The sequence below is a fragment of the Centropristis striata genome, chromosome 5, assembly GCF_030273125.1.
Source record: "Centropristis striata isolate RG_2023a ecotype Rhode Island chromosome 5, C.striata_1.0, whole genome shotgun sequence".
Lineage (NCBI taxonomy): Eukaryota > Metazoa > Chordata > Actinopteri > Perciformes > Serranidae > Centropristis > Centropristis striata.
The window spans coordinates 788,953-854,734 of NC_081521.1; the positions used below are offsets into that span (position 1 = coordinate 788,953).

General features: G+C 40.1%; 2 protein-coding genes across 3 annotated transcripts; one reads left to right on the forward strand and one right to left on the reverse strand.

The window, feature by feature from the left end:
- Positions 1-7,340: 7,340 nt before the first annotated feature.
- On the forward strand, positions 7,341-9,847 carry LOC131971077 (uncharacterized). Its single transcript, XM_059332376.1, has 5 exons — positions 7,341-7,433; positions 7,527-7,817; positions 8,085-8,426; positions 8,846-8,928; positions 9,042-9,847. Exons 2-5 carry the CDS (start codon positions 7,727-7,729, stop codon positions 9,171-9,173), a joined length of 648 nt encoding a protein of 215 aa, XP_059188359.1. The 5' UTR covers positions 7,341-7,433; positions 7,527-7,726; the 3' UTR covers positions 9,174-9,847.
- An 8,283-nt stretch (positions 9,848-18,130) lies between these two features.
- Positions 18,131-54,988, reverse strand: slco4a1 (solute carrier organic anion transporter family, member 4A1). 2 transcript variants are annotated; one of them, XM_059333738.1, is made up of 12 exons: positions 54,881-54,988; positions 37,555-38,704; positions 35,891-35,981; positions 34,519-34,640; positions 33,497-33,608; positions 32,161-32,315; positions 29,055-29,325; positions 28,367-28,526; positions 26,339-26,514; positions 25,842-25,906; positions 25,588-25,736; positions 18,131-18,352 (listed from the first exon to the last, which is right to left on the reverse strand). In XM_059333738.1, the coding sequence occupies exons 2-12, from the start codon at positions 38,402-38,404 to the stop codon at positions 18,182-18,184; spliced, it is 2,322 nt and encodes a 773-aa protein (XP_059189721.1). In that variant the 5' UTR covers positions 38,405-38,704; positions 54,881-54,988; the 3' UTR covers positions 18,131-18,181. The 2 variants fall into 2 exon arrangements, with proteins under 2 accessions (XP_059189721.1, XP_059189722.1); XM_059333739.1 differs by lacking the exon at positions 54,881-54,988 and adding an exon at positions 42,413-42,751.
- Positions 54,989-65,782: the final 10,794 nt, after the last annotated feature.

Genomic DNA, 65,782 nt, shown 5'->3' on the forward strand with positions numbered 1-65,782 from the left:
GAAAATGATGATGGTTAGTTGGAGCTCTGGTGATGTGAACACAGGAAATGTTTCGCTGACACTGACAGCTTTAATCTGATAGGAGCGTTTCAGCCTGCCCTGGTTGTCATGTCAACACAAACCACAGTCCTGTTATCTGTCATCTGCCGGCAGCTTCTGATCAAGTGATCAGTTTCACATAAATGCACTTCAGAGAAGTCTAAATGTCATCCTCAGTGGACAAAAACTTTATTTAAAGCCCGACATCGTTCTTTTCCCTGATTATGAAATGGAAACGCCCACTCGTTAGATCAAATCTATTATTATTTTAATTTAACATCCAGTCAGAGTGAATATGTTCAGTGATGATCTCTGTGCAGTGGTTTAGTTAGTTTGTGGCGGAGTCCGCCACAGATTCAGACTGGTGACAGGAAATGATGCAGCGTGTGATCAGTGTAACTGATAGAAGCCTCACTGTTTCTTGTTTACTCTCCTGCAGCTGAAGTTACAGCTGATGCTAACACACACGTTTCCTGCTGCTGCTTCACATTAAAACATTTCAGCTGGACAAACACATGAGGCTCTTATTGTGAAGCAGCCACAGGAAATACAGTGTCTTCATTACTGAGGTCAATAAAACAAAACAGCAGCCATTTTATTCATGTTCCTGTCAGTTTGATATTGTTTGAAGTAACAGTTTGAGAGATTTTTAAACACAGAAGAGGTTTTTAATCAGAACATAATTATATATATATTACAATGCTAATAAAAAATGTGGTAACAAGAGATCAACATTCAATTTTAATAAGTTTTAATCCAATTCAGCTTTATTGACCAAGTACATGTTCTTCTTCTGTTATAAACATTCTTTCATTTCGGTCTCAATATTAAAACATCATATCAACATATTTCTTGAAGATTTTTCTGCAGTTATAAATGACATCTAAAACGTTTCTGAGAATTCCTCCACAGTGCATTATTATTACTGTGGGTGCTGTCTAACAACAAATGTAAATATGTTAGTATGTAAATATGGCTCACAACAGGCTGCTGACAGATGACATATATGAATGTTTTTGAGAGGTTCTACAGTAACATTCTAAGATAAGAGTGAAATAACAGTCACTTTCTGGAGGTTTCTTTTTTCTCTGTGATACTTTGCCTCCTAGTTTTACTTGCTGGATAAAAATATTAGCAGATTTCTTGACAAGTAGTTCCCTTACTTCTTTAATTGTATTATTATGAATTAATTCATAATAATAATTATTATTATTATTATTGATATTATTAATCTTAGTTTTATTGTATTATTATTATTATTATTATTATTATTATTATTATTATTATTATTATTATTATTATCATTATTATTATTATTATTACAACTTGTATTTTCTTGAGCAAAACAACCTGAGAGAGTCCATTATGTCCACAGCTACAATCATGCTGCTTTATTCTGATGTTTATCTTCTGATTTTGTTGTCAGGACTCCAGGCTGAAGGAAAACTCAACTCAACAGGTAGAGAAGAGAAATATAAAATAGAGAACAGAGAAATAATGAATCATTAAAGCAGAATTGGCAGCCAGCTGTTGCAGTTTAATTCAAATTAAATCAACTTATTTTACTGATGACTCTCTTGATTGTGTTCAGAGCGTGTCAGGTTGGTGGGAGGAGACAGTCGCTGTGCAGGAACACTGGAGCTGAAACTGGGAGAGTGGAGACCAGTGGATGACTATTACTCTGACTTGACCTTGAAGATAGCAGCAGCTGCTTGCAGAGAGTTAGATTGTGGTTCTGCTCTTTCTGTAGAATGGAGAAGGCAGTCCTCATACAGATCTGTGTGGGGGATCAGCTCTGACTGTGTCCGGTCTGGATCTGCTCTGAGAGAGTGTGTAACATCAGCTTCTTCTTTTTCCTCCATTGTGTATCTCACCTGTTCAGGTAAGCCCATCAGTGACATCATCTATGACACACAAGCACCAGCTAGAATGGCAGTGAACTGTCTACTGCAGCCATGATGGAGTCTGCTGTAAAATACATGTCCAGTGCCTTAGCAGTGTCCTGGGTCTACCAACAACCAACCTGAAAGGATTGGGTGGTCTTTATTATCCCTGAGGGGCAAGTGGATTTGCAACAGTAGTACACACAGCACAACCAAAACAAATGACAAAATATCCAATCAGACATGAACACACAAAAAACATACAGTAAGTAAATCATCATTCCTACAATGAGCTATGTTGTGATCGAGCCACAAGTGAATCTTGGATTCATTTGTGGACTTTAACATTTGCGGACTAAAATGCAACAGCATTCTGATTCAACTCACAAAATGGCAGGTCACCTCCATTCTGAGCTCTTGAAGGTACTTCTCTCCCAGAATGCTTGGCGTTTACGACCTCATTGGCCAAGGGACTTTTGACATCACGTGTGGTCTCCTGTTAATTGAGATCAGAGTCTCCTGCTCTCTCTCTTTCTCAACTGACCAGCCAGAGGGGTACAATTCTGAATCCAGAGGCCTGGATTCCAGTGGAATCATTGTGTGCATATGCCAAAACAATGTCGGACTCCGTAGTTTTCTCTGGTCCTCTGCCAAATTTGACCAGCGATGATATGTGTTGCCGCATTTCATCGCTCCAGCGCTGGTTGTCGAGGTGGTGTCCAGCAAACAATGTGGGCTTTGTTAATGATTGGCAAACTTTCTGGAGGAGACCTGGTCTTATTAGGAGAGATGGTGTTCATCCCACTTTGGATGGAGATGCTCTCATATCTAGCAACCTGACCAAGTTTATTAGCGGTCCAAACCCGTGACAAGTCAGAGTTGAGACCAGGAGGCAGAGTCGCAGTGTAAAACACTTCTCTGCGCTTCCTTTAGAGCAATCACCCAGAAGAGGAGTTACCCAAAATAACCTGATAAAAATTGAAACTTCAACCACAAATAAACAAAAAAAAAAAAAAAAATTAAATGTGGACTCTTATACATCAGATCCTTATCATCTAAAGCTCTATTAGTAAATGAGTTAATATCAGATTACAATATTGACTTACTTTGTCTAACTGAAACCTGGCTGCGTGATGAAGAATATGTCAGCCTAAATGAATCTACTCCTCCTAGTCATATTAATTCTCATATCCCTTGTGGCACAGGCCGAGGAGGAGGAGTTGCAGTGATATATGAGTCAAACCTTCTAATTACTCCAAAACCTAAATTAAACTATAACTCATTTGAAAGCCTTGTTCTCAGTCTTTCACACCCAACCTGGAAAATCCAACAGCCAATCCTATTTGTCATAGTTTACCGGCCTCCCGGTACATATTCAGAATTTTTATCACAATTATATGAGTTTTTAATCAAGCTTAGTACTAATTACAGATAAGGTAATTATTGTAGGTGATTTTAATATTCATGTTGACGTTGATAATGATAGCCTCAGTAAGGCTTTCATTGCTTTATTAGATTAGATTGCCTTTAATCAGAAAGTTCATGAAGCCACTCACTCTTTTATCCGCATCCTCGACCTTGTGCTGACTTATGGGATTGAAATTGAACATTTCATAGTTTTCTCACAGAATCCTGTGTTATCAGATCATTATTTAATAACTTTTGAAGTCCTGTTACTGGAGTACTCGCTAATAAGCAAGAGTTTCTACAGTAGATGTCTATCTGATAGTGCTGTAGCTAGCTTCAAGGAAGTGATTCCACCTCTCTTTAACTCTTTGTCGTGCTCCAACATAATAGAGGACTATGTTAACTTCAGTCCCTCCCTAATTTGTAATTTTGTTGACAGTACTGCAGATTCACTGCGAACGATGCTAGACTTTATTGCCCCACTAAAAAAAGAAATGATAAAACAGAAAAAGTTAACTCCATGGTACAATTCTCAAACCCGTGAACTGAAGCAAATTTCATGAAAGCTTGAAAAGAAATGGCTTTTAGCTAAGCTGGATGAATTTCTTTTAACCTGGCAGGACAGTCTTAAAACATATAAGAAAATCCTCCTTAAAGCCAGATCAGCCTATTATTCATCATTAATTGAGAAAAATAAGAACAACCCAAGATTTCTTTTCAGCACTGTAGCCAGGGTGACAGAGAGTCACAGCTCTATTGAGCCATGTATTCCTACAGGCCTCACTAGTAATGATTTTCTCGTTGAAAAAGCTCATAAAATCATAACTATTAGAGATAAAAAATCACTACCTCCTGCCATTAACTGGCACTGAGGCATCTTTAAACCCAGGAGCCTTAGAAACGGGTACAAACCCTGATAAATATGTAGATCGCTTCGCTCCCATCACTTTCCAACAACTAACCTCAATGATTTCTTCATCTAAACCGTCAACCTGTCTCCTAGACCCCATACCAACAAGGCTGCTTAAAGAGGTTCTACCTTTAACTGGTACTTCTTTCTTAGATGCAATCAACCTGTCATTATTAACAGGCTATGTGCCACAACCCTTTAAAGTAGCTGTAATTAAACCTCTTCTTAAAATGGTTAATTTCGATCCTGCCGTTTTAGCAAACTATAGACCAATATCTAACCTCCCCTTCCTCTCTAAGATCCTGGAGAAAGCAGTCGCAAATCAGCTTTGTGATTTTCTACAACACAATAGTTTATATGAGGACTTTCAGTCAGGATTAAGAACCCATCATAATAATAATAATAATACAAAAAGGTAATTTGATTATAATTATATTCATATTCAAAATTATAGTTTAGTAACTTATGAGGCTGATTTAGGTGAATTGGCTATATTTGTCTCTGTTTTACAGAGTGGTGCCTTCAACAAACTATTTATTAGAGCAAATGAAGTCATATCATTTATTATAATGAATAATTATTTATGACATTTATCAATAATTCTGATAACCGTCTAACCACACTTTTGAACCGTCAGATCAACACAAGTGTTGCTCAGGTTCATAAATATTTGGTATCCTTATGGGAGGGATAGCATTTATGATAATGCCCTTTTATTTACATATTTGACACCCTTTGCAATGTCATCATTTATTCATAAGAGGTATCCTTAATTCCCAACAGCTATGTATAAGATCAGTGAGGAGTTGATCAGTTCTTGTTAAAGTGTCCTCAGCTGAATGAACACATATTGTTAAATATCTGTTTGATTTGGCCTTCCTATGGGAAGTGTACCTCCGTCCTGAAGACAAGAGGTGAAACTCTGCACAGAGAGGGTGCTGAGTGTCTCTAGAATGGCCTTCTCCTCCTCACTGGCTCTGACTTGGTGAACATGGCAAAGATCATTCAAGCTGATGTCAGTGGTCTTCGGGCACTCTAACAAACCTCCCAGACAGTTTTTATTAGCCACACTGAGGCTGCCAAACCAAGAAATCATTGCAAAAGTTAGAATTGACTCTGTAAAAGAATAAAAGATTTTAATAAGTGACCTGTGGATGTTAACGGACTCCTTCAGCTTGGCAGCTGTGTGAGCCACTGGTTTCCAGCAGCAGGTCATTCACTGATCACTATAACAGTCACCAATGACCTACTGGACAGGCCTTTGATCGGCTTAGCTCGGCCAGCACCTCGTCACTTTGCTTTTTTGAACTCACAGTGAGTCTGATCTGCACAAAACTTTGCACAAAGAATCTGTGGACAGCCATGATGAAACTTCTTTGGTTGTGACCGCACCTTCCGTGTAACTTGGAGGGGTTCTGTTTCAGAACCCTGTCTACTCACCACCGGGGTCCCTCAAGGCTCGGTCCTTGGTCCGCTCCTCTTCTCGATTTACACCAACTCCCTTGGCTCCCTCATCCACTCGCATGGCTTCTCCTATCATAGCTATGCCGACGACACCCAGCTAATCTTCTCATTTCCCCAGTCTGAAACACGTGCAGCAGCACGTATCTCTGCATGTCTGGCCGACATCTCCCAGTGGATGTCCTCGCACCACCTCAAACTCAACCTGGGAAAGACTGAGCTACTTTACCTCCCAGGGAAGGGCTCTCCCACCACTGACTTCCACATCACTGTCCAGGACACAGTGGTTGCCTCCACAGAAACCGCCAAAAACCTTGGCGTAACTCTTGACAACCAACTGTCCCTCTCAACAAACATCACCGCCACTACCAGATCTTGCAGATTCTTGCTGCATAACATCAGGAGAATCCGCCCGTTTCTCACCCAGAAGGCAGCTGAGGGTCCTGGTCCAGGTCCTGGTCCAGGTCCTGGTCCAGGCACTGGTCATCTCACGCCTGGACTACTGCAACTCCCTCATGGCAGGTCTCTCCTGCCAAAGCCATTCGACCTCTGCAACTCATCCAGAATGCAGCTGCTCGATTGGTCTTCAATCTTCCCAAATTTTCACACACAACACCTCTCCTCCGCTCCCTCCACTGGCTACCAGTTGCTGCGCGGATACGCTTCAAGACTCTAGCTCTGGCGTACTCTGCTGCTAACGGTTCAGGTCCTACTTACATCCAGGACCTTGTCAAACTCTACACTCCTGCCCGTCCTCTCCGCTCTGCATCAGCCAAACAGCTGGCGACTCCCACCTTGCGTGGGTCAACTCGCCTCAAAACCACTTCCAGACTTTTCTCTGTCTTGGCTCCCAAATGGTGGAACGAGCTCCCCACCGACATCAGGACCTCAGGCAGCCTGTACATCTTCCGCCGCAGGCTGAAGACCTATCTCTTCCAACAATACCTCGGTTAAGTCATGGTCACCTAACAGATATATATATTTAAAAAAAAAAAAAAAAAAAAAAAAAAAAATGTCTTATTCTTTTCTCCTCTTTTCTTCTTTAACATATAGCACTCCTTAGCAATGACAGTTAGCTCTTAAAGTTATGTACTTACTCGATTCCTATGGTCTATGTCTAGTACCATCAGGTTGAATGCACTTATTGTAAGTCGCTTTGGACAAAAGCGTCTGCTAAATGACATGTAATGTAATGTAATGTAATGTAATGTGTCTATCCACCTTACTCCTGGGGTGCTACTGTAGAAAGGATTATGGGTATGACTTCCTGTGAGATAGCTGAAGCAACAGTGAGCAAGTGGCCAACTGCTAATGGTGAAATGATTTGCCTTCAATGAAGCAAATACTGTTTTTTTTTCTCCTTTTATTTAGTGGCTGGTGTCTTTTACCTCTCTGTTTCTCTTCTGTCATCTCTCCAGACTCTGTCAGGCTGGTGAATGGGACCAGTCTGTGCTCAGGCAGACTGGAGCTGAAGTCTGACCAGTCTAACCAGAGCTGGTCCTCAGTGTGTGAAGCTGACTTTGACCAGCAGGATGCAGAGGTGGTCTGCAGGGAGCTTGGCTGTGGGGCTCCTTCAGTCCTCCAGGGGGCGCTCTATGGAGAAGGGGAGGCTCCAATGTGGACCAAAGAGTTCCAGTGTGGAGGAGATGAGTCTGCTCTCCTGGACTGTAGAAGCTCAGGCTCAGATAGAAACACCTGCTCACCTGGCAGAGCTGTTGGACTCACCTGCTCAGGTAGAAGAGGAGCTGCAGCTTTCATTTGGTTCATTTCTGTTCTCATCAAACTCACTTTATTCTTTTACTGATGACTCTCTTGTTTGTGTTCAGAGCCTGTCAGGTTGGTGGGAGGAAACAGTCGCTGTGCAGGAACACTGGAGCTGAAACGTGGAGGAGAATGGAGACCAGTGGAAGACTATTACTTTGACTGGACACCGGAGACAACAGCAACTGCCTGCAGCGAGTTAGACTGTGGTTCTGCTGTTTCTGTAAAACGGAGAGAGGAGTCCTCATACAGATCTGTGTGGGGGATGAGATCTCACTGTGTCCAGCCTGGATCTGCTCTGAGGGAGTGTGTATTTTTATATTCCTCTCGGTTTATCCTGGATCTTGTCTGTTCAGGTAAGACAGTCAGTGACATCATCTATGGCATCATGAATGACAGAAATGTTTCCAGTGAGTTCCTTCCTCTGTCACAGTGACAGTCAGTGGTTTATAATGGACTGGACTGTGAACATCCTAAAGTGTAAAGAAGTGTTCTTGTTTCTGGAGACATAGACTGCTGAGCTTCACCTGACAGGACACACCTGGAGGAACCTGTCTGCTTCAGCCAATCACCTCTCTGTATTTACAGACCTGTTTCAGCCAATCACCTCTCTGTATTTACAGACCTGCTGCTTCAGCCCAACATCTCCTGGTCCTCCTCCATGGACGGGGTCTCTGAGGCCCAGCAGCAGCAGCATCAGGAGGAGTTTCAGGTTTTCAGAGGCTCCACCTTCACCATGAGCTGCTCCATCCAGCCTCAGTACCCAGGAGGCTCCTTCCAGCTCTCCTTCACCTCCTCCATCTCAGCAATCAACGACACCCAGCCAGCTGTCAATCACTCTGCTGACTTCCTGTTTCCTGCTGCAGAGCCCACCCACCAAGGAAGCTACACCTGTGTTTATCACATCTATGTTTTTTCTCATAACTTCTCCTCTGAGAGCCGTCAGCTCTCTGTCTCTGTCTCAGGTAAGCTGAGTGTTCACAGGAAAGATGGTCCAAACCGTCTGAAAACAAGCTGACATCATGTTGTTGTTTCTAGAGTGACAATGTGACTCCTGTCGCTGTGTTACACAGGTCACATAGTAACCAAACGTACACAAAGTGCAGAAATGACAACAGCAAACAGAATAGTGAAGAGGTCAGAGCATGTTTGGTAGCCAGGATAACTCTGGTTCTCTGAGACCTGACCCATGTGTTTCACTATGAGAAGCACCTCCTGATGTGACCGATAGTTGACACCAGCACCACATTAGTCATCACACACTTTAACTGTGACTTCCCATTGGAGGTGTAGCTCCTCCACCAAACAGAAGCAGGAAGGGTTTGTGTTTAATGGAGCTGTTGGACTCTTGATGTGTGATGTAATGACTGTCCATGTGTTTCAGATTCAACACCGTTTATCATCAGAGCGGTCGTCGTGCCGCTGACTCTGCTGGTGTCCAACACGGCCCTTTACTTCTACTGTAAGGTACTGACACACGTCTGCTGTCCAGAGGACTGACTGAACTGAAGCTTTCCGTCTGAGTTACTGAACTGAAACAGTGCAGGAAGTCACACCTGTGTGCTGTCATGTCTCTCCAGGCCACCAGGGGGCAGAGGCCGAGCAGGCGGGACAACATGGAGCTGGATTATTATAACCTGGGTGTTCCTGCAGCTGTTGGAAGGCCGACTGAAGAGAAAGCAGCTCAGGGAGCAGATTTGCTTATTTCATAAAAATTGTGCTTCATTATGAGATGCAAGAATTTTCTTATTTTTTTTATTTAGGATTTGCTTGTTTTCTTTATTATGCATTATTTTGTTCATCTGATTAAAAAAAACTTCTGCCTGTTGGACGAGAAGTGTACTTTGTATTGTGATGAAAGGATTTACTTCAGTCTGATTTTGCTTGTTTTCTTTGTGATAAGTAATTTTCTTAGTTTTTGTTAAAGGATTTTGTTTTTTCAGAAGACTTTGTGGTAAAGGATTTTATTGTATGTTTTGTAATTAACGATTTTGGTTTTTTATATTAAATGTTTTTGTCGATGTGATGAAGTTTTGTAATGAAGGATTTTCATGCTTTCTTAATGGAGGGTTTTGGCTGTTGGATAAGAAGTGTACTTAAGTTTTTGATGGATTTTGCTTATTTCATAAAAATTGTGCTTAGTATTGTGATGAAAGAATTTACTTAATTTTTTTACAGTTTTTTGTTTGTTTAAAACAAGGATTTTGCCTGTTCCATAATAATTTTGCTTAACCTTGTGATGAAAGAATTTACATAAGTTTGTGATGAAGGATTTTCCTTTTTTTTGTATAATGAATATTTGTCTATTTCACAAAGAAAAATGGCTTAATATTTTGATGAGGGTTTTGTTTGGTTTTGTCCTTTGATGAAGGATTTGTTGATTTCTTGGATTATTTCATTTCAATAAATTTACTGATGAAACTTTGACAGAATTAATTGATAGGAAATGTCCTCATAACTCTTTAAATAATGTGAATAAGAAATATGCAGACTTATGTCCCAGCAGACTGTCTGCTCACAAACATTTAACAACCAGAACCAAAGCTGAGCTTCATCAGAGAGAGAACTTTACACTCAGCTGCAGATCTCTGTTCAATTATGAGACAAATATTTTCTTTTCATGTCACCATTGTTGCTGTTGGATCAGGACACGTGTTTGTTGTGAGCTTCGATACACAGAGACATTAAAAGATGATGATCGCTGTAATTAATGTATATCTATCCTCTGCTACTTTTTACTAAATAAAAACTCTTCTTCTCTATCGTCTCTGGGCTATCTCTACCTATAGAGCACCTGTATCAGCGTGCAATCAGTGATTGCTTGATCTCCACCTGAATCAGGATGCAGTGTGTGTTTGACAATCTTGGAAAATTTTGAATGCTAGAGAGTGTATGGGGAGCAGCATTGTATCGACTTACTGTCACAAAGCGGTAAGTTGGGCATCTGTCTATAGGCAGCCTCCCTGGATGGCTGTTCCCTTTGTCTGTGTTTGTTTCTGCCCTGTCTCTGGTAATCCCAGTGACGGTGCTTCTGTTGGAGAGAGTGTAGTATATTTTATGCTACAGGTGGTATATTTTATTGTTACTTTAATGTAAGTCTTTTGCGATAAGTTAAAGGTCCATTCTGACCTCCTGGATGTGTAACAATCAGCTTCAAGCCAGAGTCTCCTTGTAAAGTAATAACTTGCTATAGGGATCTGTGATTTGTCAGATATTGGAGCATAATATAAACAGTATGAGTTGTATCCTTTAAAGGTTAAAAGTAGACCTAGCAGCTTGCGCGTGCATGGAAAAAGTGCCCCATACATTGAGCTGTGGTCTGTCACAATTCTGGTTTACAGAAAAGTTGAATACCATGCCTGGATACAGAGAATCTCAGAGAACCCAGGACTGGACTGGAGACCCTTAGCAGCCCTTAAGATCTGACAAAGTGTTCTCCCGCTGTAACTAGGCAGTGTAATTTGATGTCTGATAATATAGAAAACGAAAAAGGAACATCTATGTGGTCTTTTATTCATTCCTCACTCAAGATAGCTAGTAATTTCACTACAAGAGCTTTCCTGTTTTGGTGGCTGACAGCCGTTGACGTGGTGTGCAGCACACCCGTGCTGAGTGCAGACATAAGTCTGCACTCAAGTCGGCTAACAGCGGACATGAACAAGCTTCTCCAACCTGCCGGTAACGGAGGGAGAAGCGGTTACAGTAGCTGACATCCTTTACCGGCAAATTTCTAACGGCGTAGACGAAAGTCAGCTAGCGGTGATGAAGTTCCTGCCTTGTCAAGGTCTTTCTACCTGTCCGTTCCCTCTGGTTCTGCCGGTTGTGTCCCCGTTGTCCAACCTGCTGGTGTTCCTGTAACGTGTAGCAGTCAGTCTAGATGTCCTATTACTGTATTATGGTATAGCGCCATAAGGGGGTGGGGGTGTTTCCTGTTTGGGGAATGTATACAGAGCCGCCTTGGTTATTCACCATGCCTCTTGCTCTGTGGACATTCCTCAGAAGAGAACTCTCAGTAACGAGTTGGTGTTGGTTGTGTTGTCTGCCTACTGCTACCCCTGTATGATTAGTGAACGTAGCGCCGTGGAGACCTGGCTCGTGGTTTCATGGGCTAACATGCTGTGCTGATGTAACATAGTTAATCAGGTAATTAGTGATTCCACTTGCCATCTTTAAATAACCACGGGTATTGAACGCAGCACCCCTGGGGGTTAGTGTCGTGCACCCCGGGGGCAGCTGCATTCGGAACCTTGTGGTGTAACGGTAAGGTTACGGGCTATGAGCTCCGTCTTTTTTTTTAAATATATTCATTTAATTTCACTTTATTTTAGTAGAAACTTGACAGTGTCTTTTAATTTTATATTTTTCAGAGGGATGCACCTGTTTTTATGTCATCAGGTATGATTTTTGTATTTTGTGTATGATTTTTGTATTTTGTGTTTATTGTCGGGCATTCGGACCTTGTGGTGTAACGAGGGATGCACCTGTTTTTATGTCATCAGAATAAATGGCTGGATGCCAATCCGATGTCGTGGTCTCAACTTAATAACACAACGCAGAGAGAGAGTGCTAAGCCGCTACACTGAGCGCAGACGTAGACAAGCCGGCTAACAGCAAGCAGCAAATTGCTTCTTCGACCTGTCTAGGTGACTCCGTGCTGAGCGCAGACCTCGTCAGCTAACATCGGTCGTCTTCCCTCTTCCCCACTCACACACTCTACAGCTCTCACGCTCCCAGCTGGAGGCACGGAAATCTGCCACCACCTTGTGCAGTGCCTGGGTCTGCACCTTAATTGCAGGAAGAGCAAGCTCCAACCTTCCTAGCAGGACTCTCGGGTCTACTGGAGGTCCTGCGGAGGCTCCACAGGGCCCTACACTGGTCAGTCCACGAAGGTTGTGGGGTCAATGGACTGTGGTCCAGAGCCTGGCTGAACGAGCGTGTGAATGTTCTGGAGTTGAGAGCTGTGTTTCTTGCATTCTTATAGTTCCTGCTGAGACTGAAGGTCCACCATGTGAGAGTGTCAGGACGGACAGCACAGTGGTAGCGGCCTATATCACCCGGCAGGGGCCACGGGCTCCCCGACCCTGTACAGGATAGCAACCTGTCTATGGCAGTGGGCTCACCCCCTCTCTGCTCGCTCAGAGCTGTACAACATGGCAGCAGACAGGCTTTCAAGGGGGTCCAAGACTGGGGGAGTGGAGACTCCACCCTCATGTGGTCGAGGTGATCCGGTGTCGCTTCTGCTTTTTGGAGTCAGCTTTTAATCTCATTGTACATGTGCATAGTGACAATAAAGGCATTCTATTCTCTATTCTATTGTACTTCAGCTGTACTTTCCATATATTTACCTTCTTATACTGGTGGTAATTACACAAGAAGATGCTATGAATAACCATATGTTTACCTGGTAATTAGCGTACTGTAAAAGGAAGGGTTGCCATTATATTATATTTGTTTTATTTTACTCTCTCTCTCTCTCTCAAAAGGGGCGTTCCAAAGACACAGAAATGGTGTTTCTCTGAGCAAAAGGCAGAGCTATTTATTTAATTTCAATTTAGACATTTCAATTATTAATTTTGTGAAAAATGGTTGAAACAATTCTTTATAAAACAAAAATCACATGTCAATATACATTATATTGGTGGGATATCTAAGTTCAAATTATTCTGAAGTATTGATTATTACACATTTGGCATTTGTGGACTAGATTTTAATATCTGCTCTGTTTTCATTGTAAGCTTTCAACATATCCTCTGCTTTGACAGTGAGATAACTATTTAGGATTTGCCATTGTATAAAATGTGTGTGTTGACCTGGACTTGAAGGAGATATTATTCTGGCAAATATTACACTTTGCTTCACTATTTTTGTTGAAAAGTGCATCCAGATGCAGCTGCGTTTTCTTCATTCGTTTCATTTTGTCGTAGACCTTTGCGGTACTGAGGCATTCACGTGAAGGTGTTGTGGACAACTCAGATGACGTCAAGCGATGTTTGCATATCAAATAAGCAACCCATGTGTACTCTTCTGCTAGTAGAGAATATAGTTGAAGCTAACAGCTGTTTGTTTACGCCCCAACGTTATCTGAAGTATCTCCCAAAACTTCAGAACACACCAACATAACCGTTACACAACATGAAAATAAGTGACAAATATATTAAAAACTTACTTATCAGTTATGACTGATGTTAATATATTTATTATTAATTATTTGTTTTTTTATTTATTTAGGTTAGCTTGCCATGCATGCAGCAAACATTTCAAACCTTGTAACTCTTACTTTAAGTGTAGTGGTCATTGGACTTCCTTTTTTTTTAACTTCCTTGGACTTTTACGTATGTATACGAATGATATAATGGAACAAACTGACCATTTGAGTGACGTGCTTTTAGTGTTTTCAGTTGGACAATGAGAAAACAAATGTGCATATTTTCTTTAAGTGACTACAATTTGAAAAGACAAATTTTTATACACGGACCTTCAAGGCATTCATTTTGAACTTATTTCTTAACACATAGCAATCTTGTGAAAAATATATTGATTGGCACCTGACCCGAGGTGATATAAGTGATTACGAATTATGAATGAAAGAATAAATGCTCTGGTCACATTATGTGGACAAAATCTTGCATTTGCCGCAATGTAGAATGTAACTCTTCTGTTTACACACACACACACACACACACACACTGACTAAACATGATAAAAAAGGACTTGACACAAACTATAATCCAGTGTTTAGCTATTGTATTTATAAAACACTTGACATCTTTGAATCATTCCATAAAAAAGATAATTGATTTCAAGTTCACTGCTTTTAAAAAAAAATCATACAGTATCAAAAAAAATAAAATAAAAAAGAATAGAAATGTATTTACATAATAGTTTGTCAAAGCTCAGGATGGATTGTGAAGGACTGCTTTTACACATTGACATGGAGATCTAACCCCTCAAAATCAGCTGCAGGGCGTTAAGGTCAATTCTGACATCAGCAAAGTACAAGACAACAACACAGGCAACACACATTAGGTTGTCAACTTGCATTTCACTATCTCCTAAACAATAAAGAGAGGAGGAGGAGTTTTTCTGGACAAAGGATGGCAGGAGGAGAGACAGAGCAGCATTCCTTTTATCATCCCACAGTGAATTGAAGTGCTGAAATATTATAAATAAATGATGTGCATAAATAAAATCAATGATAAAAAAAACACATGAGTTGTTAGGCAAGGTTGCTTTGGCACATTAATGTACTTAAAGTACTGTGATAATTAGGTCCAATAACCGTGCAGGTCTGTTATAAGGCCAATTGTGCATTTCCCATAATATCCCTCTTAAAGCAACTATAAGCAACTTTTGACTGCTTATTAAACACTCTCAATTTATTATTCATGTGTCTCAACTCAACACAAAATTATATGTCCATTGAGCTGCTTTAAAGGCATGGTCACACCAACACTTCAAATAGTGGAGTTTCGCCACTTAATTTCTGTGAAATCGATGTGATCGGTGGATTCGTGCCAGGCTGATCTTCCATGGCTGAATTTTTAGTTATTTGCTTTATGTCAGTTGGATTTCCGAATTAGGTTTAAAACTTTACTTTTGGAATAAAAACATTTTTGTTTCACATTGTCTGTAGAAGTTGGCAGTGTAACAAGCTCCTAATTAATAAGTGTCAGTGACAGATCAAAATAGTTTTTATACCAGGCTTTTCTTCTTCTTGCTGCAACGTTGGGGATTTTAACATGGGGGTCTATAGGTGTCAACCTCAGGTGGCCAGTCAAGAAACTGCAGTTTTTGCAGAGCAGGACCAACTGCAGCATCGTAGAAGGAAATGAGCTGGTTGGGGGCCAGACCCAAAGCAGGGAGGCAGCGGTCCTAGCCAGCAAGAGCTTACCGGCCCGGACACGTGGAAGCCCATTTGGGTGGGATGCCTTTGGCAGGGGAGGTGGTCGCAGTGGAAGTGGTCGCAGTGGAAGTGGTAGCAGTGGAGGTGGTCGTAGTAGTGGTGGTCCCAGCGGAGGTGGTCCCAGTGGAGGTGGTCCCAGTGGTGGTGGTCCCTGCGGAGGTGGTCCCAGTGGTGGTGGTAGCAGTGGTGGTGGTAGCAGTGGAGGTGGTCCCAGCGGAGGTGGTCCCAGTGGAGGTGGTAGCAATGGTGGTGGTAGCAGTGGAAGCGGTAGAAGTGGAGGTGGTCCCAGTGGAGGTGGTCCCAGTTGAGGTGGTCCCAGCGGAGGTGGTCCCAGCGGAGGTGGTCCCAGCGGAGGTGGTAGCAGTGAACGTGGTAACAGTGGAGGTGGTGGCAGTGAACATGGTAGCAGTGGAGGTGGTCCCAGTGGTGGTGGTCCCAGTGGTGGTGGTCCCAGCGGAGGTGGTCCCAGCGGAGGTGGTAGCAGTGAACATGGTAGCAGTGAACATGGTCCCAGTGGTGGTGGTCCCAGCGGAGGTGGTAGCAGTGAACATGGTAGCAGTGAACATGGTAGCAGTGGTGGTGGTCCCAGCGGAGGTGGTAGCAGTGAACATGGTAGCAGTGGAGGTGGTCCCAGTGGTGGTGGTCCCTGCGGAGGTGGTCCCAGTGGAGGTGGTAGCAGTGAACGTGGTAGCAGTGGAGGTGGTCCCAGCGGAGGTGGTAGCAGTGAACATGGTAGCAGTGGAGGTGGTCCCAGCGGAGGTGGTCCCAGTGGAGGTGGTAGCAGTGAACATGGTAGCAGTGAACATGGTAGCAGTGGTGGTGGTCCCAGCGGAGGTGGTAGCAGTGAACATGGTAGCAGTGGAGGTGGTCCCAGTGGTGGTGGTCCCTGCGGAGGTGGTCCCAGTGGAGGTGGTAGCAGTGAACATGGTAGCAGTGGAGGTGGTCCCAGCGGAGGTGGTAGCAGTGAACATGGTAGCAGTGGAGGTGGTCCCAGCGGAGGTGGTCCCAGTGGAGGTGGTCCCAGCGGAGGTGAAATGGTGAAAGCGAGGAGTCCTAACCAGTGATGGCCAACCACACCAGTGAAGGCGGTGGTGGAGCTGGGGGGGGGGGCTTCCAGGTGTACAGGTAAAGAGATGCTGAGACGCTCAGGTGAGGGTCGTAGCAGGAGGCTTACAACCTCTGGCAAAGTGTCACATACACAGCGATCGAGAAGTCAAGATTCAACATGGGAACATTTTATTGTGGTGACAGGGTCGAAGCCCAGCACTGTAGAGACAGCTCAACTTGGTAATAGCACAAATTCACTTGTCAAAGCTGAACTTGTGTGCAGATTAACCTGACACACGCAAACTGATCAGAGATTCCAGAAGAAATGCTGATGTGACCAGGCCTTTAATGTGTTGATATAATTTTCAAGCTTGTCAGTCTTTTTATTTTATTTTTGTGCAGCTATGCAGTTTCTATACTGTCCAAGTAAAGAAAAATCTAAAATACACATGTGCTTTTCTGATTGAAAATATATTTGTGCTGCTGTACTGTGACAAAACAAGTCTATATTCACATTATATTAATTGAAGTGTGTTTTGATACTTTTAAAAGATGACATGATATGACATGGTTTGCTGTCATTATTTATGGCCTGGAGATCTAATACAGAATATAAGACAAAAGCTGTATCTATATGGCAGGAAAATAAAGCAGTGTAACAGTGTATGAGAAAAAACAAAAAAAGAGGATGGATATAAATTCCTTTTTTTCCCACATCATAAATGCTTCATACATATGGCATATAATATATACCACAAAGGTCTCAGCTGTTTCATTTTGAAGGATCATCATTACATTAAATATGAAACAGAAATGCCATCAGACTTACATTCTAAAAAAATTTAACATATCTGTACAAATACATTCAGTACATAAACACTTGTGTGGCACTGCTCTTTAATCATACACTCAGTATGCACACATGTAGTCACAGCAGGAGTTTCATTCAAGAGAGCAGCACATTTTAAGTTATAGTGTACTATAGAAAGTTGTACAGCCCCAATTTCAAACCAGTTGGGTCGCTGTCCAAAACAAATAAAACAGTGTGATCATTTGCTTTCTGAAAAAAAAAAAAGTTAGATACATTTAATTGAAATCTGTACAAAGACAGTATATTTAATTAATACATTTTAGATTATTAACTTCATGGATTTCTGTAAATATGTGCTTATCCTAATTTAAATACAGGCAATACATTTAAAAAAAAGTTGGGTCAGCCACAAAGGACTGGGAAGGTTGTGTTACTACCATTTAATATTCACTCTGATGAACTGAATAATACATTAAAAGAAAAAACCTTGAAGCTGATATGTTCAAAGATTTCTTTACGGCAAAAAAAAAAAAGAATCAGCAAATGATCAAACTGTTTTATTTACATTTTATACTGTCCCCACTGCTTTGGAATCGGGGTTGTGTGTGTGTGTGTGTGTGTGTGTGTGTGTGTGTGTGTGTGTGTGTGTCTGTGTGTGTGTGTGTGTGATGTGCATGAAGGCATCCTGGGGCCTTTTGTGTGTCTGCATTGTCTTGTGTTGTGTTGTCCATTGGTGTGTTTGCATGTGTATGTTGGGGCGGTGTCATTATGGCTGAGAGAAGGCTGTTGGTATAAAGAGAACACACCCCATCACCACCCAAACACACATTCTCACACACACACACACACACACACACACACACACACACACACACAAACACACGCACACACACACACACACACACACACACACACACAGACTGTCAGACAGGGACTCAGCAGTTAGGGAGTCTATTACGTCATAACCTGGCGTGCAGGTTAATGATGACACCATCTTCAGGCAGGTCTTTGACAGGCAGGTCGCTCATGTCTCCGACTCCGTGGTCGGTGCTCTCACAGCTGCTTTGAGGTGACTCAGGAGGAGGCTGGTACAGGATGCTGGCTAATAGGAAAAAGATTGTCCCCAAAACCTGCAAAAGAGGAGGACAGGTGAGTAGTGAGAGAAGAGATGGTAAACACTACATATTTCCCCATCTTGCCTTCAGCAGCTGTTTCTGCTTGTATAACCATCCAGGTTGTTTATTGTGAAAACTGTCAGGACTAGTTTAACAATTTAGGAAATCAATCTACTCTAAACTTGTTTTCATGCTGAGAGTTGGAGAAGAAGACCACTGTCACTCTCATGTCGGTGCTTGGAGTATGAAACTTGGATTAGCTTAGCTTTAGGGCTCGGTCATAATTCAATGTAATAATAATAATACATTTTATTTGTAGGCGCCTTTCACGTCACTCAAGGTCACCTTACAAACACATAAAAAACATTGGGTAAAAACAAGAACAAAATCAGCTACATAAAAACAACAAACAGCGCAGAAGTGAGAATGGCAAGGTCAAACAAAAAAGGCTAATCTAGAGGTTATGAAGAGCCTCGAAAGTGAGAAGAAGTATCTTGTAATCAATACGGAATTAGATAGGTAACCAGTGCAGTTGTTAGAGGACAGGAGTGATGTGATTTTTGGAGGGTTTTCTGGTGATGACAAAAGTCTAAACTTGAGGTGACCAGGGCCTTGACAAGGACGGCGGTACTTTTGGGTTTCAGAAGGTTCAAGGTTCAAGGTACTTTTATTGCCATTTATGTAAAAAAAAAACATATTGGAATTTGTTTCAGTAGTTACAGTGTGTGTGTTTTAAATAACATATAGTGCAGCTAGACAAAGACAGTGATGACACAACAGACAGATAGTGCATATGTAATGATTGAGGTATTAGTAATAATAATAATAATAATAATAATAAAGTGCAATGGGGTGGGCATCAGTCCTAGTTCAGTTCAATGGTCAATGACACTCAGATGACATTCAGTGGGGTAGGGGTAGGGGTGGGGGTAGAGGACCAGGACCAGCCGCATTGATCAGCCTGATGGCTGAGGGGAAGAAGCTGAGGCGGTGGCGGGTCTTCGTGGTCCTGAGCACCCGCAGCCTTTTCCCAGAGGGGAGGGTGGAGAACAGGTAGTTCCCTGGGTGTGTGGGATCAGCCATAATTTTTCTTGCCCTCTTCAGTGCCCTGGTGTCATGGAGGGACTTGAGAGAGGGCAGGGGAGTGCCAATCACCCTCTCTGCCGACTTGATCACCCGTTGCAGCTTGGCCTGGTCCTTGGCCGCTGCAGCAGGGAACCAGGTGATTATGGAGTGTGTGAGGATGGACTCAATGATGGTGGTGTAGAACTGAGTCATGATGGGCCTCGGCAGGTTGAATTTCTTTAGCTGCCGGAGGAAGTACATCCGTTTCTGGGCCTTCTTCAGAAGAGCTGTGGTGTTTAGTTGCCATTTCAGGTCCCTGGTGATGATCAGACCTAAAAAGCGGCATGAGTCTACTAAAGTCACCGGTGTTTCCCCCAGCGTGATGGGAGGGGGCGGGGTAGGATTCCTCCTGAAGTCAACCACCATCTCCACTGTCTTTGATGCATTAAGCTCAAGGTTGTAGTGGCTGCACCAAGACTGTAACTGTGAAATCTCCCTCCTATATGCTGATTCGTCCCCCCTGGAGATGAGACCCACCAGGGTTGTGTCATCCGCAAATTTCAGGAGTTTTACAGACGGGTGGAGTGAGGTACAGCTGTTGGTGTACAGGGAGAATAAGGCGGGGGACAGTACACATCCCTGGGGGGAGCCTGTGCTGATGGATCTGGGGCTAGATGTACATTTCCCCAGCTTCACCCGCTGGGACCTGTTGGTGAGAAAGTCCGTTATCCACCTACAGGTGGGGGCTGGTACCTGCAGCTGGGAGAGCTGGCGCTCCAGGATAGGAGGGATGATGGTGTTAAACGCTGAGCTGAAGTCCACAAACAGAATCCTAGCGTAGTTCCCTGCAGTGTCCAGATGTTCCAGCACGTAATGCATAGCCATGTTCACAGCATCGTCCGTGGACCTGTTGGCTCTGTATGCAAACTGCAGGGAATCCAGTGCAGGATCAGTGATGGACTTCAGGTGGGCCAGGACAAGACGCTCCAGCACCTTCAAGACAACAGAGGTCAGGGCGACAGGTCTGTAGTCGTTAAGGCCTGTGGCCTTGGCCGTCTTGGGGATGGGGATGATGACTGAAGCCTTGAAGCATGTTGGGACCCGGCACAGCTCCAGAGAGGTGTTAAAGATGTAGGTAAACGCTGGAGCCAACTGGTCAGCACAGTGCTTCAGGGCAGATGAAGAGACAGAGTCCGGGCCGGCTGCCTTGCGAGGATTCTGACTCCTGAACAGCCGTCTCACCTGCCGCTCGGTGACAGAGAGGGGGGGGGGGTGGGGGAGTGGAGGGAGTGGGGGGAGGGGGGATGCGGGGGAGAGGTGGGGGAGTGGCAATGAGGGGGAGTAGAAGGGGCCGGTGAATAAGACCCAGGAGGGGGGCCGGGGGGGGCACCTTCTCGAACCTGCAGTAGAACTCATTGAGCTCATTAGCAAGGGGCAGGCTATCAGGCGCCTGAGGGGATTTGGGTCTGTAGTTTGTGATCTTTTTTAGGCCCTTCCAGACAGAGGCAGGTTTCCCCTCTGACAGCTGCAGCTGCAGTTTCTCTGCGAAGCGTTGTTTCGCCTCCTTCACCGCTTTGGTGAACCTGTACTTGGCCTGCTTGAACAGATCGCCGTCCCCACTGCGCCTGGCTGCCTCTTTCTCTCCCCTTAGTCGCTTAAGCTGGGGTGAGAACCAGGGCTTGTCGTTGTTATAAGACTTCCTGGAGCGGAGGGGGACACATGCCTCCTCACAGAAGCCGATGAACGAAGCCACAGTGTCTGTGTACTCATCCAAGTTGTTGCCAGCCACTGGCCCCGCCCACTCGAAGTTCTGGTCACAGCCTCCTTTCTCCAGACAGGCTTGGAGTCGCTCACATGCTTCACTGGACCACACTCTGAACCGGCTTATCACAGGCTTGGAGAGTTTCAGTTTTTGCCTGTAGCAGGGGATCAGGTGAATGAGATCATGGTCACTGTTGCCCAGTGCAGCACGGCAGACGGAGTGGTAGGCCTGACGGATTGTGCAGTAGCAGTGATCAAGGGTGTTTGCTCCCCGGGTGGGACATGTTACTTGTTGTTTATATCTGGGGAGCGTCCGGCTCAGATTAGCCCTGTTGAAGTCACCCACAACAATAACAAGGCTATCAGGGTGCCGGCGCTCCACGCTCATGATCTGCTCGGCCAGTGTGTCTACAGCTGTTGTGACGTCAGCAGAAGGCGGGATGTAAACACACACGAGAATGAATGAACTGTACTCACGGGGGGAATAGAATGGGTAACAGAGGATGAAGAGGGATTCAATTTCAGAGGAGCAGTGTTGATAAATAACTTTGACGTCGGAACTCCAGCGGTCGTTCACAAGGAGCAAAAGCCCCCCTCCACGCGACTTATTCACTGCCTCAAAGTCCCTGTCCGCCCGGAACGAGGAGAAACCTTCCAGTTCTACAGCTCCGTCGGGAACAGATGGCGACAGGTGGGTTTCCACAAAGGCAAAGGCAGCAGAGGAGTGAAAGTCCTTGTTCCTTGCTACAAGGCACCGAAGTTCGTCCATTTTATTGCAAATAGAGTTCACATTAGCAAGGAAAATACCCGGAAGCGGTGGCCGCGTTCCCCTCCGGCGCAGGCGGACCAGAGAACCAGCTCTCCTTCCCCGCTGTCTTCTGATCCATCTCACGGCGTAGGCAAAGAACGAAGTCCCCCTTACAAGTATATCCAAAACGTCCGTAGAGCGGGTGAGTAATTTAGGGCAATCATCCGGAGGGACAGAGCCCTTAAAGTGCATAAGTTCCTCGGTTGTGTAAGTTAACCGACTTGACACAGAAAAAGTACACAGTAAACAAAACACGACACAGTGTAACACTATAGCAGCCATAGGCGGCGCCATCTTGCAAGACGAGAGCTGGGAGAGAAATGGGCTATATTGATATTGATATTGCACAGATTTAAATATGCAGACCGAGTGACATTGTTGATGTGAGCTTCAAAGGAAAGAGTACTGTCAAAGACGACACCAGAGCTATTTACTGGGGGAAACTTTGAAGTTGTCAATTGTTATTGTGAAGTTATCAGACTTTGCCAGAGTGGATTTGGAGCCAACAAGGAGAACTTCAGTTGTATTACTGTTGAGGTTGAGTTAACTTCAGTGAGACAGTCAGAGAGGGATGAGGGAGGAGAGATAGAGCTGGGTGTCATCTGTATAGCAGTGGAAATGAATACCAAATTTCCTGAAGATGTGACCGAGAGGAAAGAGCCAAGGAACATAGACGGAGCCCTGAGGAACGCCGGTCGTGACTGGAGTTAGCTGTAAACTGTGATCTGCGACCAGAGAGATATGATTTGGACCAGGTGAGGGAGGTGCCAGTGAATCCGATTGAAGCATGTCTGTCAAGGAGGGAGATATGAGAGATGGTGTCGAAGGCTGCACTTAAGTCAAGGAGGATGATTATTGTTCCGAGTCAAGAATCAGCTGCCATCAGGAGATCATTAATTCATTTTACTAAGGCTGTCTCAGTGCTATGAAGTGGATGGAAACAAGACTGGAATTCTTCAGCCTGACGGCCTCCCTCACCGCTGGTGTCCACCAGCAGGTTCTTGGGTTGCCGCCACGACACCGACGGCCTTCAAGCCACAGCTCCTACCAGCCGCGTCAACAACTGAGGCTTTGAACATGTTGAACATGTTGAACATGGCCCATTCTGACTCCATGTCCCCAGCTTCACCCGGGATGCTGGAGAAATTCTTCCGGAGGTGTGAGTTGAAGACCCTGCAGACAGGGGCCTCCGCTAGACATTCCCAGTTCACCCTCACTACACGTTTGGGTTGCCAGGTCTGTCCAGCAGCCTCCCCCACCACCTGATCCACCTCACCACCAGGAGGTGATCAGCTGACAGCTTTGCTCCTCTCTTCACCGAGTGCCCTGAACATGATCAGATCTGATGATACGATAATAAAATCGATCATCTATCTTTGGCCTAGAGTGCTCTGGTACCAGGTACACTTATGATTAAGATTAATTACTTTATTAATCCCACTATGGGGAAATTCAACCTCTGCATTTAACTCATCCTTTTTTACACACAAGTGAACACACCATGCAAGGAGCAGTGGAGGGGGAGCTGTGCAGGCCAGGGGGTTAGGTGCCTTGCTCAAGGGCACTCAGTCCTTGACCTGTCATTATTCGAACCCGCGACTCTCCAGTTACAAGCCCGATTCCTAACCTCTAGGCCAGGGACTGCCCCTAAACATGAATTTTGACCCTGACGTGACCCTGACTTATGAACAGCTCTATGTTCTAACATGGTGTTAGTTATGGACAAACCATGACCTTCTAGAACAGAAGTCCAATAACAGAACACCACTCGGGTTCAGATCAGGCCGTTCCTCCCAATAACCCCCTCCAGGTACCATCATCGTTGCACTCGCCTGCATCCTCCCGTCTCGGTTCTTTCTCCAGGAGGGGGCCCTGGTTTACCCGTCCTGGGCGAGGTTCACTGATCTCTATGGTCCCGCTTCATAGGGGTCTTTGAATGGCTCTTAGTGTGGCCCCTCCCATGGGACCACTTTGCCTTGGGAGACCCTACCAGGAGCTGTTGCTCCCGACAACACAGCTCCCAGGATCACTGGAGCACACAAACCCCTCCACCACGGTAAGGTGGCGATTCTTATCGTATATATCTTATATAGATATATCTGCTTTTCTATATATGGGACCTTTGAGTAGGGCTGGGCGATATGTTTTTTCACATGGTCTGAACTCGATTATTGTCACAATTTTTTATATAGTTTTTAAACTGCCAGTTTTAAAGAAGCTGTGCTGAAAACTAAAGAAACTAGAGATCAGTTCAATATTTTATTAACATACAAAGTAAATAAAGCAAATTAAATAAAATGAACATAGAAAATGTAAAAACAATTTTTACTCAACAGTACAACAAATGTAGAAAAATATAAAATAACACAGTTAACTACTTTACAGTCCTGAGTGTTTTTGCAGGTATGCAAGACCCAAAATAAACAAATTGTGAGCCTAATTTCTCCTCTTGGAATGTTGCTCGTACAAAAGACAATGAAATTGATTGCTGCTCTGGTCTGGTGGCTGCACCGCTGGTAGTGAATGAACTGCTAATGCTAGGTGTGCTAGCAGCAGTGGAAGGCTGTGCAGACTCTGCTACCATTTTCATGCTTTCTGCATAATCACTTGGGTGGAACTTCTTCAAATGATTAAACAGATTTGTTGTTGTTAGAAAGCCCAAGCTGTTAATGTTTCGTTAAATTATTTATTGAACTAAGTTCCATTCGGTATAAACTTGTTTCTCTGTTAGTTTTCATATGTCCCATGCTCTTGAATGCACCGTAGCCGCTCCAACGCTATTGTATGCACCATACCTGAGTGTGAATTGCCGTGCTGTGAATGTTAGTTTTTTTCTCCATACAGCGGCGGGTAGATTATAATGCTTTGATGCCCAACATATTGACCCCCCTTCTAATACACAACATGGGTCCAAAATGACCCTCATTTATTCCCATGTTATTTAATATAATATTGTTATTTAATATAATATTGTTATTGAATGCTGCTGTGTGTTTCTGTGCTCTATCTTTTGATATCAACTTATTTTATGATTGAATATTCCAAGTAGTATTTAAATATCTTGTTTTTGATAACAACAGGTCATTATTTCCATTTTGCTTCTCATACTTTATGAAGAAAAAAAGGTTTGTATTATTACATAGCTAACTTCTTGGCTAAGTAGCTTGCTAAGCTAACTACTTAACCCTAACCCTAACCCTAACCCTAGCCAAGAAGTTTGCTAAGTAGTTAGCTTAACGAGCTACTTAGCTAAATACTTAGCCAAGAAGTTAGCTAAGTATCTAGCTTAGCAAGCTACTTAGCTAAATACTTAGCCAAGAAGTTAGCTAAGTAGTTAGCTTAACAAGCTACTTAGCTAAAAAAAAATGGATACGGGTCATTTTTGACCCATGGTGTGCATTAGAAGAGTAGTGACACAAAAAAGGGATTTTATTCCAAAATGAATAAAGGAAAACATAAAATGAGGATGTAAAATGATCAAAAACAAACTAATTGAGGAAAACCTGGAATACTGAATGATGAAAATAATTTATTGCAAAGATATAGAACATAAAAACTTTGTCGGGTCACTTTAGACCCATGTTGGGCATCAAAGGATTAATACTTTGTGTATTACCTTATAGGTGATACCAGCTATTAGGGTGTACTGGCTCATGGCAGAGTTGTGATATAGGTAGCAGGAGCCCTGCTCACCACACTTATCCTGCCACAGCAGGCAGGAGATGTCAATGACAGAGCCAAATGCTATGGGTCCTGGAATACCACCTGTGGGGAAACAGCAGCACAGATTGGAAACGTTTGAGCAAACTGGATGTGATTCAGAGGCTGAAAGTACAAGGTAAACTTAAATAAATAATATATCAGACCTACCAAGTGTGCGCACCACAATCCACTGGATACCGAGTCCAAAGGATCTCTGGCTGTCTGGCACACATCTACACAACACACAGTTGGTCAGATCTCAAAATTCATGATAATATACATTCTTACTTACTTTAGCTTCTTGTGCTGCATTTAATCTGACTGCACTTGGTTGACTGTTGTTACAAGAGATCAACTTTTCTGACAATTTCTACAATAAAAGAAGGGAACGCATGTGTTTAAAGAATGCAACAGCAATATTAATTCAGTGGGAACCACACAGATTTCAATCCCCATTTTCATAATTTTCTTTGTGTCTTGTCTGGTTGCCAGTTTGTTGTTCTTCCAAGCTCACGTTCCAGCATTTTCATAGCTATAGCCTCGTCGTGTTTCAAACCTTGCTCGCTTTTTGAGTCATGCTTTCTGTGCTACGTCCTTGACATATTGTGTATATTTTCTGCATATTTATTTAGTCTTTTCCTAAAGGTTTCACTATGGTCACCCACCTGAGCGTGGCGGTGAGTGCTGGGATGCTACAAAGGAAAGTGAAGGAGATGATGATGAAGAGGAAGGAGAGGAAGGCTGGCATGTGGTGGCAGGAGCTGATACACTTCCCTGTTAACGCGAAACCCTCCTCGCCCCAGGACACATTACCCACCACACAGCTACATCCAGAGTACACCTATGAACACAGAATATATTGTAGCACATTAATATACTGAACCAGTTATGGTAATGGCTTACTGAGTTTTCCATTTTATGTAACTTTATACTTCTACCTCACTACATTTTAGAGGCAAATATTGAACATTTTACTCCTACATTTATCTGACAGCTTTAGTTACTTTTCAGGACAAGATTTAACATGGAAAACATGATGAATTTAATTTAATTTATCTTAAAGAATTTAGTTGAATTAATATCCATATTATCCATTATGCAGCAAGGTTCCCCAAAACCTCATCAAATTATTCTTTAAGAAAACTTTGTGCTGTGAGCAAGTGGCAACCTCCGAATCTGAAGCCAGGGAAAAGAGGCCTTAAATCTGCATTATTTCTAATGACCAGCTCCACTGAAAAAATCAGTCCAATTGTATTCTAGTCTATGAGAAAACAACCATACTTCTCTGATTTTTAGAGTGAAATAAAGGTTACAGCAGCTTCAGGACATGGCGACCTCATGATTGACAAGAAGCTTCAGGCTGACTGTCAATAGTCGTGTTTCCATCAACAAATTTTTTCTATAGACATTTTACATATCTGCATGATAAAAGTTGATGGAAAAATCAATAAAACTCTCGAAAATGCACATAAAAGTTTTTATGCTGGCTTGAGGTGGTTGTCTTTTTCAAAAAAACAGTTCATGTGGTAAACAGAGATGGAAACACTATTTATAAGTTCTGACTTAGCGACCACTTAACTCACATATTGTGCGATTAGCAACCTCTTTTCTGTTTTTGTTTTCTCACAGATGAGCCTTCAGCAATGCATTACACTGCCAACTTCTGACAAAAGTATGTTTGTGCAGTTACTATATGTGCTCTAAACCAGTTGATGGAAAGCTCCTCGATTCATTTTGATATTTCGCTTCCAAATTTACTTTGACTTGAATGGAAACCGGCTATTGAGTGCCATGTATACACATTACTATGCCTCTATCCAGTGTACATTTAAATAGCTGTGAACTTGTTTTTTTTGGTGTTCCTTGTTTTCGTCTTAGAACTATAGAAGCCTTTGACAATGTCTTTTCACTTCATTTAAGTTATCTGTAACATTTCAAAAACCATAGTCCACAAACCAATGTGTGATGTCAAGGTGGCTATATTCACATATTTCATACCTTCTATGGTTCTACGTTTTAACCATATCTGACGTTTCTTGAAATATTTGACATTTTCACATCCAAATCTGAAATTCAGGCTGATTCTCAAAAGTTGATCAATATGTGCTGGTGTGAACAAATGTTTTGTGATAGAAAATAAATATTAAGCAGTTCGTTTCAGAGTTTTGTTTAAAATCTGCTTTTTAAAAGTCTGCCACACTTATGTGCATGCATTTTATGATCACTTGACTCCTCCATTAACTGTAGGGAAACTCTGAAGATTCAATAAAGCATCATGAGCTGTTTGTGACCCAGGGTTAACCCTTGTGGCCTCCTCCTCCTCTTATGGAAAAAATGCATATTTTGTCTTCTTTTGGAAGAAATTTTGGAAAAATACAAATATATAAACTATATATAAAGGGTTAAAATTCGGATAATTATTTAATGTTTGATATTTTTGAACGAGTCTGAAGTTGTTTAAGGGTTAGGGTTAGTTGTTTTTGGCCACGATGCTCACAGAACACTGATGTTGTCTAAGAACCATGTGTTCAGGGACATAAATAACCAGGAGGGTGGTTATGTTTAATGCAAACATCATATTATTTATATGCAAACATTATATATATATATATTTATATAATAGTAGTAGTAGTAGTAGTAGTAGTAATAATAACATAGCAATGTGTCAGTAGGTGGGTAGGTTAGTAGTGTACCTGTTTGCCCGAGGGCTCGGTGTGGTTGATGGAGCTGCAGCCGGCGTGGCAGGGGGAGTAATACATCACGCCGTCCGCCCCACACACCGGGTTATAAAGCTCTCTGACACAACTACAGCCGGCGTTACAGCCCACGGTCAGGTTCTCCTCCAGAGAGGAGCTGCCAGGACCATAAAGGATGCAGGAGGAGAGAGGGAGGGAACAGGAAAACAGGGCAGTAAGTCAATTAGATGTCGAGTGCTTCCACACACTGGAAAAAAAAACTTGTTGTATTTACGGTAAAAAACCAGCAGCTGTGCTTGCCAGAACTTTACCATAATAAATACGGTGCAACTTTTTCTAATATTATGGTAAAATGATAAAAGGTTGATTTCACATTCAAGATTAATTTATTTGGTAAAATATGGAACAAAATGTCAAACGTTTTTCTGTTAAAAGAAACGCTGTTCTGTCATACAACTGACAAGAAAATACTTTATAAATGAAGCATAAATTAAAGATTTTACCATTAAATATTACATTATATTTCTCTTAGAGATATGGTGTTAAGTACATTTAACAATGAGAAAAAGTATTTTTACAAAAAATAAATGCAACAATGATGCTTGTATACTGTCATGGTTTAGCAGTTTTTCACCCTAACATCTCGAGACATTTTTTACAGTGCAGGAACAGAAACGGTGCCCACCTGTTGTGTGGACGCAGCTTGCTGGGCTCGTCGTACAGATCTTTGTACTGGTCCAGCTGGTGTTTCTCCATCAGGTGGGACTGGTACGACACCGTGACACCAGCCATGGGCACGTTGGGGCAGTGGATGAGGAAGATGAAGATGGCGAGCAGACTGACCATCGCACACATCATGCAGAAACGGATGATGCCTCGACAGCGAAGGTTTAATCTCTTCACGATGTAGCCGCCGAGGAAGGTGCCCCCCCCACCTGCTGGGACCACCATGTACCCTGGGACGGCATTAATACCACACATCAAAATCATACATGACAGAAATATACAATATACATACACCAAACATTGAATTAACATTATATATAAAACAGATTAAATAAACCTTAAAACAATGTGACATACACAAAAACACATACAAATATTTAAGATTTTGTGTTCTTTTTTGGTCATTTTTACATTTATTGTTGGTCATTTTCACATCTATAATCATGGAAACATTCTTGATAATAACCAAAATCATTATAAATAAAACCATGTTAAATGTCTAGATATCAGCTCTTAAATGAAACACATAAAAACATATAAGACAGCATAAAAAAATGAGTGCAGAGTAGGGTAAGAGGTATCATCATTGTTAAAAGAATCAACAAAAGTAGTGCTTTTAAAAGAGCCTTTTACCCTTTACCTAACTAAAAGCTAGAGGAAAAAGATGTTTTTAGTCTGTTTTTAAAGGAAGACGCTGCTGTAACAGACAGTTCATGAAGTAAAGAACTCCAGGGAGTAGGACCAGAATGGCTGAAGGCTTCATGAGCTGCTTTAGTGTTTATTCTGGTGAGGAGACTTTTATTTGATGATCTCAAGGATCTGTCTGGCGTGTATTCAGAGAAGGAGGGAATTTAACCTCCGTCATGTCACCTATTTGTTTGTGGACTACTTGAGCTGTAGCATCCAGTGGCCATCCCGTTTTTAGAGCCAGAAGTGACAGTGTTTGGACGTAGAGAGGCTGGAGCTGCACTGTAAAAAATGTCTGTAGATTTTAGGGTGAAAAACTGCTAAACCAGGACAGTTAAAGACGTAAAATGATAAATGGGTTAATTCAGTTTCACAATGAAACACTGTAAATGTTTATATCAGCCAAAACTGGATTTTTACAGTTTTATTTTTTTGTAAAATAAATGACTCCACTCTAAAATACCAAAATATACTGTAATATATATACAAGACATCACTGTATTTATATATACCCTCCTCTGTGTGTGAGCCTGATTGCTGATGGGAGTCTGCTGCTGGAGCCGCTCGGCTGCTGCTCATCAGATCATCACCAACACGACTAAGACCCTGAGCTGGATTATAGACTCTACTCAGTTAGTCTCTAGCTCTCTACACATTACCTGCCTCTATTACAGTTTTCTTCTCTCTAAGCATGAGAGCGCCCTAACTGATTTTATTTCCTGGTGTGACTGTAACTTTTTGGATTTAAATGTATCCAAAACAAAATAATTAATTATAGATTTTAGACGTAAGACGGAAATTCCTACTGAGTGCATTATACATAACAAAAAAGTTGAAATTGTTTCATCATACAAATACTTGGGGACCTTTTTTGACGACCATCTCAAATTTGATGTGAACACAGATTTTATAGTAAAGCGAGGACAACAGAGAATTCATCTCCTCAGGAAACTAAACTCTTTCTCTGTCAGGCCTGTTATACTCTGTCATTTTTATCAAGCATTTGTTGAGTCTTTTGTGTTTTTCCTTTATCTGTTGGTTTCATTGTCTTTCAGTCAAAGACAGAAACAGCCTGACTAGTATTGTGAAGTCATGCTCTAAGATTACCAGAGTAAAACTAAGAGACTTAAGTTCCTTTTGCAACCAGCAAATCCTCCGTAAAGCTGAGTGACTTTTAGCCTCCTGAGCCATGAATCCTCTGTTCCCTTCAGGCCGTTATGCCTTCCTAGGTGTAAAACAAATCGCTTCTCCAAATCATTCGTCCCCCTTGCACTAAGACTTTTACATTCTTCATAGGGTTTTTATTTTAATTTATTAAATTATAAATTTATTTATTCTTTATTTTCCAATGTGTCCATTCTAAGCTCCGTGTTGTCTGATGTGTGTTGTTGATGTTGATGTGTGTTGCCGTGTTGTCGACTATTTATGTGTTGACTATTTGTTGCTGGCCATGTGGTCCGTATGAACCACGACAACCTGCTGCTCAGAATGAATTGCCCCTTGTGGGATTAATAAAGTTGTTTGAATTGAATTGAGTTTTTGTCCTGCCTTTTTGAGACCTAACCCTTTTTCCTTTTTTGCACCCCAGCAACCGCCCGGACGCCAGCCTGCTCCTCCTGCCTGCACCTCCTGCCTGCACCTCCTGCCTGCACCTCCGGCCTGCACCTCCTGCCTGCACCTCCGGCCTGCACCTCCTGCCTGCACCTCCTGCCTGCACCTCCGGCCTGCACCTCCTGCCTGCACCTGCACTTCCGGCCTGCACCTCCTGCCTGCACCTGCACCTCCTGCCTGCACCTCCTGCCTGCACCTCCGGCCTGCACCTCCTGCCTGCACCTGCACTTCCGGCCTGCACCTCCTGCCTGCACCTGCACCTCCTGCCTGCACCTCCGGCCTGCTCCTCCGGCCTGATCCCATTCTCTGCCTGGCTGCCAACCCACCTGCATCTCCTGCCTTACCACCTTTTACAATAAACACTCTTGTTACCTGACCTCTGCCTCCTTCCCTGCTCCTGAGTGTACTAAACACCATATCTCTAACAGAAATATACTGTTATATTTAATGGTAAAATCTTTAATTTTTGCAGCATTTATAAAGTATTTTCTTGTCAATTATATGTCAGAACAGCGTTTCTTTAGATGGAAAAACTTTTTATTTATACGGTAAAATATGTAATAAAATGAAATCAACAGTGTTAATATCATTTTACTGTAATATTAGAAAAAGTTTGACCGTTTTTCAACCCTTTTTTTACAGTGAGGATTTAAAAAAATAATTTATTGAGTTGAAATGGCTTTGAAATTGATTTAATTAACCATTATGGTTTGCTCTGGCCATTGCACCATGGGCTTTATAATTGTAACACTTTATTGGCCACTCACCGAACCACGTAGCAGCCTCTGATGCACTCAGACTGAACTGGGACTCCAAGAACTTTGGACCAAAGGTGGACATGCCGGCAATGAGGGTTGCCTCCGTTGCTCCAGCCAAGCAGAGGAAAAGGAAGGGAGGGTTCTTTAAGAGGAGCAGCACCGACCTGAGAGACAGAGAGGAGGTTCACCGGATACATTTACGTTTCCTTTTTAACCACCCACACCTATTTATCCTCCAAGGAACATTATGGGGACCTACCACAGACCAGCTGGACCACAGAGAACACATTTATGATGTTTTAAAAAAAATTAAACCCCTAAATGTCAAAGATCTGTGATGTGACATATACTGTATGATACATTGGGCGTTTAGGGTATTTATGTTTATAATATTTCTTATTTTAAAATAAATAAACTAGACACATTTTCATCTTACAGAAACACAAATTTCCCGTTTTCTTTGCTACTCCACAATTAATAATTATCAAAATTGTGACATTAATAGTGCTGTTTAACAACAAATTAGTTTTCAGATTAGTTTTTAAGTAACAAAATAAGAATAAATCAATAAAAAATAAAAATAAATAACCATTTGCCTTTTTGTTTGCATCTCCATAACATTACAGGACATTAACGGATTAGAATTGTTAAACTTAGCCTAGTAACAAAAATAAGCTTTTTAGAATTAGCTACTTTTTCACATTTCTGTTTCCAGTCACAGCCACATGTTGGAGAAGTCACTTCCTGTCAAAGTCACATGACCACCACACCAGGGTGTTGAGTATGTGTCGTTTTTTGGTCATTTTGTGTCATTTTTTGGTCATTTTGTTTCTCTTTTCAGTCATTTAGTCCAACATAAAATGTGAAATGTAATACAGGACATCCGATTAAGGGATTAGAATTGTTAAATGGGTTTAAATTTAGCCTCAGAACAAAAAAATAAGCTTTTTGAAATTAGCTACTGTAGCTTTACTACACTGTAAAATACTCATGGCATTTATTGTTAGTAAAAATACTTTTTCTCACTGTTAAATGTACTAAACACCATATCTCTAACAGAAATATTCTGTTATATTTAATGGTAAAATCTTTAATTTATGCAGCATTTATAAAGTATTTTCTTGTCAATTATATGGCAGAACAGCGTTTCTTTTGATGGAAAAACGTTTTATTTATACAGTAAAATATGGAATAAAATGTCAATCTGAAAGGTGAAATCAACAGTACTAATATCATTTTACCGTAATTTTAGAAAAAGTTGCACCGTATTTATTACGGTAAAGTTCTGGAGACCACAGCTGCTGGTTTTTACCATAAAAACAACAGGTTTTCTTTTACAGTGTACCTTGGCATGTCTTTGACTGATTTTCCGAACTGAGGGTCTGAGGCTGTGGTGTGGCTGCCGTCCTTCAGCTGGTGGGCCTCAGAAACCCTCATGGCCATGTAGGCCTGAGAACCTGCAGGAAGAAACAGATGAAGACTGAGTGAGAAGAATGTATGTGGATGCTCTTCAGCTTCTTTACTGCTTTCCTTTGGCCAGAACTTGTCCAACCCTGCTCTGAACGAAGAGCCACCAGATCATCACGAGGGGAGATTGGAGTCAGTTTTCTCTTTTAGAGCTACTAAAGCATGGAACACTCTCCAGTCATCTAAAAAGTGTTACAGATTTACATACTTTCTCACGTGAAGTGAAAAAATGGATTTTAAGTAATAAGTCATGTCAGCACTAACCATTATTCTGTACTCTCTACGTGTGTGTGTGTGTGTGTGTGTGTGTGTGTGTGTGTGCATGCTTGTTGTTCTTGTTTGATTTTATCCTATTTTATTCTTCTGACCTGTCCAGGGACTGCAGATGGAAATGAGCTTTTAGCTATAATCTGGTACAAGCCATCTTTTTACTCCACGTAATTAATGAACCTTGTACATGGTCCCTGTTTTAAATGAACCACTAAACTAAACTAAACAAAACAGTGTGTGTGTGTGTGTGTGTGTGTGTGTGTGTGTGTGTGTGTGTGTGTGTGTGTTTGGTGGACAGAATGGTACCTGGTAGGTGCCATGGGTGATGGTTGGGTTAGGATTAGGGTTGGGTTACGGTTAGGGTTACGGTTAGGGTTGATGGTACCTGGTAGGTGCCATGGGTGATGGTTGGGTTCGGTTAGGGTTAGGGTTACGGTTAGGGTTACGGTTAGGGTTGATGGTACCTGGTAGCTGCCGTGGGTTAGGGTTAGGGTTACGGTTAGGGTTACGGTTAGGGTTAGGGTTAGGGTTAGGGTTAGGGTTGATGGTACCTGGTACCTGCCGTGGGTTAGGGTTGGGTTCGGTTACGGTTAGGGTTATGGGTAGGGTTACGGTTAGGGTTGATGGTACCTGGTAGCTGCCGTGGGTAGCCCAGGATGGGGAACGCGACCAGTAGAGCTGCTGCTCCTCCTGCTAGGAAGCCGATCCACCAAGCCCCGACCCACAGAGGGTTCTCTGGAGTCATGGCTGTCCTGGGACAACACACACACACACACACACACACACACACAGTATGAATCACATCTCATCTACTGACCTATAACTGCTGGTCCACAACCATCTACTGTGTAAAATTATAATTAAATAAATATATTCCATTCTAATCTTTTCTCAATACCTCCAGTCTAGTCTATAATCCAGTTTTTGTTCTATTGTAGTCTGTACTATTCTAATGTGCTTTACTTTGTTCTATTTTAGTCGTTTTTATTAAAAATATTCACTGCTCTGTCTACTATAGTAACTTTTACCTTATTAAACTCCAGTTTAGATTCTAAATACTGTAGCTTGCTCTATTGTGATCAGTTCAATTCTAATGTACTCTATTTTATTCTAACATTACACTATTCTGTTCTGGTGTAATTTATTCTACTCTAGCCTGTTGTATTCTATTATACAATCTTTAGTCACTTCTTCACGCTCTTGTTCTGTCCCATTATACTTTAGTCTATTCTATTAAACACTAGTCTGTTCTGTTATATTATGCTATAGATTGTTCCATTCTATTCTATTCTATTCTATTCTATTACACACTACTCTGTTCTATTGTACTCCAGTATGTTCTTTTTTTAACCCTTTGATGCCCAACATGTTAGTTTTTATGTTCTATATCTTTGCAATGAATTATTTTCATCATATAGCATTCCATGTTTTGCTCAATTAGTTTGTTTTTGGTCATCATACATCTTTATTTGGTGTTTTCCTTCATTCATTTTTGAATAAAATCCATTTTTGAGTCACTACTCTTCTAACACACAATTTGGGTCAAAAAAAGACCCATATCCATTTTTTTTAGCTAAGTAGCTTGCTAAGCTAACTACTTAGCCAAGTAGTTAGCTTTTTAACAAAAACCTTTTTTCTTCATAAAGTATGAGAGGCAAAATGGAAATAATGATCTGTTGTAATCTAAAACAAGATATTTACAGAATACTTGGAATATTCAATGATAAAATAAGTTCATACACACACACAGCGGCATTCAATAACATGGCGGATGAAAGAGGGTTATTTTGGACCATGTTGTACAACAAAGGGTTAATATACTGTAGTTTTATGTTCTCCAGAGTGTTCCATTCTAGTTTATTCTATTCTATTAAACATTGGTCTGTTCTATTCTACTCCAGTATGTTCTGTTTTAATATACTGTAGTTTTATTGTTCTCTAGTTGTTCATTCAGTGTGTTCTGGTCTATTCCAGCCCATCCTGTCCTCCAAAGCAGACTCACGTCAGGTGGATCTCGGTGTAAATGTTGAGGAAGTTTCCTCCCAGCAGGTATCCTGCTGCTGGACCCACAATGGCTGCTGTGTAGAAGATCCCTGGGGGGAGACAGGCTCAGACTCAGGACCAGTGAGTGTCTACTTCCTGCTTCCTCCAGGTTAAAAGGTCCCATTGTTCAGAAAAGTTACATTTTCATGAGAAAAAAGAGGCTTGATGTGACTGTGAGGGGACTGAGCTTGTGTGTTTGTCTGTTTTGGTGAGATCCTCTTTGGTGGTTTTGTGCTCTGCTGCTGTGTAAAAATAGTGATGTTTTGTATTTCTGATGATGCTGAATGGTGAAGATGGGTCAGAATGACAGGGCAGCACAATAATGAATAATATAAGTTTGATTTGATAGTTAAAACTAGATTCAGCAGCTTTACTGGCTGTCTGAGTGTGTATGAGGGCACATTTGGTCATTTCTAAGCTATTAGCTCTTTCATCTGTTTCCAGTTTTCAGCAACAGAGAGGACAACAGGACTGTGATTTTCTCTGCTGCTAATTGGAGTCATTATATCGTGTTATATTAAAGACACGTAAGTACTGCTTTTAATGCTAAAGGCAAGGTGTCACAGCAGTTCAACTAATTTTCAACATAAAACAAATTGATTAAAATTAGAAACAATCATAAGAGGGAAATAGTGCGATCACAAAAGTGTTCCGACAGTCTGATTGTCCATGTTGATTGCTTTCATCTGTGTCAATTGAACTTAAACTGTTAAACTGATCTGATGTGAAATAGTTTAGGAATAAAAGAAAAAATAGCATCGGAATAAAATGGAATTAATTGTGTTAGAACAAAATGACGAGTTAAATTTTAATTACATTTAAGCTACTGATTAAAATTTCTAGAACTTTGTCTGGAAACAGTAGTTGTGCAGGGAGAATGACACGTTAGTTGACATGCAGTGCAACAAAAGGACATTATTGAGCATTTAGACATTGGATTGTCAAAATCGATTTCTATCTAAGGACGTGTAGTTCAAAGCTGACCAGACATACACACGTGATTTTTAACGTCAGTTGACACAGTGTGTCATGTGCATGTAACTTGTGTAAATGTAACTTTGTTGTTTGGATGAATGTGGGAAATGTGTTAGTCCTGTTCAAACAAAGACCTATATTCAGAAATATTTCAGCTTGTGTCTGCAACCGACAAGCAACTACAAAACCATGCAGGTAGGGATTTTTATAAATTTTGCAACTTGACTGAATATTCTCATTATTCTCTGCGATCAAAGTACATTCAAACAATTAACGTTCAAAGAAAGTATCTGCACTTCATAGACGAGCTGCCAATATTAGATCAAACAAACACATGGTAAACACCCTTTTTCATTTTACTGTCTAGGGCTGGGCAATATATCGATATAGAAGATATATCGATATATCTATATATTTTAAATGTGATATGGAATTAGACCATATCGCATATACAGTATTTATTTTCACTTAAATAAACGGTTTCAATAATACTACTTATATTCAGCCTAAATATATCAGGATATGACTTTTGTCCATATCGCCCAGCCCTACTACTGTCTACACAACAGATTTCACTGTATGACCTGGACCAGTATGTACGACAGACATACAGACAGACAGACAGACATTAGTAAATGAATAACTCACCAATATAAACAGGTGCGTAGTTGGACTTGACGTTCTCGTCCAGGTACGTGACTCCTAATGTGTAGAGGGGCGTCGCACCCACACCGTGTAGAAACTGGCCCAGCATAAACACAAACCGATAGCTGGACAAACCGCCGCCCTCTTTGTCCTGACACGGGCTGGTGAGGTTCTCAGAGCACAGAACCGTCCTCTCGGTCAGACTGACCTGGTATGGGGGGGTGGTGAAGTGAGGAAGGGCAAACACCAGAGAACCCAGCGCCATGATCAACACCCCCCAACCCAGCCAGCGAGGCTTGTGTCCCGTCCCGCCAAAGTAACTGACAAAAGCCAAGCAGACGCAGGCGGCGATGTCGTAGGAGCTGGCGATGAGGCCGGCCTGGTAGCTGCGCAGGTCGAAGCGCCTCTCGATGGAGGTGACCACGGTGTTAATGAAGCCGTTGATGATCATCCCCTGGAGGAATGAGGCCACGCAGAGGAAGAACAGCACCCAACGAGGGGTGTTGAAAACTTGGATAGCTTTGGGTGTCAGAGCCCCCCAGCCACAGAGCTGATCCGAGTCGGTAGAGATGAGCTGTAACCCCATGGGAGTCTCTCCCAGGGGTCTCGTTTCCACCCCATAGAGCTGCCCCGGGAGTGTGGTAGCCCCTGTGAAAATGTGGGGCCGAATGGGGCCGTCAGCTCCGGGTTTGCCAGCCTTTCTGGGGTCTGAGGGGCCTATTGGGCTTCCTGTCTGGGAGTCTGGGGGGCTAGGGGTGTCCAGAGAGGAGACCCCGCTGAGAGGGCAGTCCTGAAGGTCCAGGAGCTCCTGCTTGGAGCTGAAGGAGGCGTCGGCATTAAGCAAGACTGGCATTTCCCCTCTGAGGGGCACTGTGAGGGTCCTGTGGCGCAGAAGGGGGTCAGACGTAGGAGGTCTTCGAACTGAGACGGAGTAAAATGTTCACAACCACACTGGAGAAAAAGGAAATCAGCTGAGGCTCAAGGTGAAAGTCTTGTGGTTGGGATGTCTGTGAAATCCTCTATGACTGGCTTGCATGCTCCATGTGTCTACAGTGCTGGATAGAGTTATTAAGGCTCCTCAGGTGTTGGTCTATCTGTGCAAGGTTGTTCAGGTTGTAAGAGCTGCTGCATACTGCCGCTGATTAATGGCATCCTACGGAGACCAGAGGGAGAGAGAGAGATTTCATAAATTAATCATGTTTTTATTAACGTACTATAGTGGGGCAGCTTAGCTAGAAATTGTATAAGGATTGTGCTATTTATGATAAAATCTTCAAATTTGGTACACTTGTAGCCAAAGACATATCGAACAAAATTAGATGTGGAGGCACAATTCATTTTCAATATGGCGGCCATTTTCAAGATGGCACTTGCAGCCAATTTGGAAAATGACCGCCATATTGATCATTTATAAGGGTCCATACCTGTATTTTTGTTGAGTATTTGGCCCTAACGGTACCAAATTTGATGCTTATATTACATATTATGCATTGTTAATGTGAAATCTATTATTTCTTATCTATCTATAAACAGTTGTCACTGGTGGCCATCTTGAAAAATGGCTGTCATATTGAAAATTTGTCTTGCCTCCACATCTAATTTTTGTCATATTGAAAGTCTTGATCCCTCCACATGTTCCCCATGTCTGTACCAAAATGTATGTTTCTATCACCTATTATCTATTGTTAATGTCAAATTTAATCTAAAAACAGTTGATATTTGAAAGATGGCCGCCATATTGAAAATCTGTCATGCCTCCACATCTAATTTTATCATAAAATGCACAATCCTTCTGGTTATCTGCCCCACTACTATAGCTTGTAATGATTGCATGAGTACATAACACAGAAACATCTTAATGGATCTCAGTGATACAGATAGCTAAGAAAATAGAAATAGATAGATAGATACACTTTATTAATCCCTGCAGGGAAATAGTTTTCGTTACAGCAGCTCCCAAACGACAAATCAGACAGAAATGACAAGAGAAAAACATTTGAACAATATACATATGATCACATCAAAAGACAAAAAAACTTTAACACGATACACTTTAAAATGTAACACAGTATAAATAACAGTTAAATAAAACCAGTGACAGTAAAATAAAAACCTTAAACTGAAAAACCAAGTAACTGTTAAATAAATAAATAAAAAGAACGAAAGAAAGAAAATCAGTGGGAGCGATATATAAATCTAAAACCTTATGAGATAGTTGTGTTTAAAGGAGTCTGAACAGAGACTCTGATTGTTTAAAGCTCAGTATGCATGTGAGGGAATTGTCCTATTTTATTGCACAAACAAGATTGGAAGCTATTGGACCTGATTTGGAGTGTCAGGTATTTTGCGGAGGAGTTGCAGAGACTGATGCTCACAGGTAGGAAAGACAAGAGAAAATACATCACCAAGTCAAAATGGAGACTCACATGGCATTCCCCCCTGAGAACAACTTGAATGCATGAAAAACTGGTTCTTGTTAAGAGCTCTAAACCAATGTGAGTGCTCTTAAAAAGCCCTTTTTATTCTAAAGTACCTTTTAATACCTTTTAAGGTTCCTTGGGGAACTGAATGCAGTTTTTGTTTTGCATTCGCATCTTGCTTCACATCTTGCTTCACCATTTTATCGAAAGGAGAACCTTTAAAAGTTCCACAAAGACCTTTTTGCCCAGAGGCTGAAAAATCAATTCGTAAAGATATGGACATATGGATGCCAGACACACACAAACACACACACACACAAACACACACACTAATAATAATAATAATAATAATAATAATAATAATAATAATAAGTGCTACAGAAACCAGAAACAAAATAAACAAAAGACTAAGAGAAAAATCATACACATTAAAATCAGCAGTAGATAAAAAAGACACAGGTAATAAAGTAGATTAAAGAAAACAGCTAAAGGAGATTAAGGTGCAGAGACAATAATAAAAACATCTAGGGACAACCTAAAAATGCCTGCCTGAACAAAAAGGTTTTAGCTATGAATCAGTCCTGGTGCCTCCTGTACATAAAGCCACAGTGTTGCTGGGAGAATGGACCCAGCTTCAAACACTCTGATCATAATTTCTTTGTAGATTCCCACCAGAGGTTACACCAAACCCCCCACACACACAAGCTATCAACCCTCAAATAACACACTCTAGTAATGAACCATTAGCTGCACTTTCTGCTCCAGCAAGCACAAATACAGATCACAGCTTTCATTATCAGCAACACAACTAAGAACGTGCAGATCCAGCTGTTGTATAACATTTCATTCAACTAATTGCACTGTAAAAAAAACAACTGTTGTTTTTATGGTAAAAACCAGCAGCTGTGGTTGCCAGAACTTTACCGTAATAAATTCGGTGCAACTTTTTCTAATATTACGGTAAAATGATATTATCACTGTTGATTTCACATTTATGATTGCCATTTTATTCCATATTTTACCATAAAAAATAAATAAAATTCCATCAAAAGAAACACTGTTCTGCCATATAATTGATAAGAAAATTATTTATAAATGCTGCATAAATTAAAGATTTTACCATTAAATATTACAGATTATTTCTGTTAGAGATATGGTGTTTAGTACATTTAACCGAGAGAAAAAGTATTTTTACAAAAGATAAATGCACAAATGATGCTTGTATATATATTACAGTATATTTTTGTTACAAACACGGTGCCAGAGTATTTTACAGTGGATTTATTTTTTTTAAACTGTAAAAAATCCTGTTTTGCTGATTTTTACATTTACAGTGTTTCATTGTTACTGAAACTGAATTCAGCCATTTATAATTTTACGTCTTTTACTGTCATGGTTTAGCAGTTTTTCACCGTAAAATCCAAAAAACTCCAAAACACACTTATATAATAATACATTAAGACCACATTATAAGCTCACAGGGACCCTCATTTATCAAACCAGCGTACAACAGAAAGTGAGCGTCCGTACGATCATTTCTACAAGGCTCGGTGTTTATCAGTCTGGACGTGAGGAGGATCAGATCTTCTCTGGCCTCAGCTCTTTATGCAGGTTTGAATCAGCGTAAAGTCCACACGTCTGAGACGGAGAATTGTTCTTAAACTATTTAATTTTATCATGTTTTTTGACAGATATATATGTAAAACAACGATAAAAACTGTGCTGAGGTGTAAGTATTGTACTTTTTCTAGTCGTAAGTACAAGCTGACACAGAAACTGGATAATTTACCTCCAGTAATGTTAACATTCTGTAAATGTCACATAACCTGATCTCTCTGAAACTTTCATTTAAGTTCATGCTTGATCAGCCTGTAACATTACCTGCCAGGAGAAATACAAAAAGGAACTACGGTAGAAAGAACTTCCATCACTGACTTGTTCCTCATCAAATGAAACGAAGTATTCATTTTAGTTGATACACACATCAGACTAAAAAAAAATAAACGTCATGCAAATACTTACCAACAATAAAGATTTAATTTTTTAGAAAAAAGAGAAATATTGTAAAGGCTAATACTTAAAAATAACTCAAGACACACACACACACACACACACACACACATATTCATATATATGTATATATATATATATATACACACACACAACTTACAACACAACAAACTTATGTTGTAATGACACATATTAGATTGGAAATTAGCATTAATACTGTAACTCTAAATGTGATTTTAAGTTAAGGTTGCACCAGCCTTCATGCACATACTCAACATTTAAAACCCTACTTCATTGATAAGAATTACTTTTGTTGCTACTTTCTATTAATGTAATATAATTACCCACAAAAATTAAATTAATCAAGACTGCAAAGTTCTAAGTATGTAACAATAAATCAAATTATAAATATGCTCTATTAAGCGTCCTACCTTTATCCCAGTGTCTTATTTAAATGAAACAAGTAAAGAGAGACAGAATGCCGGAGAGTGCTATCCATGCTGGTCCTCAGTCCGTCTCTTAAACCTCTTATAGTCCGGCTCATTCACACGCCCCATCGCTGGAGACAGCAGGCAGTCTGGGAGGAGCTGCCATCTTTGGGTCTGGTATCTACTTCTAAGAATACATCCACACTGTAAAAACGTTTGTAGAAATTACAGTAAAACACTGTCAAATTGCATCAGAAATAGGGCATAAAATAAAAAATTGCATATCTTCTTTATAGACACTTAATCACCGTAAATCAAGGAATAATACAAAACTTTTGAAAACAGTTTTACTGTAAAAATATAAAAATGTTCATGTAAATTGAAAGGAGAAATACCATATTTTCACTACGACACAATTACCCTAAAAACAAAGGGACTATTCAGTGAAAATTACAGTTTTTGATAATATTTACATTTAAATTTACAGTAGAAAACCCACTCACTGGAATTTCTATGGTGAAATTCTGGCAACCACAGCTGCCGGTATTTTATCGTAAATTTAACAGATTTTTTTTAAAGTGCAGGTCTCCCATTGGGTCTGTGTTCTCTCGTGTACCCTCTAGTGGGTTCCTCATAGGCATGTACAGTCTGTGCACAATGTGTGTATGTGAATGTGTGGTTAAAAAGTTTATCTCCAGATTTACAACAGCTAATAATTATTCCTAAAACATATTTTCATGAAATACTCTTACTACCAATACTTTTTCAACTAACAACTGCAACTTTTAAAACTAAAATGCAATCTGTCAAACTAGCCCAAGCTCATTATTCTGCACAATGACCACTGAGCCCAGAATACCAGAAAACCACTGACGAGCCGACGTGTTTACTGAACAACAGGAATGAAAAGGCCTATCCATCCGTGCTGCTAGAGCTGTTGTCTATTCAGCTGATTGCTCATGATAAGTATAAATAATAAGGTTTGGGAGGAAAGCCAGACCATGAAATCCAATTCAAATCTCATGTGTAATTGACAGTTTGATGGATGGACAAATGAAGTTAGACCGTGTTTGTTTGAGGTGGAGGTACAGTATCAGTATAAACTTACACTGCTAAAAAGGTGTCTAAAAACCAGATAAAACTCTAAATCTGAGGGAAATTATTTTGCTGCATGGACAGATAATTTACCTAGACAAGATTTATTACATTAAGATTATTAGAAATAAGCATGTTGAACACTTAAAATAATAAATTAACTCTTAAAACCAGATAAAGTAAAGCTGCCAGCAGTGATGAACTGGCCCGAGCAGAGTGACCTGATGATTATTTGGTTCTTACCAAGATAAAAAAAAACTTTAGATTTAGAAGTGTTGGATCATTTATCTTGTTTTAAGAGTTAATTTCTTATTTTAACTGTTCAACATGCTTATTTCTAGATTTAACAATCTTAATTTAATAAATCTTGTCAAGTGAAACCATGCAGCAAGATCATTTCCCTCAGATTTACTGTTTTATCTGGTTTTTAGACACAACTTTTTTGCAGTGTAGAGGACTTTGTGTGGTACGAGGTTGTGAGCAGGTTTTATAAAGAATAACAAGAGGTTGTGAGCAGGTTTTATAAAGAATAATAAGAGGTTGTGAGCAGGTTTTATAAAGAATAACAAGAGGTTGTGAGCAGGTTTTATAAAGAATAATAAGAGGTTGTGAGCAGGTTTTATAAAGAATAATAAGAGGTTGTGAGCAGGTTTTATAAAGAGTAATAAGAGTCTGGGAGCAGGTTTTATAAAGAGTAACAAGAGGTTGTGAGCAGGTTTTATAAAGAATAATAAGAGGTTGTGAGCAGGTTTTATAAAGAATAACAAGAGGTTGTGAGCAGGTTTTATAAAGAATAACAAGAGGTTGTGAGCAGGTTTTATAAAGAATAATAAGAGGTTGTGAGCAGGTTTTATAAAGAGTAATAAGAGGCTGGGAGCAGGTTTTATAAAGAGTAATAAGAGGCTGGGAGCAGATTTCTATAAAGAGTAATAAGAGGCTGGGAGCAGGTTTTATAAAGAATAACAAGAGGTTGTGAGCAGGTTTTATAAAGAGTAATAAGAGTCTGGGAGCAGGTTTTATAAAGAGTAATAAGAGTCTGGGAGCAGGTTTTATAAAGAGTAATAAGAGGCTGGGAGCAGATTTCTATAAAGAGTAATAAGAGGCTGGGAGCAGGTTTTATAAAGAGTAATAAGAGGCTGGGAGCAGATTTCTATAAAGAGTAACAAGAGTCTGGGAGCAGGTTTTATAAAGAATAATGGCTGGGGACGGGGAGTGACTGGATCATCATCAGGTGATGAGAGTTGGGAGTGTCTGAAAGTTGAAACGGGGCTCTTTGTTAACAATGCACTATGGGGAGGTAATACTATCCTGTTCCACTGTTTGTTTTTCTGCCCCTGCTTCCGAAAACCAGAAATTGAAAAGTTCTCACTGGGTTTTTCCTATTTAACTCCTATCTCATTTTTCTATCTAGCCCTTTTCATTTCTGTTTTTAAAGTGAGATCAGAGCGAGGAGATGAAATATTAATAAGCAATGTGCTCTGCCCTTGCTGCCGGGTCCTTTATCCTCACAGCAGAAACTTATTTGCTTTGGATGGCGAAGTCTTTCCTCCTCTGTGGTAAACAAAGGCTTTTGAAGTATCAAGGGGACGCATCTTTTGTGGTTATTAAACATGTGAGAAACAACAGACTTGGACAAAGTCTTCAACTGTCAATCATATTTAGAGACACACTGCTATGATATGTCACTAGATGAGGTTAAATCAGTTTTCACTGAGAAGAAAACATTATCAACTGCAGAGAATCCCTTTGGTAAAGCTGTAGTAAAGAGAAATTGTGAGAAAAGAAGTGGAGCAATTCAGTGAGTGAACTGTGAGAACAACCCTGTTTGAACCCAGAACTGATGCAGTTCCAGGAACCAGTTCTTCCAGCAGCATTGTGTCCCTGGCCTGGTTGACCCTGTGCATGCTGTGAGGACATACATGTGATTATTGTTTGTAGATGTGAAGACAATCACAGCCTTGATAACAGGCTGAGAAGTCATTCTCATTCACAGTGAAAACGGAGTCAAGTAGTTCCATTTTCATACGTGTTTCAAATTAGTTTGATTACTAAATAAGTTCCCTTATCGACTAGTTTCCAGCTATGCTAATAAATGATTATTGTTATTATTTACTATAGTGGGGCGGATTAGCTCAATATTTTACACCAATCGTTCACTTTGTGATAAAAGCATGAAATTTGGTAGATGTGTTGGTGAATATGTTTCAAACAAATCTGGATATTGGGCCACCTCAAAAGCGCCCCCTAGTGGCCGTGGCAGGCATTTGTTATACGAATAAATCAATGATGAATAAAAACTGCCCTTTTAATAATACCAACTGGTGATGAATTGTATATTTTTGGAAAGCCTGATTAGTCACCTTTACAATGAGGTACAGCTTGTAAGGATCGTGCATTCATGGAAGGAGCAATGGGGCTAAACGTGTGGGGAGCACCCCCCAAAAATGTGCATCCCCAGTGGGGCGGATTAGCTCAATAAATCACAAGAATTGTTTATTTTGTGATAGAAGCACACAATTTGGTGGATGTGTTGGTGGATTTGTTTCAAACAAATCTGTATATTAGGCCATCGCAAATTCCAAGATGGCGGCCATTTTTCAAGATGGCCAACACCTTAGTGGAGCTATTGAATGATATAATGGTTTATTTGGTGATACAAGCATACAAATTGGCATGAGCAGTATCTGTGGGTCACTTGACAATAACCCACCCACAGTTACTTTAAATTCCAAGATGGCGGCCATTTTTCAAGATGGCCGCCATCTTCCATTTGCACTGAAGATTCAAGAGTACATCTTTTTGATTTGGCAACTGTTAAAATTTGCACTTTACACTGTATTTAGATTGATGGTTGATTTTTATTTTGTTGTATGATTTTTATTTATTCATACCAAAAAGGCAAATGTTCTATATATTTTTCAGTATTTTGCAATATCGTCAAGAATATCGTTATTGCAAAAAATAACCTGAAATATCGTTTGGTTTTCACTGTCGCTAACAGTGTCAGCAGCTGAAAGCAGCATGGCTAATTAATCAGAGTCTCCGCTGATCATAAACATCGTGATGGTGAATTAACCGCCTCCGGCTTGTTAAGAAGAGCCTAAACCTAACTGGAATACCAGAATAACCTAACTGGAATACCAGAATAACCTAACTGGAATACCAGAATAACCTAACTGGAATACCAGAATAACCTTAACTGGAATACCAGAATATCCTAACTGGAATACCAGAATAACCTAAACTAGAATACCAGAATAACCTTAACTGGAATAACAGAATAACCTAACTGGAATACCAGAATAACCTAAACTAGAATACCAGAATAACCTAACTGGAATACCAGAATAACCTAAACTAGAATACCAGAAAAGCCTTAACTGGAATACCAGAATAACCTAACTGGAATACCAGAATAACCTAAACTAGAATACCAGAATAACCTAACTGGAATACCAGAATAACCTAAACTGGAATACCAGAATAATCTAAACTGGAATACCAGAATAACCTAAACTGGAATACCAGAATAATCTAAACTAGAATACCAGAATAACCTTAACTGGAATACCAGAATAATCTAAACTAGAATACCAGAATAACCTAACTGGAATACCAGAATAACCTTAACTGGAATACCAGAATAACCTAAACTAGAATACCAGAATAACCTAACTGGAATACCAGAATAACCTAAACTAGAATACCAGAATAACCTAACTGGAATACCAGAATAATCTAACTGGAATACCAGAATAACCTTAACTGGAATACCAGAATAACCTAAACTAGAATACCAGAATAACCTAACTGGAATACCAGAATAATCTAAACTAGAATACCAGAATAACCTAACTGGAATACCAGAATAACCTTAACTGGAATACCAGAATAACCTAAACTAGAATACCAGAATAACCTAACTGGAATACCAGAATAACCTAAACTAGAATACCAGAATAACCTAACTGGAATACCAGAATAATCTAACTGGAATACCAGAATAACCTTAACTGGAATACCAGAATAACCTAAACTAGAATACCAGAATAACCTAACTGGAATACCAGAATAACCTAAACTAGAATACCAGAATAACCTAACTGGAATACCAGAATAACCTAAACTGGAATACCAGAATAACCTTAACTGGAATACCAGAATAACCTAACTGGAATACCAGAATAACCTAAACTAGAATACCAGAATAACCTTAACTGGAATACCAGAATAACCTAAACTGGAATACCAGAATAACCTTAACTGGAATACCAGAATAACCTAAACTGGAATACCAGAATAAGATAATATGGAATACCAGAATAACCTAAACTGGAATACCAGAATAACCTAAACTGGAATACCAGAATAACCTAAACTGGAATACCAGAATAACCTAAACTGGAATACCAGAATAACCTAAACTGGAATACCGGTCCCTTGATGGTTCAGTTTGAATCACTTATCTTACACAAAGGAAAACAAACGTTACACCATCGACCATCTGCTGTATGTATATGAACACTGGAAGTGTTTTACCTGTTTCCCTGATTATTGTGTCTGTGGTTCAGCCAAAGCACTGTCACACTGCGGAATAACTTCCTCATTAACAACAATAAACAATGCTTCTGTTGTTTTGATGGTCAATGCACCTCTTTTATTTCCCCAGGTTTTACAGAACAAATTTAAAATGCTACTCATGGTCCTGCTTCAGGGCTTTCATTTCTGAACTCGTTTTGATTCCTGGCTGGAATTTGCCTCAAATTCTCTACAGGTGGAACCTGAAGAGCCCAGAGGGAATCTATCTCTGGGAATTATATATAGATATATCATATATCAGATATATATATATATATATCATATATAATGATATGATAGTTCAATTACAGGAGTGGGCTCATGCAAGCATACAGGACAAGGTTATAATAGTTTTGGATTTTTCATTAGTTTTAGTTTTAATTTTGTTGTCAAATTCAGTTAGTTTTGAGTTTTTAGAGTGAGTTTTAATTCATTTTGAATTTTTGGAAAATGCTTAGTTTTATTTCAGTTATTATTCATTTTTAGTTGTTTTGCAATGGGGTATTTGTTGGGTCCAGATTCAATAAGGTCACAATAAATGTTTCCTTTATTTCCTTTGTCTGATCCATCTCAGCCCCAATAAGTTTATTAAGTCATAAAACCAGATAGATGAAATAGATTTCATATCAACCAAAAAGGATCACAGCTTAACACATAGAGTGTGCACATAAAAAATCAAAATAATCAAATAATAACAAACTAGCAAAGTTGCAGATAAAATTCATATTCGTCAAAACCTATTGAAATTGAAGGAATTATTATTATTATTATTTTCACAAAATTAATTGCCTTTTTGGAGGCGTTCTCATACTTAAAAAGTTGCACATTTTTGAACGTGCTTCAAGTCTGGTGAAGAATTGTGTGGCTGTCCCTATTAAATTTAAACGGAGCAGCACCTTAAGGGGAGCATTCACGAAAATGAACAAAATTCGGTACATATTTCTATCATGGGGAGACGCACCAAAAAACCTTTTTGGACCTATACCCTAAACCCAACAGGAAGTCAGCCATCTTGACTCAAACTTGATTTTTGGCTGTTTTGGGCCATTTCCAGGCCAACCTCCTCCTACAGCTTTGACCTGATTGACTCCAAACTTGGTCAGTCCCATCATTCAACCTGTTTGATTAAAACTTGTCTGCAGTTTTTCGTTGTTTTTTTAAAGTATTTTTTCGCCACCGCTGTTGCTGGTGTGAAGGAATAAAAATACAATACATGAGTCTAATATTGTGTGCTTTTTATGTAACTTTAAATAATATTTTGGAGATAAAGCTCAAATAAATTGTGCCCTAAAGAATGCTGTTTAATCCAGCTCATCCCTAGGTGCCCTCAAAGTTCTCTAATACCCCTTTACCATCAGAATGAGCACATCTGTATTTTTAAAAAATGCGGTAGAAAAATATTTCATAGTAAAATATGCCTTTCAGTTTATTACTAGTGTGTGACATTTGACAGGGATGCACCGAAGATAGGCTTAGTAAACGGTGAATGGTTTGAACGATGTCCAAGCACTGAGGCGCTGAGATGACAGGACTTAAACGTGCATCAAAAAGGAAATCAGCGTTCAGCTGCGTGTCAAGTCTCCATCACGGCCTGTTGGAGCTGCCGTGATAAATAGCAGCGACTACTCCAGAGTCATTTCAATGAATGTCGATTCCAGAAGGCAAGGGTCTTAATACATCAACAGACCCATGTAGGCTTGTACAATATGTGGCCAGTATACTGGCACTTAGGCCAGTTCCAGTACTCCCAGTAAAGGAGCCACCCATTTTACAGTGGGGCAGGGAAATCCAACCGCCTGGCCCCACTTTCAACTTGGGGAATTAATGGGATGGGACAAAGTAGCCAGTGACCCAATAATGGTCTTCTGCATGGCTGCAGATTAGAGAGCAAACATCAACCAGGCCACAGGCAACAGACAGGGCTGCTCATTTAACCTTCCCTCTATTGTCTGCTCAGTCCTTCATACTCTCAATCCTCTTACTGATCCTACAACTATAAAACAAGACAAGATAAATGATACCTTGCACAGGGGCACTATTAATGCATTATATACTATCTCTAACAGTTATAGCATTCCTCACGCAACAGGGCGTCAAAAATGTAAGAAAAAAGAAGGTGTAAATCATAAATGCTATCCCTCCCATAAGGATATCAAATTATGAGTATGAACCTGAGCAACACTTGTGTGGGTCTCACAGTTCAAAAGTGTTGTTAGATGGCAGAATTATTAATAATTATCATAAATAATTATTTATTATAATAAGATTCGACTTGATTGGGGCACAACTCTGTAAAACAGAGAAAATATAGCCAATTCACCTAAATCAGTCTCACAGAGTTACTAAACTATCAATTTGGAACACTGATTATAAATATCAAGGAAATTATTAAACAAATTACCATATTCATATTTAGTAGTGGTTGAAGGAATTTGGAATTTCTTTTCACAGAAGAGGCTGGCATATCATTCACAGTGTATTTCACAAAAAGGTATTTATCCTCATTAACAAAGTAAACTCTATGGAGTATAGAGAGCTACAGTGGCTTGTAAAAGTATTCTTCCCTCTTGGATGTTTCACTCTTTTGTTGCTTTTACACATGAAATCATGGTCAATATCATTTGGCCTTTTTAAAAAGAATTATCAAAAAAACCCTCTTTAATGTCAAAGTGAAAACAGATTCTAACAAAATAGTATAAATTAATTAGAAATATAAATAAGGTAAAATAAATGATTTTAAAATCAGCCCCTAAAACCTGAAGTTTCTCTGTAAATCCAACAGAAGTGTCAACTCTTCTACTAAATAATAGATTTTTCAGCCTCTGTAGCAGATAGAAATGAAATTCATAAAGTATCTGAGAGCTTATAGCTGTTATATCTGAGCTCCCTCCGCTATAGTCGTCTTCACCATGATTTATAAGTTCTGGAAAAGTCCCATGATGCATTGAGACACTCCCACATGGATTCTGATGCATTTCATTCAAGAGACCGAAAAAAGGTGGAAAAAGCTACAAATACTACAAAACAACGCACTTTCCCAGCTTTAATGGTAGAATAACGCAACAGCGCCCCCGGTTTTAATGGTAGAAATGCGGTAATGCTTTCCCGCCTTAAATGGGTTGAAAATCCGACCTTTTCCTGTAAAATCCTTCACACAAATGATTCTTAATCAGCACCATTGAATCAAGCTGATGAAACAGATTTGACCCCAGCTGGTCGTATTGCAACAGGTAACCGATACAGGGCAACACATGATAGGGACCATTCGGACTCGACTGCTTACAACACGACATGTGAGGAGCGTTTCCTTTATCCTGCTCTGGCCACATCTGTTCATGTGATCTGGGTTAGACAAATTCAACTGCATTAGTTCTGCACAATGGTTATCAACATATTCGAAAAGTCATTAAATCATAAAAAAACGAATAGTTCATCATATCTGGAAAACAAAATGTTTGTAAAAGCCGGCGAAGCAGTGTTGACAATTTAGCGACTGTTGCTAAATTTAGCAGCTTTTCAGACTTCTTAACGAGCTGCAGGGTCAGAGGAAGAAGGAAGAAGAGCCTCCGACCCCGCGGCTCGTTAAGAAGAGCCTCCGACCCCTGTGGCTCGTTAAGAAGAGCCTCCGACCCTGCGGCTCGTTAAGAGCCTCCGACCCCGCGGCTCATTAAGAAGAGCCTCCGACCCCGCGGCTCGTTAAGAAGAGCCTCCGACCCCTGTGGCTCGTTAAGAAGAGCCTCCGACCCCGCGGCTCGTTAAGAGCCTCCGACCCCGCGGCTCATTAAGAAGAGCCTCCACTAGCGGCAGTTAGCTACAGTTAGCTCTGTAGCAGTACAGTGTGTATGTGCTAACAGGCTAACAGTTAGCTCTGTAGCAGTACAGTGTGTATGTGCTAACAGGCTAACAGTTAGCTCTGTAGCAATACAGTGTGTATGTGCTAACAGGCTAACAGTTAGCTCTGTAGCAGTACAGTGTGTATGTGCTAACAGGCTAACAGTTAGCTCTGTAGCAGTACAGTGTGTATGTGCTAACAGGCTAACAGTTAGCTCTGTAGCAATACAGTGTGTATGTGCTAACAGGCTAACAGTTAGCTCTGTAGCAATACAGTGTGTATGTGCTAACAGGCTAACAGTTAGCACTGTAGCAGTACTGTGTGTATGTGCTGCTGCTGCAGGAGGTGTTCACTTAGCGATCTCTGTTTTGTTCTGTTTTGTCTGATGAATATTCAAATATTAATCGTTAAGTACCCCACGATTATCGAATATTACTATTGCCTGAAATGCACATCCCTATTAGGTACACCAACCAGATTTTATACGGTGCATCACATCTGATTTAATCAGTGTAATATGACACACCTTTGTTGTCAGATTATAACACCGAAGGAGGCATCAGTGAACACCAGTTGATCAGTGTTAGAAACTAAATGAAGAGCAGGAACACCCTTCGATGAGAGGACTGGTCGGTCTCTAGTGGTCTCTGATGGTCTCTGGTCGGTCTCTAATGGTCTCTGATGGTCTCTGATGGTCTCTGATGATCTCTGATGGTCTCTGGTTGGTCTCTAATGGTCTCTGATGGTCTCTGATGGTCTCTGATGGTCTCTAATGGTCTCTGATGGTCTCTGGTCGGTCTCTGATGGTCTTTAATGGTCTCTAATGGTCTCTAATGGTCTCTGATTGTCTCTGATGGTCTCTAGTGGTCTTTAATGGTCTCTAATGGTCTCTGATGGTCTCTGATGGTCTCTGGTCGGTCTCTGATGGTCTTTAATGGTCTCTAATGGTCTCTGATTGTCTCTGATGGTCTCTAATGGTCTCTAATGGTCTGTAATGGTCTCTAATGGTCTCTGATGGTCTCTGATGGTCTCTGGTCGGTCTCTGATGGTCTTTAATTGTCTTAGTTTTGACCAGACCTTTGTAATATCATTTTACATATTTTACTGTCATGGTTTAGCAGTTTTTCACCATAAATTCTACAGACATTTTTTACAGTGTATATATATATGAGTGTCTGATTAGCATTAATACATTCAACAGATCCTGAATGGGTAAATAACTTCTCTGATTAATGTTTCAGATGATTATGATTGTTTGTAGATCAACACCTTTAAATGCTTCAGACTCAGAGATTAAAGTTGGGGAATTCCCCAGTGCATCTTGTGTAATATACGTCTCCTGCACTGTAAAAAATGCCTTTATTACTGTGAAAAACTGCTAAACCATGACAGTAAAAGATGTAAAATGATAAATGGGTTAATTCAGTTTCAGTAACAATGAAAAGCTGTAAATGTTTATATCACATAAAACAGTATTTTTACAGTTTCGTTTTTTGAAAAATACATTACTCCACTGTAAAATACTCTGTAATATGTATTTAATTATATATATATATATATATATATATATATATATATATATACAAGCCATCACTGTCATTTTTGCATTTATTGTTTGTAAAAATACTTTTTCTCACTATTAAATGTACTAAACACCATATCTCTAACAGAAATATACTGTAATATTTAACATTTATGCAGCATTTATAAAGTATTTTTTTGTCAATTATATGGCAGAACAGCGTTTCTTTTGATGGAAAAACTTTTTATTTATATGGTGAAAAACTAAATTAAACATGAAATCAACAGTGTTAATATCATTTTACCGTAATATTAGAAAAAGTTGCCCCTGATTTATTAGGGTAACGTTCTGGAAACCACAGCTGCTGGTTTTTACCGTAAAAACAACAGGGTTTTTTTTACAGTGTGTGTCACATGGAGCCATGAAGCATGCTCCGTGTCCCCAGAGCGATCTGTGTCCCCAGAGCGCTCAGTGTCCCCAGAGCGATCTGTGTCCCCAGAGGGATCAGTGTCCCCAGAGCGCTCAGTGTCCCCAGAGCGATCTGTGTCCCCAGAGGGATCAGTGTCCCCTGAGCGATCTGTGTCCCCAGAGCGCAGGTGTGGACGCACATTAGGAAACAAAGCCTGCTGGAGAGGACACGAGGACAGGACAGATGTCTCCTCCAGCTCTCAGAAGGCTGATGAGAGACGCTGGACTAGTTTTAGGAGGATCCGTAACATTAAACCGTCTAGTGACATGACAACACATGAAGGCCTGATGGGGGGGGGGGGGTCCTCCCCATGTGGGGGGGGGGGGGGTCCTCCCCATGTGGGCCCTCCCCATGTGGGCCCTCCTTCACCTCCTTCACCGACACACAGGGAGCAGCTCATCGACCAATCATCAGTCATGATGGTTTCCATCATTCTAGTCTCCAGTTATTAAATGACTAGGGAATAACTGCATTAACGATGAACTGGAATCGTGATAAACCCTATTGAAGCATTTCTTTTTTTAATTCAGGGTACTGCGGCTCCAGTCTCTGATCCAGTCTCTGATCCAGTCTCTGATCCAGTCCAGACTGGAGATACGGGAGACATATTCCAGTCCAGGACTGGATCAGACCATGTCGTGGATCAGAGGAAGGATTAATATGTGACCATATGAAGCCTTTTGTCCATTTCACTTATCAAATGTTAACTACGAGCGGAATGGATTCATAGAAGCAGGAATCCTGCTGCTGCTTCGCATGTATGAATATATCTCATATATCTCATGTATTAATATATCTCATACATCACATGTCTGCCTCACAATAAATCTCATGTATTTCATGTCGCCTTTTCAACCATTTCCCTGTCGGACAGTGAATCCGTGGATCCATCCACGCTGCTGATGCTGAGCAGCAGCCGCAGCCTTTAAATCACCACTAAAATAAATCATATCATCCATAAATAAACAGTCTTACCTTAAACTACATGTTATTAGTCCGATCTCCTCACATAGTCTTCTGTTCGTGTCGCGTCTGGAGGAGAAAAAGCTACAAAAGAGGAGAAATAATTCCGCGGCTGCTGTTCTTCACAGAGCCAGAATGTATGGCAGGTGATTAGTGCCAGCAGGAGGACAGCTAGCAGCTTCAGACCAGGAAAACATATGAATACACATGAATAAATATCATTATTAGTTCTAATATCATCATCATTATTATGATTATCATCATTATCATTATTATTAGTATTATCAGTATTATTATTATCAGTATTATTATTATTATGAGTATAATTATTATCATCATCATTATTATGATTATCATCATTATCATTATTATTATTAGTATTATCAGTATTATTATTATCAGTATTATTATTATTATGAGTATAATTATTATCATCATCATTATTATTATATTATCATATTTATTTTTTATTAGTATCATTAAATTATTATTAATATTAATAATAATAATAATGCAAAATGCAAAAAATGCATTCTTGCCTCAGTTAGAATTTATTTTTAATTGTAATTAGTTTTAAGGCTTCGAATGGTTTAAACACCAGCACAAACAGTTAATACAAAATGTATTCTGTTAGTTTTGGATCAACCTGCCCATAAATATCTGACATGCATACATTCCTGAAATTGTTATTATTTATTCACAAATGTTTGTCTGCTACCTAAACATACCTGCCCTGTTCATCATGTCCTGTTTTCTCTGAAAGAAATCTGAAATCAAAAGGGAGAAATTCATATTTTATATTTTTCTGCTCTGCATAGTTAGAGCAAGCACTCAGTTGCTTTTATTAAATAACTCGCTAGGAGAAGTGGCATTAACTGTCAACTGTGTATCACAGAACACTGTAAAAAATGTCTGTAGATTTTAGGGTGAAAAACTGTTAAACCATGACAGTAAAAGACGTTAAATGATAAATGAGTTAATTCAGTTTCAGTAACAATGAAACACTGTAAATGTTTATATCAGACAAACAGGATATTTTTTACAGTTTACTCTAATTTTACTCCACTGGAAAATACTCTGGCACCGTGTTTGTAACAAAAATATAATATATATAATATATATATATATATATATATATATATATATATAAGATATATAAGATATATATATATATATATATATATATATATATAAGATATATATATATATATATATATATAAGATTATATTTTTGTAAAATGTAATATAATCTTATATATATATATATATATATATATATATATATATATAAGATTATATTTTTGTTACAAACACGGTATATACAAGCATCACTGTAATTTTTGCATTTATTTTTTATAAGAAGTACTTTTTCTAACTGTTAAATGTACTAAACACCATATCTCTAACAGAAATATAATGTAATATTTAGTGGTAAGATCTTTAATTTATGCAGCATTTATAAAGTATTTTCTTGTCAATTATATGTCAGAACAGCGTTTCTTTTGATGGAAAAACGTTTTATTCATACGGTAAAATATGGAGTGTTAATATCATTTTACCGTAATATTAGATAAAGTTGCACCGTATTTATTACGGTAAAGTTCTGGCAACCAGCTGCTGGTTTTTACCATAAAAACAACAGTTGTTTTTTGTTGTTTTTTACAGTTTACAGCGTCCAGACCTTCCCTCAGCTGTGGTTTATATATTTTAATACAGTGCTTTAAGTGGGAGAGTACCGAAACCAGTTCAGTTAGCCTACAGCTTGATGGTTTAGTGAACCAGTCCTGGTCACAAATGTTGGCGTGGCTCCAGAAAAGAACCCGGAGAATGACACGGGAGGTCGGACTGAAGTTAATTTTGAAGAAAGTGAAGTAAGTTGAAATATAATCACAATTGTCTTATACTGACAGTCCACTTCTTTTGACACATCTGTACAATATAAAATCCATATCTGTCTTTGATGTGTCCACAGGATGTTCAGGACCAGAGGCCTTGTTTGTCCTTTCCAGGATGTGTTTGCATTTATGTAACTAAATGAAGACCTTATTCATCAAAATCAATGTTGTTGGTCCCCCTAAATATGTGCATTTTCCCATTTAAGTTACACTCTAATGAAATATGTATTTAGGTAAAATAATACCGTCATTGTATACTGTTTTCTTATGATATAAACAATATCAGGACTGTCATTTAATTTATTTACTTTGCATAGCTTCTCCAATCTGGTCTCCATCTTTAATCCATGTCTGTTTTTGATGTGTGTCCCCACAGGGCATGCTAGGTCCCAGTTAGGTCCCAGTTAGGTCCCAGTTAGGTCCCTTCATCAGCCTGTAAGCTACTTGAGGACCGCCCTCCCTTGGGCCACATGCAAGTGAACAAACATAATTTGTCTGGAAAGTTCAATAAAACAATTTTCTTTTTAAAAATCAGCATCATGTTCTAGTATTTGAATAAATCACTTAATGACCTGCTGGTACCGACGCTCACTGCCTAATTTACCCGGCAACAGTTGAATAAGGGGAGTACCGGCACTAATTGTTTTCCACTTAAAGCACTGTTTTAATGTTAGCGTTATAGAAAGAGATGAATGCAACAGATGTGTTATTAACAATTAGAGCTCCTGGTAAGCTGGAGGAAGGATCGAGTCTTTGTCCTCCAGTTTTACTTTACACAGAAGGTCAATGAGTGTCTGAGACAAGATACAGAAGTTTCTATAACACTTCGTACAAAGGAGACGTGAAATCAAAAACCTCAACTAGGTTTTCAGAAGGCGTTACCATCAACAACGAGCTGGCGAGGAGCGGACCAGAAGGAGGTCAGCCCCGCCCACCTGGGACCAGTCAGCCCCGCCCACCTGGGACCAGTCAGCCCCGCCCACCTGGGACCAGTCAGCCCCGCCCACCTGGTACCAGTCAGCCCCGCCCACCTGGGACCAGTCAGCCCCGCCCACCTGGGACCAGTCAGCCCCGCCCACCTGGGACCAGTCAGCCCGCCCACCTGGGACCAGCAGGGAGGGAACAGAAAACAGAAAACAGAACAACAGGAACACAACACAAGCAGAGCAACTCCACCAGTCGGGTCTGTTGCTAGGCAAACTAAGGAGAATAATAGAGGCGTGGCCTCACTCTGCGACGTTTGAACTTTAAAGGCAGCTCGCTTCAGAAGATTGGACTGGAATTCACTCAATGACCAAGATTCAGCTATCTTTCTTTTCTCTTTTATTTTGAAAGTTGCCAAAGCCAATCACAGGTGAAAATCTTTGAACAAATAGAATCTCAGGAAAAATGCAACCCAAGAAACCATAAACAATCAATATGACCCAAAATCAAATACCTCTTTAAGTACTAGAAATCAATCCTGAAAATAAAGGAAAATACCCAGATTTAAAGCACCCAAAATGAATAAAATATATTTTAAAGCACTATCTAATGGTGATTTTAACCTTACAAACTTTAGCAGCTTTTAACTCTAACTTTAAATTCACACATCAGTCTTCATCAAATTACTTTTAGCTTTGATATTTTTGTTTCAAAAATACACCACTTTTTACTGTGCTTCCAACCCACATGTTAACTACAGAGAGGAGGGAGGATAGTCTGATATTCTTCTTGTTCTTAAAACATCTCAGTCATTCTAGACTATTATTATTGTGTTAAGTGTAACCTTGGTGTTAGGGTTTAGACATATTCAAGTACATGACTGTATATCCATAGGAATAGGATATTATTGGAATAAACAATATTAAAATACGTTAAATAGACACTAAAATGGCATTAGTGAAAAACACCATCATGGCACATTTCTGTGATGTCACACAGGATCATCTGTTGGTCCGCCACTCTATAGGAGTCTATGCTGTATTGCATAAAATTTTACTCAAATGTTGACTTTTAGTCATTTTGGAGTTGAGACATGTGCATATTAGTAAATACACTGTAAAAAATGTTTGTAGAAATTACAGTAAAGCTCTGTCAAACTGAGTCAGAAATAGGACGTAAAATGTAAAATTGGATATCACCGTAGTAGACGATTTTAATACTGTAAATCAAAGAATAGAACAACATTTCTAAACTGTAGAACACAGTTTTTTTTTTTCAAGTAAAATTTAAGGAGAAATATCATAATGTCACAAGGACACGCTAACCCTGAAACTCTCTGTTAGGATCACACAATCACAAGATCACATTTATGTTGGTTTTTCTTTGTTTCTTTTTGGTTCTAAATGTTGATCCAGTAAGTCAGAATAAAAAATCAGTTATTATTATCAGGTCATATAGGTGAGAAAAACAACAACAATATGATATTCAAACATGTTTTAAGTGGTGAATACAGGCAGGATGGAAGGAGTCAGACATGGAGGAAATAGAACAAAACTCATAGAGTTAATCACATTTCTAGCATTGTTTGAGGGATTATTGAGGCTATGTTGTACCAGATGGATTAATTAGATTTTTTTTTTTTTACCATCTGATTTTTAACTGTTATGAATAAATAATAAATGATTCTGCATGTCTTATATGATTGTACTGAAGTGGTTTTATCTGCTGTCTGTATTAAATATGCCATGTTCCTCTGTCACCACCAGAGGGAGCTGTTACCATGTGTCACCAGATGAGCAGCACTTAAATCTCTGGCTTGATTTCAATAAAGAAGAATAAAATGATGTCCAGATATGCTTATTGATGCTTTATGGCTCAGTCATACTATTAAATCTGTGTTAAACACGTCCTTCCACACAGACTGAACGCTGACATTCAGAAGCACTCATACAAGAACTCTATTGAATATAAATATATATATAATAGCACATATAATATGCTCTACAAACTACTAAATGGATAATTCTCTGTATAAACCCTTTCTATAATAAAGATGGTTTAGATAGCAGCATTCTCCAAAACACTTTTCAGGATTAGATCCATTTCTATACTTGTTTCCTGTATCAGTGCTGCAGTTTAATTACTTTTTCAATATTTTCATTAATCGATCATCAATATTTGTTTTGTTATTTGTTGATTTTCTATGGATGCTAACAATTATTAGGACATTTTTGTATATTAAGAATGGATAAAAGTCATTTTACAGAGTGAGGTCTGGTGATGAGAGTCTTGATATGTCAAAGATTAGCAACAGAATTGATTGATTAGTATTTTTTTATGTGGTGCCAGATTCTCCCTCTGGACAACAACATGTACACAGACAAAAACCTGCTGTTAACCATTTGATGCTCAACATAATGACCCACATCCATCCCCATGTTATTTAATATAATACTGTTATTTAATATAATACTGTTATTTAATGCTGCTGTGTGTTTCTGTGCTCTATCTTTTTAAATCAGTTTATTTCATGGTTGAATATTCCAAGTATTCTTTAAATATCTTGTTTTATTACAACAGGTCATTATTTCCATTTTTCCTCTCATACTTTATGAAGAACAAAAGTTTTTTGTATTATGACATCAAGTTTACACACATGGGTCAAAAATGACTCATTCATACAAATGTGATTTAAAATTAAATTACCTAATACTATAATAATAATAATGATAATAATAATAATTTGTTTCAAACAGTTATTTTAGCAGTAAGAGGGGTCAAACACTCATATATTTAATATATTTAACATGTTTATGTCTCATTTTGTCACACATACAGTTAATCTGGACGGTTTTCACTGTTTCCACATGTTGTCATGTTACAGCCTTATTCCAAAATTCATTAAATTAATTTTTCCTTAAAATGATACACACAATACCCCCTAATGAAATGTTTGACCCATGTTGTGCATTAGAAGTGTAGTGATACAAAAAGCGTTTTTATTCAAAAAGTCCGAAAGGAAAACATAAAATTAGGACGTTTAATTGAGGAAAACCTGAAATACTGAATGATGAAAATAATTTATTGCAAAGATATAGAACATAAAAACTCTGTCGGGTCACTGTAGACCATGTTGGGCATCAAAGGGTTAAATCACCATAAATCACGCCGCTGGTTTCTGAGTAGCTCACTAAAGGTTCAAAGAATAGGAACATAAATTCACAAAGTCCCAAGTTGAGTGACGAGTTGCTCCATTCCGCAGGTTGCAGACAGTCACACAACTTGGTTGTCTGCAGCATTTAATGCATCAGCCTACAATGAGAAGATGGTTTAATATGGTGGAATACAGTGAAAATGTCAAATATCTCTAATGCTGAAATCTTCGGCTATTATGTCCTTTAAAAAAATCTGTTAAAAATATTCACCATGTCATGTTGGTATCAGTTATTTCACCTTTTTGTCCTGATTATTAATGTTTAACTTTGACTTACTGGATCAAAATGTTGAACCCAAAAGAAACAAAGGAAACATAAAATCTGATCTTGAAAATTATATTTCAATACACAGAATTTTAAATGTTGCAAATATGAATACAGTTTGCAAATATTACATATAAGAGGTAAAATGAGGAAAATATCTAGTCCAATATTTAATACTAAATATATTTGACATTATCTCCAGTTTTACTTGGCTGAATAGCTGATGGAGACTCAATGTTGCTCCAGAGGGTTAAAAAATGTGGTTTGAATGGAAATCAACAAGGCGTTTCTGGCCACAAAGGTGTCCAGAGTATCTGGCACTACATAAAAAATACTAATACTAATAAGTCCCAGCCCCCTACTTTTTATTATATGGAAAATAATAATGTGTTTTTGGAAGAAATTCTGGGATATTTCAAATGTATAAACTGACATTTAAAGGGTAAACATCCTGAAAATTATTGAATTATTGAATGTTTGCAAATAGCAATTTTTTGTAGATGTCGCAAAGTCATGCCTTAAACTATAACATGTTCAAAATGATCACCAAATAAATAAATAAAAAAGATAAGGAAATGTAGTAAAACGCCAGAGGAGGGCATTAAGGGTTGAACTGTATGTTCTCAGTACACTAAAGGTGTTTAAAACCAGATCAAACAGTAAATCTAAAGGTCTAAAACCAGATCAAACAGTAAATCTAAAGGTCTAAAACCAGATCAAACAGTAAATCTAAAGGTCTAAAACCAGATCAAACAGTAAATCTAAAGGTCTCAAACCAGATCAAACAGTAAATCTAAAGGTCTAAAACCAGATCAAACAGTAAATCTAAAGGTCTAAAACCAGATCAAACAGTAAATCTAAAGGTCTCAAACCAGATCAAACAGTAAATCTAAAGGTCTAAAACCAGATCAAACAGTAAATCTAAAGGTCTAAAACCAGATCAAACAGTAAATCTAAAGGTCTAAAACCAGATCAAACAGTAAATCTGAGGGAAATGATCTTGCTGCATGGACAGATAATTTACCTTGACAAGATTTATTAAATTAAGATTATTAAATCTAGAAATAAGCATGTTGAACACTTAAAATAATAAATTAACTCTTAAAACCAGATAAATGATCTAACACTTCTAAATCTAAAGTATTTTTTTTATCTTGTAAGAACCAAATAATCATCAGGTCACTCTGCTCGGGCCAGTTCATCACTGCTGCAGCTTTACTTTATCTGGTTTAAGAGTTAATTTCTTATTTTAAGTGTTCAACGTGCTTATTATCTCAAATGTAGCACAAAGTTAGCTGCTGTTGTGTTAAACCGACTCTGTGTTTGATATCTTCTGTCTGAGAGTCTGGGGTTTCTGCTCATTGATATTTTTGTTAGTTTGCAGCCATTCACTGATGACAAACTTGTTTAAGTCATCAGATTTTTTTCTTGAGAAAATAAGAAAAGACATGCAGCCATGAAAATATGGAGACAATAAAGATTGATGATTTGATTTGAACAGAGCTGCAAAGTCAGCAGAAAAACACAACAGCAACAGAACGGAGATCAGACCTTCTCAGACCTGCTTGGATCATAATTAAAGCAGCTCCAAATATATATATAAATATAACTAAAGCAGCTCTAAAGCTCACCTTGTGGTTCTCTATGGCCTTACAGTAAGTCATTGTAGCACAGTAAGCTACTTCATTCATCCTGTATGAAGCTGCTGCTGCCTGGTTAACGTGATAAATACTCCTGAATAGTTATCTGCAGTTTCAGCTGTGAGGAGCAGCTCCACTGTTGTAAACCAGCTCAGAGTCTTCATTAATCAGAGCTGGAGCTGCTGTCCACTTAGCATTCAGCATCACGGCTACACTATGCTACACAGCATAGTATTACATATATATATATATATATATGTTCTCTCATCCCTCCCTTGTTCTCTCATCCCTCCCTTCATCGGACTCATTCTCACTTCTGCAGCCCAACTCTGCAACCGACACTCTCCTTGCCACCCTCTCCTCCTCTCTTGACTCACTCTGTCCTCTCACTCCTCGTAAAGTGCGCAAGTCTTCCCCTGCCCCGTGGCTGTCGGACTCTGTGCGTGCCACCAGAGCTCCCCTACGGGCAGCAGAACGGAAGTGGCAGAAAACTAAACACCCTGATGACCTACACAACTACCAATCTCTTCTTGCTGCCTTCTCATCTTTAATCTCAGCCGAAAAAAGCTCTTTCTATCAGACCAAAATCCAATCCTCATTCTCCAATCCCAAGAAGCTCTACTCCATCTTTACAAACCTCCTGGTCCCTCCAACTCCCCCTCCTACCTCCTCCCTCCTACCAACCCACTTTGTCAACCATTTCCTGAAGAAGATTGAGGACATACGCTCGTCATTTACCCATCCAGTCTCACAACCTGCCTCTCCTCCCTCCCCATCAGTGTCTCCCTCCCTCTCAGCATTCACTCCACTGTCTCCTCCTCAAGTGCTCAGCCTTGTAACCTCTGCCCGTCCTACCACTTGTCAGCTGGATCCTATTCCCTCCCACCTGTTTCAGTCTATTGCTCCTGATCTCCTCCCGTTCCTCTCCCATCTTGTCAACACTTCCTTGACTACTGGCTGCTTTCCTAACTCTCTGAAGGAAGCGAGGGTGAATCCTCTCCTAAAGAGATCCACCCTCGACCCATCCTTAGTGGACAATTACAGACCCGTCTCTCTCCTGCCGTTCCTCTCCAAAACTCTGGAACGGGCTATCTTCAATCAGCTGTCCTCCTATCTGCATGGGAACAACCTCCTTGACCCTCACCAGTCTGGTTTCAAGAAGGGCCACTCAACAGAGACTGCCCTTCTCGCTGTGACTGAACAGCTTCACAAGGCGAAGGCGGCCTCTCTCTCATCTGTGGTGGTTCTACTGGACCTTTCTGCAGCTTTTGACACTGTGGATCACCAGATCCTCATCTCCACCCTTCATCACCTGGGAGTATCTGGCTCCGCCCTCTCTCTGCTCAAATCCTATCTCAAGGACCGCACCTTCCGTGTAACTTGGAGGGGTTCTGTTTCAGAACCCTGTCTACTCACCACCGGGGTCCCTCAAGGCTCGGTCCTTGGTCCGCTCCTCTTCTCGATTTACACCAACTCCCTTGGCTCCCTCATCCACTCGCATGGCTTCTCCTATCATAGCTATGCCGACGACACCCAGCTAATCTTCTCATTTCCCCAGTCTGAAACACGTGCAGCAGCACGTATCTCTGCATGTCTGGCCGACATCTCCCAGTGGATGTCCTCGCACCACCTCAAACTCAACCTGGGAAAGACTGAGCTACTCTACCTCCCAGGGAAGGGCTCTGACCTCTGACCTCCACATCACTGTCCAGGACACAGTGGTTGTCTCCACAGAAACCGCCAAAAACCTTGGCGTAACTCTTGACAACCAACTGTCCCTCTCAACAAACATCACCGCCACCACCAGATCTTGCAGATTCTTGCTGCATAACATCAGGAGAATCCGCCCGTTTCTCACCCAGAAGGCAGCTCAGGTCCTGGTCCAGGCACTGGTCATCTCACGCCTGGACTACTGCAACTCCCTCATGGCAGGTCTGCCTGCCAAAGCCATCCGACCTCTACAACTCATCCAGAATGCAGCTGCTCGATTGGTCTTCAATCTTCCCAAATTTTCACACACAACACCTCTCCTCCGCTCCCTCCACTGGCTACCAGTGGCTGCGCGGATACGCTTCAAGACTCTAGCTCTGGCGTACTCTGCTGCTAACGGTTCAGGTCCTACTTACATCCAGGACCTTGTCAAACTCTACACCCCTGCCCGTCCTCTCCGCTCTGCATCAGCCAAACAGCTAGCGACTCCCACCTTGCGTGGGTCAACTCGCCTCAAAACCTCTTCCAGACTTTTCTCTGTCTTGGCTCCCAAATGGTGGAACGAGCTCCCCACCGACATCAGGACCTCAGACAGCCTGTACATCTTCCGCCGCAGGCTGAAGACCTATCTCTTCCAACAATACCTCGGTTAAGTCATGGTCACCTAACAGATATATATATATTAAAAAAAAAAAAAAAAAAAAAAAAAATTTTCTTCTTTTCTCTTCTTTTCTTCTTTAACATATAGCACTCCTTAGCAATGACAGTTAGCTCTTAAAGTTATGTACTTACTCGATTCCTATGGTCTATGTCTAGTACCATCAGGTTGAATGCACTTATTGTAAGTCGCTTTGGACAAAAGCGTCTGCTAAATGACATGTAATGTAATGTAATGTAATATATATGTAATACTATGCTGTGTAGCATAGTATTATATATATATATATGTATTATATATACTATGTATTATGTATTATATGTACTATGTATTATATATATATATATATATATATAATACTATGCTGTGTAGCATAGTATACATATATATGTATTATATATACTATGTATTATGTATTATATGTACTATGTATTATATATATATATAATACTATGCTACACAGCATAGCATTATATATATATATATATATGTAATACTATGCTGTGTAGCATAGTATTATATATATATCTGTATTATATATACTATGTATTATGTATTATATGTACTATGTATTATATATATATAATACATATATATGTATACTATGC

Excerpts from the sequence above, each read along its gene's own strand:
- LOC131971077 (XM_059332376.1), top strand. The coding sequence starts at position 7,727 with ATGAGATCTCACTGTGTCCAGCCTGGATCTGCTCTGAGGGAGTGTGTA. Across the intron at positions 7,818-8,084 it reads CCTGGATCTTGTCTGTTCAG|ACCTGCTGCTTCAGCCCAAC; the intron begins GTAAGACAGTCA and ends CTGTATTTACAG. Across the intron at positions 8,427-8,845 it reads GCTCTCTGTCTCTGTCTCAG|ATTCAACACCGTTTATCATC; the intron begins GTAAGCTGAGTG and ends CATGTGTTTCAG.
- slco4a1 (XM_059333738.1), bottom strand. The coding sequence starts at position 38,404 with ATGCCAGTCTTGCTTAATGCCGACGCCTCCTTCAGCTCCAAGCAGGAG. Across the intron at positions 33,609-34,518 it reads CTACCCACGGCAGCTACCAG|GTTCTCAGGCCTACATGGCC; the intron begins GTACCATCAACC and ends TTCTTCCTGCAG. Across the intron at positions 29,326-32,160 it reads AGAGGCTGCTACGTGGTTCG|GGTACATGGTGGTCCCAGCA; the intron begins GTGAGTGGCCAA and ends ATGCCGTCCCAG.